General features: G+C 41.7%; 1 long non-coding RNA gene across 1 annotated transcript; it reads right to left on the bottom strand.

The window, feature by feature from the left end:
• Positions 1-48,328: 48,328 nt before the first annotated feature.
• Positions 48,329-71,258, bottom strand: LOC134483646 (uncharacterized). The gene is made up of 3 exons (XR_010060481.1): positions 70,337-71,258; positions 52,290-58,922; positions 48,329-49,843 (listed from the first exon to the last, which is right to left on the bottom strand). It is a non-coding gene; the product is annotated as an uncharacterized LOC134483646 (long non-coding RNA).
• Positions 71,259-72,089: the final 831 nt, after the last annotated feature.

Below are 72,089 nucleotides of genomic sequence, written 5' to 3'. Positions count from 1 at the left end.
AGTGAGAGACAGAGAGACAGAGAGAGACAGAGAGGAGAGAGACAGAGAGAGACAGAGAGACAGAGAGACAGAGAGACAGAGAGGGAGAGACAGAGACAGAGACAAGGAGGGAGATGGGAAGGGGGAGAGAGAAAGGAGGAGGAAGATAGAAGAGGGAGGGGAAGAGGGAGGGGGAGGGGGAGGAAAGAGATAAAGAGAATTATAATGAAGCATGTCCCTGGTTTCAGTCCTTTGGTCTCTGGTAAGTCATTGAAAGCAAAGGAGAGAGATTCTCCCACAGATAAGACTGGCAGTGCTCAAATACAATCTGATTTTGTTCTGTTTGAAAACGCTTTGTAGTATCATAATGTTCCTACATGTCAGGAGATGCAGGAATTCAAATGAGCTCAGGGAAAAGGAAGGAAAGCAGGAGAAGACAAGCTGACGTCCCCCAGTGCCTAACAGATGGCATCAAACCAAAATTGAGGGTGATAATCAATGTCAAAACATCTTAGGCTTCTATTGACAGGAGGTGTAGGGATGAAAACTAATCTGAGATGCTTAATGAAAAATGTAAAACGGAGAGAGAGAGAGTGGATGGAGAAAACAGAGAGACCCGAAAGACATCTTAGAGCAGAAGATGAACCACAACTGAAACCAAATACAAGTTATTTCTAGCCTTTTAAAAATGTATTTCCTAGTAAATACAAAGCAGAGAAGTCAACACCGGGCAAAATCTGAACATACTACTGTTCCTTTGACTTTATGTAGAAGTTTCCATGAATGCTATTGGTGGATGGATTAATATGCCTGTGCTACTATCGTTTGAGTTTGCCTGCCACCTCCCCAAAGCTTCCTATGAAGGAAGCTTTGTCCCTAGGATGACTGTACTTAAAACTGTGGGATCCTAAAGATGCATGGCTTGGGCAATTAATAAGGCTACTAGGGTCTGTGCATTTACCAAGGGCTAATATTAATTCTGAGACTTGACTTAGTTTTTGGGCTTTCTCAAAAAGCTGAATAGGTAAAGTCCGAAGTCTTGGAGTTTGAGCCTCAAAAAACTGTGAAGTAAGTTAACCTTCCCTGTTTATAAATGCCCCACATTAGGTATTTTGTTATAATGCTCAGACCGTGAGCACCACATATGTCTATAATAATTTCTGAGATGTTGCGTGATGAAGCCCCATAAGAAGGAATAGAACATATGGTTTATGCATTTTCTGTTCACCTGTCAAGTGTGATCTCGGACATTCCTGAGGGACTCTCCACACCTTACATCACACACTAGCCAATAGGCAGCCATGCTGTATCCTCAGACTAATGGTTCTGCAACACCCCTGACTGAAGGCATGATCAGTCAGCAGTAAGATTGTGGCAGAGGTATTTTATAAGGAGTATTAATTTATTGTTTTTATAAAGAAGCCCTCTTTCATTTCCCTGAAATTTGGCAGGATGTAGTCAGGCAACTGCGGGGCGAAATGAATACCAGTATCTGCAACATTTTTAAGTTTTGAGCAAAACAGAAAACCAAGAGGGGGAAAATCAAGCTCTAACTGGCTTAAATAATTTAGGGAATTTATTGACATACATCTGAAATACATGAAAGCCACAGAATTCAGGCATGATTTCATCTGGGCTTTGAAGTATTCTCCTATAACCTCACTGTATTTGATCCCCTCTGCTATATTAGAGATGGGAACAGCTCTCCTCTCTGTTTCTCCAATGCCAACTAAGGCAACACACAGGAGCAGGCAGAATTAATGGCCAAATTCCTCTGCGAGCAAGCAGGTCAGAGAAGCCAAGTGCACCTTCTAGAGTGAAGACCAGACAGTGCAGAGCAACCAGGCTGACCTCTAGTGTGTGGACTTTCAAGCCTTAGGTGCTTGGTGTACCACGTCTCTTCCTTGTGCCCACCCCTGAGCGGTCTGGGTGGTCTACTTTCTGGGCAGGTGAGGTTTGTTTTAGAGCTTGTCCTTACTCAGTATGCAGTCTGTTACAGTTAGAAACATTAGATGCAATGGGTAAGGTGAGAAGTCGACCTGAGTAAAGGGCAGTGAAAGTGTTTGAAGGTGCCTTGCAGGGCAGGGCTCCATAGAGTTGCCTAGAGCCTGCACGACCAGCTGTGTCTGTTTTCCCTGCTCTTACTGCTTACCCTGGCTGTCCCTTATGCCATTTGTAAACCCTTGTATGTCATCTTCAGTGTTGTCTTAGCCACAACATCTTACATAACATTCCTTTTAAGGATATGACAGTTTCTATGCTGAGTGTTTCCATGGTCACGAAAAAGCTCCCAGGAGTAACTGAGTGTCATAAACTGCTCATTCACTCCCAAGAAATAGTTAGCTTCATCTTCACAAGTTCTGCAGTCAAGGCAAGGCCATGAATCCAGTAGCTCATTTGTGGGGAGATGCCTATACTTGTACCAGTGTTGTTAGATGGATGAGGTTTCCTTGAATGGTTTAGCCATGCCATGAGCCTATCTTCTTGTAGGGCAGGAATCTAAGAATATAAATCATCAAAAGTAGGCAAAATGTTTGGGGAAGGTAACCAAATTTCACCAGCTTATTTTGCTGATATCATTTATAACTACGAATACATAATTATTATGGAAAAAATCAGTAATTATGACAATAATTATTGTATTAACTCTACACCTATGTGGCTAAAAACACGAAATATCATTTTTTCTCATTGCTCTACTACTTTTGAATTATATATTTTAGGTATATTTGTATTTGTATATCACAGCACAACTTGGGACGTGCATATAATTTTTAGCTAGAACACACTTCTGTCCTAGATACAATCACTGTTGGCCACTCTACTTACTCCTGATACACTAAGAAAACCCACACAAGCACAGTGATGGTGAACTTGGTTATTTATGGAAGCCTCTCATGCTCTCCTGTGATCTGCTGAGTTTGCTACTGTTTGACACCAGCGAACGGCTCCACTTGGGCTCCACTTCCAGTGGGCTGCCCGTGACAAATGACAATGGAAACCACCACCTGCTTGTAGGTCCCTCTTGTCTTCTACTTTCTGGGAGTAGGGATGTTACTCCTTTTGCTTTTAGCTCCACACTGGCCTGTTGGTCCTTCCTGTCCATCTCTTTACCCCTGTTTTGTGTAGCATGAGCTTATCTCCAACATTGCCTCTGATCCCTGTCTGCCCGTTTATCTTGTTCACCACCATGGTGACTGGTGGCCCATATTAACTATCTATTGGGTTACTGGTGTTCATATTCCTGCCTCTCACTGATGAACATCATTAAACTTCAACATCCTGAAATTCTTAGTTTACTAATGATCCCCCCATACCCAGGAATAAAACCTATTCTTTATAGTCCTAGTGTGATTTTTTTTCTAAAAATATAGATTTCCTGATTTAAAACATTACTGGGGCTTTCTTTGAAATCTATAATTCCTACAGTGATTTAATTCCTTTACTGGAAAAAGGTGTGTATTGAAACATATTAAAACCAATTATAAACATATTATTGAAAAAACACTATTTCTACTAGTTTTGATCAAATTCTGTTATTGGGTAATCTTTGAAATAAAATTGCAGGCATCTGTTTTATGAAAAATGGCATATGGAGGGGGGAAGACCATACCATTCTAATTAAAGCTTAGATAGTGTATTGAAACACACTCATATTGAACATACAGCACTTTGGTAAACCACACAAAATACATTACGTGATGGCTGGAGCCCCAAGAGCATCGATCCCCTCGATGGCTGGGTTGCCTTTCAGATGATGGAGGCTTTGCACATTTGTCTTTGTGATAAATTGATCGGTCACCAGGAAGAGAAATTTACTGCATCTGCGATAGGCCAACATGAATAAAATGCCAACATGACTTGGGGACTTCAGGGAGCTCCAAGGCTGACCTGGTTCCTCAGTTTTCTGCAGGTAGCATATGGGCACCTAAGGACAGTCACAAATCGGGTTTGTGTCACACAGTTGGACTCATCTTGGGTGGCTTTTAGTTTTCATCTCTGGTCTACAAACTGACTCCAGGAAGGGTCAAGCTGAGCTTTGAGCCCAGGTTGCCCTTCCCATGGTGCAAACACACATGTGCATGGAGGGTGGTATCAGGGTCCATTACACACTCAGAAGACAGGACAGACCACTTCCCCATTTGCTTTTGCTTGCACCGCACTTTAGGTCAGCTTGTCCTTTTTAATGACAGCCCTTTGCTGCTGCTGCTGCTGCTGCTGTTGTTCTTTAATAGAACATTTTTTGTAGGACCTGCATAAACACAGAAAAAGAATATTTTGAACAGAGCTTACTCGTTTCTCAATGCCATTCACTCTTGCAGCAATGTGTGTACCCAGCATAAACGCCCTTCTGCGTTTGCACTCATGTGTGTGGTAGGTGTCGTATTTTCATGTTATCACTCCCTAACTTCGTCTTTACCGCAGATGTCATTTGTCACCATTGATTGGTATTTGTCACTTCTAATTTGTTACTGCTGAGGTAGTTGGGGCTTTGAAACCAGGGAACCTTTGTTATAATTGAATATAAAATAAAGCTAATTAAATTTTAGTGAGGTCTTTCTGCTGAGAAAGGCTCACAGACTTAAGGGCGTGCACTTTGTCATTGTGTGCTTCCAACCATGAGTGAGAGGGGAGTCACTTATTTAAGTAGATGTGTTTAATGGCTGTGGTGTTGCCTCCTGGAGTCCCTAGAATCATCAAATTTTAATGTCAATTTCTTTAATTTTGTCGCCATGTTTTTCCTATAATCAAATACACTATACCTCTAGTAGGCAGAATTTACCTCCTAGAGATGTGAAAGCTACTGTCTCTTGAAGTTACATTGGTGTCTCTTACATAGTGTCCTGGCTAGCTTTAATTGTCAACTTGATGAAACCTAGAATTATCTGGGAAGAGAATCTCAATGGAGGAACGACCTGGACCAGACTGCCCTACGGATATGTTTTGGGGGGGGATTGTGGTAGCTATAAATTGATTGTACTTGTAAGGTTGTTTGTACATTTTATGGTTTTGTTTTTGTGTTTAATACAAGTTAAAGTCATCTGGAAAGAGGGATCAACAATTGAGAAAATATATTCCTTCAGATTGGCCTATGGGGCATTTTATTGATTACTGATTGATAGGCAAGGGTCCAACCCACTGTGGGGGCTATCATTACTGTCTAGTTCTTCCTGGTTATATAAAAAGTCAGGCTAATAGATCCATGGGTTTTGCTTTAGTTTCTGCCTCTACATTCTGCCTTATGTCTTAGAGCATGTAAATCAAACAAACCATGCCCCCCAACCCCCAGTTGCTTTTGGTCCCAATGTTCACCACAATAATAGAAAACCATCTAAAACATGAATATAGGAGGACGAGACCCATTGTGGGTGGCACTATCCCTTCAAGGGTGGTCCTGAATTATGTAAGGAAGCTAGTGGAACATTATCCTGCCTGCCACATAGCCAGCATCCTTCTCAACGGTTCCTGGGGCACTATTTTATTCTATTTTATTATTTTATTTTATTATTATTATTTTTGGCTGTAAAGTGAGTTCCATAGTTAGAGGTAATACTATGTAGAATACCAAGCAGGCTTGCTTTCCAGTTCCCTCCTTGAGCTCCTCTCTTGACTTTCCTTAATGCTGGGCAGTGACATGGAATTTAGTAAGCCAAGTAGACCCTTTCTTCCCTAATCTTGCTACTGGGCAGTGCTTTATCAGAGTGACAAGAATAAAACCACAGAAGTGCCTAAAGGAGAACATGGTTGTGACGTGGTCTACAGAGCTAGGGAAATGATTCGGGACTTTCAAGGTCGATTCCATGTCATAACATGAACCCTTAAAGACAGTGAACTTCTTCTGCTAATGGTCAGAGACCTAAGATGGGAAAATCTAGGGGACCTGAGTCGTGAAAGAGAGAGCAAGTCAAGAGGAAAACAAATGTAGTGCTCATATATAAGATTCTTTAAAAAATAAATTTAAGTTTAAAAGAAAATCAGCTATCATCTAGATCTTTGGGATGGTCCTTCATGGTTAGTGAACAACCAAAGGGGAACTTACTCCTAAAACTATGAGGGAGTGAATTCTGAAAGCAGCTTGGAATAGCAAGGGTCTATACATTCCATCTACTGAGTCACAACCATGTTGCTTTTACACCCGTGTCTGTCTTCCGAATGCAGAACTACAAGGTCATATACATTTCTGTTATTTAAAACCACTGCATTTGAGACAGTTCATTGCAACACTAAAAGGAATTTTGCATAGTGTTGAATTCCTCCATTTCTTTCCTCATAAACTGGAGATGACTTCCAACCATCACTTGAATGTTGTCTTTTTAGCCAGCTTTGGGGAGAACATGGTTTCTGAAAATGATCCCAATTGTATTTCCTGTACCACATCTTTTCATGAACATTGCCATAACCTTGTCAAGAACAGAGACTGCATTCCCCCTAAACTTTGATAAACTTTTGGGGCTACCATGAAAGGAACTAGATAGAAGTGATGTTCTGTGACTTCCAACAATAGGCTAAGAAGGGCCAAGATCCTTCTGCTGGTTGCTTTAATGATCTATGCTTTGGCAGGGATCCTTTGGCTGCCATCTGGAAAGTCTGTTGCTCTGAGAGATGGGTGACCACACAAGAATGGAAAGGGTTGCCCACCGGATCCCACACACCCCAGTCCCCAAATACTCAAGTTGTATACGTATGAGTGAAGAAGCCTTCAAGCTTTCAATCCTTGCCAACAGGTGCCTGGGGTCACTGGGAAGAAACTTAACAACAACTTCTCAGGTAATTCTAAGGAGGAGACTCCTCAGTACCATACAATATTGTTTTTTTTTTAAAGCTGCTTCTTTTGACTGATTTGTAATGTAGCAACAAGTCATAGGCACTGAAGGCAGTAGGGGTTTGTTTTACTGTATGATGTTTGGCTTTGCATTAGATATAAGAGAATCCATACATCCAGCATTCGGTCAGTAATTACACTGTATTTAACCCTAAGAGTCCATTGACCAGTACCAATGTGTTTTGTTCTCAGTTATTATTTACTTGTTATTTATTTATTTAACTTATAATTGTGGAGAACCTTCTAGATCTTCCCATACTCCTTGTGTCTAGTGATGCAAAGTCTTTGACAGCCACGAGCTTCTCAGCTGACCTGATTTTTTTTCCTTATAAAGTGGATCACAGTTTTATAAGGTGCCTCCACTTCATTGACCGGGACTGTTCATGCTTTATTTTTCTTTCAGGGCCTGGGGGACCTGGAATTGGCTTATTGAAATCCATCACTATGCTCTGGAAGTGACGTAGATGAATCTGTTTTCAATTTCTATCGATTAAGGGGAAACAATGGAGCAATATTTAAAACATAACCCAAACTAAAACTTGCTTTTGTAATTCTTGATGTCGATTCCAATGTGCAGCCTACATACAAGTTTTGAAAACTTCCTGCCAGTGTTTAGGTCTTAATCCTTAGCAACAATTGAAAACCTCTACTACTCCTGTCTTGTCTGAGCACATATTGTATCACTCAGTGAAAACTTGAATAATCCCTTATTCCAATCGTAGTTGATTTTGAGAACTATTTTGCATCTATCCTTCTTAGCCTGCACCCTTAAGAATTCTATCCATAGGACTATGGGATGGCCAATATTTTAATATCACCCTGAAGCAGAATAATAAGCTGTAGAGACTTCCAAGAGATGAGAGCAAATATCCAGTTTAAATTCCAGCATTTTAAGACATGGCATCATTAATCCAAAGAAACAAATTAGCTGCTGGCACTGCCAGAATTGGAAAATCAATTTAGTGCTCCATGCCGGAGACATTCTCCCTGGAGGTGTGTTGGGACTCTGGGTGCGCTCATGGCCTTGCTGTCTTATTAGGCTGCAGAACCCAGCAAGCAAAATCCTCTCCAAGATCATTTGTTTATTGAGAGCCATGACATCAGTTGCTGCCTAGGAAAATAGTGAATCTATTTAAGAGAATGAATCTCCTCATGTGTTCTTAGTGTAGCTGGTGACTAATTTCAGAATACTCCATGGTCACCTTTGGGAATCTCTGCCATTTTCTATATTTTTATTTCTTGGTTTACCACCCCATGCCCACCCCCATACTCCTCCAGCAGGTCAGTAGTTAGCATGTTAGCAGCTCACCATCTCAGGGAGAGGCTGACAGGAGAAGGCAAGGAAATGAGACCTCTTCCTGTCATTCAGCTTCCAGCATCCCAGGCTCTCCTCTGCCGGAGGTGACAGCTAAGGAGAAACAAACTTTGGATCCGTCCAATCAACAGCTCCCAAATGGAAGGCCTACTCGTGGGTAACAATAGGCTACTCTGTTGAAGAGATGATTTCTAACAGAGATAATGAAGGATGACTGTGCCTTCCCTTCTTCAGATGGGAGTCCTCCACACTGTCATGGCACCTCCCCAATGTAAAACACCTGGCAAATTGTTGAGGAGTGTCAAAGTGTACTGAATTAGTTGCTGCCATTACAAAGCCACATACCCCAAACTGCTCAGAGTGACACAAAGATGTTATTTCACAGTTTAGGAAGCTAGAAATCCCAAGTCAGAGTATCACCGGGTACAGAGGCTACTCTTGAAAGTTCTGAGGAGGCATCTTTCCTTGTCCCTTCTGACTTCTTTTGACTCCTAGTGTTCCTTGGTTGGAAGTATCATGACCTTAATCTCTGTAGCAACCCTCCCAAGTCCTTCTTCCCTCCCATCTCTATTGATGTCTGCCTTTTTTTTTTTTTTGGTATCTTAAAGGAATCTTATTTATTGTGTATTTGTGTTGGGGCACAGGTGTGCCAGGGTTCAAGTTCAGAGGTCAGAGGACAACTTTCAGGAATTAGTTCTCTCCTCTCACTATGTGTGACCCAGAAGTAAACTCAGGTGATCTGGCTTCCATGGGACTTGCCTTTATCCACTGAGCTATGTAGATGTTACCCCAGCCACCCAAACCATCACATTCACATCCCAGTATCTTATGTAGTCCAGGCTATGAATCTGAGAATGGCTCTGATCTTCTGATCCTTCCTGTACTGGTTTTGTGTGTCAACTTGACATAAACTAGAGTTATTAGAAAGAAAGGAGTCCCAATTGAGGAAATGCCAATATGAGATCCAGCTATCAGACATTTTCTCAATGAATGATCAGTGGGGGAGGGTTCAGACTACTGTGGGTGGTGCTATCCTTGGGCTTGGTGGTCCCGGGTTCTGTAAGAAAGCAGGCTGAGTGAGCTATGTGAAGCAAGCCAATAAGCAGCACTCCTCCATGGCCTTTCTGTCAGCTCCTGCCTCCAAGGTCCTGTTCTGCTTGACTTCCTGTCCTGACTTCCTCCAATATCTGGAAATATAAGCTGAATAAACTCTTTTCTCCCCAACTTGTATTTTGGTTGTGGTGCTTTGTCACAGCAATAGAGACTCTGACGAAGATACTTATTCCTTTGTCTTCTGAATGTTTTTTTTGTTTGCTGTTGTTTTTATTATAAAGACATGACCCATTGGCTAGAGGACCTGCCTTGATGTCAAAGACTTCTCTAAAGATTATCTCTAAACAAGACTATATTCCCTGGTACCAAGGATGAGAGTCTGTGGATATCTAATTATTGGGAAATGCAATTCAACATGTGCATTTAAAAATATTTCATGCGTCTACTTCTAAGCACACATCCCTCACTGAGCTTCGACTCTGGCTATTTTGCTTCAGTTTCCTATGTTTGCTTCCACAGGCCAGGCACTGGGTCAGTTACATGTTCCCCAGACTCCCTGCCTCTGTCTCAGTGTTTTCCAGACAGCTGCTGTTCCATAAATATCTGCTGATTGACAGCATGGCTGTTTATTTGCCATGACACGTCGACCTTTTCGAGACCTGCTCAAGCAACAAGAAGATGTGGTCTGAGCAATAGCCCACCGAGCAGATGTATTTCTGGACTCCAACTACATCGGAGTACTGTCTCAAAGGGAGCTTTTGGAGAATGCACCATGAAATAAAGCACAGGCCTAGAAGCCATTAGTAGTATCAGTGGCACATTGAAGGAGTGGGAGAAAATGTCCTAAGCAAGTTATTGAAGGCAAGAACCAGAAGGAAATGTCTCAATAGAGCCGACTGTCTTTTTAGCTTTCATTGTGTCAAAGACGATCATTACCAAGTTAGAGGAAAGTGTGGGCCCGGAAAGAACAGCAGGAGATCTGAGTCCACTCTGCTCTGACTGATTCAGTAATAAAGTGGATTCCAGAGTTTTCTCATAGAGACTTATTGATATTGCTCGAGGATGAAGGATATTCTCTTTTGGTTTGATAAAGACAGAATGGGTGCTTTGGGAAAAATAAACTAATCAATGACTTTATATGAGGGCTAAATTGACCTTACCATTTTCAAGATCATGAACATTTAAAGTGAAAACAGTGTTTAAAAAAAACTGTGTGAGTGTGTGTGTGTGTGTGTGTGTGTGTGTGTGTGTGTGTTCGTGCATGAGAGTGTGCGTTTGTATGCATAGAAGAATATATTGCATAGAATTGATATTAAGGTCAGATAAAACAATTATTGTTTTAGGAGTTGAGAATTTGAAAGATGATAGTTGCAGACAGACATAAATTTTACCATGTTTTAGGGTACCTTTAAAAGCAGTAAAACTGCAAAGTAATTTTCTTTTTTTCCTTTTAATTCAATTTATAAGGTGTTTTATTTCAGCCGTGAGTATACCTTTGGAGACAGAAAATCTCCAGTCTCCATTGCAGTTTTTCTTCATTGTCCTGTGTTATGTGACTTCCTGGAGTGGGGTGAGGACAGGGTCTACTGTTGCCTGTGCGGCAGAAATTCAAAGATGCTTTCTTGATGACATCGGTAGCTGAGAGGGCCATTAGAATCCTCTGCTTAGTGTGCTATCACCAGAAAGACTTGTTTGCCAAGAAACCTGAGTATCCCTTATGCTGTCTGAAGTACGTGTCTTCTCTGGTACTTCCAATTCCAGGAAGCTCTCTATTTCTCTGGTAGCCTCAATTCCTTGGAATGTGACTCAATAGAGCATGTTCCCCAAATTGAGCTCAGGATCATATTGACTGGGTAAGCCCTTTTCGTTCCACACACCAGTGAGTACCACTAGGTAAGGCCAGCCTGGATCGTCCCATAGGAACTGTTTCTAGGACATGAGGCAGGGCAGGGAGGGTTCCTGAAGCAACGTGTCCCAGCACTAGACTGTACACAAAGCACTAGACCATACACAAAGCACTAGACTGTACACAAAGGCATTTCCAAGAGGCTTTGATGACTTTAATGTGCTTAAATTAATAACTTCTACTGTTTTGTTTCTCTATCGCGTTTTCTCTCTCAAGGTGAAAAAAAAAGTTCAGAATCTTGGGTTTCAAGCATATATCGGTACAGACTGTGGGAGAAAACTAATCAGGAAATAGGATACATTTGTCATTTGAACCCAAGTTGGGACATGTTCAGAGGTATCCTGGTTTCCTACACTACATTGTAGGATCTATTGGTCATAAGACAATTTGGCTATGTGTTTCATACATTTTTATGCTTAAAAATTAACCACTGGGCATAATGAACTCTGGAGATGTCTATTTTCAACACCCAGTCCTTCTGCTCTGGGCTGGCTAGTTTTCATTGTCAGCTTGACACAACTTAAGAGTCACCTGGGAAGCAATTTGTCAATTAAAGAATGGTCTTCACCAGGCAGGCTTGTGGCTGCTTCTATGAGGAATTGTCTTGACCAGTGATTGACATGGGAGAGCCCTGCCCTAACGTAGATGGCGCCATCTTTGGACAGGTATGAATGTTAACTGCATGTGAATGAGTAAACCAGGAAATGGGTGCCTCCATAGGTTCTGCTTGAGCTCCTGCCCTGACTTCACTTAATGGCAGTCTGTAACCCGTGTGTAAGTGAAATTAACCCTTTCCTCTCCAAGTTGCTTTTCTTCATAGTGTTTATCACAGCAACAGGAAGCATATGGAAATGGCTCCAGGTCCATAGGCCTGTTATTTGCTTAATTTAGTGCAGGTCTCAGTGGGAATGCCTTTAATCCCAGTATAAGAGAGGCAGTGGTAACTAGATTTCTATAAATTCGGGTCTAGCCTTATCTACAGTGCAAGTTTCAGGGCAGCCAAGGCTACATACGTATCCTGTTGCAAAAAAACCAAACATCCACCCCCTGAAAAAAAAAGTCAGAGTCTGCCTATTTAAAATGAATATGCTTCTTCTTGGTTGCTTTTGAAGGAAAGTCTGACTCTAGGTCAGACTGGCACAAACAGGCTGCGGGAATCCTCCTGCCTCTGCTGAGATCACAGGCATAAATCACCTTACCGGCTCTCATGCATTTGCTTGTCCTTCTGAATACCTCTTCCTCCTCCTCCTTTGGGGCAGTGTTTCATATACCCAGACCGACCTCTAACTCTCTACATAGAGAAGAATTAAATTTTGATCTCTTTTTTGCCTTGCCTTCACTCCTGAATTCCAGGATTATAGGACTATGCTGCCATCTCTCTCTCTCTCTCTCTCTCTCTCTCTCTCTCTCTCTCTCTCTCTCTCTCTCTCTGTGTGTGTGTGTGTGTGTGTGTGTGGTGTGTGTGATGTCCTTGGAGTCCAGAAGAGGGCACCGATCCCTTGGAACTGGAGCTATGGATGGTTGTAAACCGTGTCGGTGCTGAGAACTGTGCCCAGGTTCTTGGCAAGAGCAGCAAATGCTCTTAAATGCAGAGCTTCCTCTGCGCCCCCTGACATATTTTGCAGGTGGATAGTGATAATCATGTTAATAACATGGAAATGTTAATCATGGAGACAATAGCAGGAACTGGCCTGTTGATTACTTTTGACCCTGCTATTTGGCTGACTTGTTTTCACATGGAAATTCCATTAACTTCAGGAGTCCTGTCATGAGAGAGTCATGCTCATCTCCTCTTTCAGAAAGGGAATCTGAGGCTTAGCACAGCCTACTGTTTTTCCCATTTTTCCCACTACTTCTGAAGCCCCAGATCATACTACAGAGGAATGAAGGAAATGTATGCATGTGGTTTATCTGTGGATAATTAGAGAGCAAAGGTGACATATTTGAGAAAGAACCAATTTTTGCAGAGCCCTGACCTTGTATAGCTAGACTTTAACCCCACATAATCTTGAACTGGAGGGTCTGAGAGACTGAGGTGTGTGGTCAGGCACCAGAAAGAGGACACAATTGTTACCTTGTGGGAAACTGAGCATGATCAGCAGGAAAAAAAAAATTTGATAGAGAAATGTCCATTGTTTGGAGTCTGTTAGGATTTAGTCTAATAGACTTGATAAAAGTTACAGTCCATTTGCACTGCTGTAAGAAACTACTTTGGACTGGATAATTATAAACAGCTGAATGTTACTGCTTATAGTCCTGGAACTACAAGAGTTTGATGTCAGCATATTCTATAGTAAGGGTTTACACTTTTGTTGTATGAGACATTTCCTGGGAAAACTTCACACACACACACACACACACACACACACACACACACACACACACATACACACACACACACACACACACACACCTACTCATCCCAGAAAGGGAGCCCTCACAGATCAAAGTAATGACTGTCCAAGGCCAACTTGGTGAACCAATGAGTTTTATTGGGGTTATTAGAGGAATATTGGTGAGGGGTTCCTAATACAAGCAGATATGACTCAAAGACAGCTGCATCACCAAAGCCCACTCCCGTGTGGATAGCAGCTCACGAAAGCTAGAAGCCTGAACCATACTGCATAGCCTAGGAAGCTCAACAGGTTCGGGAGTGTCCTTTCCAACTGGCTTAGTTGGTCTAAGCTTCTTCTAGGCAGCCTGGCTGCTCTCAGCTTTTATTTTGCAGCTTGGTTGTTCTGATAGTCTTCTCTCAGCAGTCTTTACTGATCAGGTGCTCTTGGGAAAGGAGGTGGTCTAGTGAATCTGGTCAGTTTCAGACACTTCCTCCGGCAGTTTTAAATTGTTTACTTCCTGTGTTAGCAGAACTCCCTTGCAGCACGAAACCTTTCACCTCTCCAGAAAGGCCGGTTGCTTCACCTTGTTGTAAACATCTTGCCCTGAAATAGTCTTTTGTTTTACTTTTCTTTGATATCCTACATCTTAAGAAGGAAAGCTTTAGCCTTAGAGCGAAGGGCCACACAACAACTCTATATCATGAATAGTTCATTTGTCTGGAGCCCTCACATGATAGAAGGTACAGATGAGCTCCCTAGGGCCTTTTCCCAGGTCATTGATCCCACTTACAAAAGATCTGTTGTGAACTAATTGCCTCCTAAAACATCCACCTCCAGGATCTTAGAGAATAGCTCACTGTGAAGGGTTGTGTGGGTTTACAGGAATAATGGAATATCCAATGCTCTCCCTATAGCTCTGGGTGCTAGCTTCTAACATTCAAGTGTTAGACATCTCACACATCTAACCCTTAGCATTATGTCAACAATTTATTTTTTCCCCATTTTTATTGGTTATTTTGTTTATTTACATTTAAATGTTATTCCCCTTCCCAGTTACCCCTTCACAAGCCCCTTATGCCCCTCCCCTGCCTCTATGAGGGTGCTTCTTCACCCACCCACCTTCTCCTGCCTCAGCACCCAATTATTCCCCTACCCTGGGTCATCAAGCCTCCCCAAGACCAATGGGCTCTCCTCTTAGTGATGTCTGTTAGGGTAATCCTCTGCTACAAATCCAGCTAGAGCCATGGTTCCCCCAATGGGTGGTTTAGTGCCTGGAGCTTTTGTGGGGGGGTGTGTCTGGCTGGTTGATAGTGTCATTCTTCCTATAGGGCTGCAAACTCCTTCAGCTCCTACAGTCCTGGCCCTAGCTTCTCCATTGGGGTCCCTATGCTTAGTCCGATGTTCGGCTGCCTACATCCTCAACTATATTGGTCAGGCTCTGGCAGAGACTCTGAGGGGACCGCTATACCAAGCTCCTGTCAGTAAGCACTTCTTGGCATCAGCAATAGTGTTTGGGTTTGGTGTCTGCAGATAGGATGGATGCCCAGGTGGGGCAGTCTCTGGATGGCCTCTCTTCAGTCTCTGCTCCACTCTTTGTCCCGGCGTTTCCTTTGGACAGGAGGGATTCTGGATTCATATTTTCGAGGTGGGTGAGTGGCCCCATCCCTCACCTGGAGGCTCTGCCTATCCACTGGATATGGTCTTTATAGGTTTTCCCTCCTCTTTGTTGGATATTTCGTCTATGTCTTCCCTCTTGGGTCCTGGGAAACTCTTAGGTCCCTGGCATCTGGGGCATTTTAGTGGCTACCCACAGCTCCCCCTCCCCCTCCACTACACACCTACTTTCAAATTCCTTTGTACTTTTCCTGCTTCTCCTCCCATAGCTGAACTTCCCCCGCCTTTCCTTCTCCCTCCTGTCTCCCTCTCAGATCCCTCTTTCCCTCTGTCTCTTGAGATTATTTCCTTCTCCTTTCTGAGCAGGACTGTAGCATCGACACTTCGGTGTCATCTTCTTTCTTCTTGGGTTTTATATGGTCTGTAAGTTGTATTGTTGGTATTCTGAGCTTCTTTTTGGCCAATATCCACTAATCAGCTACTCCGTGACTACACACCATGAATGTTCTTTTGTGACTGGGTTATCTCACTCAAGATGTTATTTTCAAGTTCCATTCACTTGCCTGTGAATTTCATGAAGTCATTGCTTTTAATAGCTGAGTAGTACTCCATTGTGTAAATGAACCACATTTTCTGTATCCATCTGGGTTGTTTCTAGCTTCTGGCTATTATAAATAAGGTTGCTATAAACATAGTGGAGCATGTGTCCTTGTAATATGTTGGAGCATCTTTTGGTTATATGCCCAGGAGTGGTACAGCTGGGTCTATTTCTGCCAGACTGATTTCCAGAGTGGTTGTACCAGTTTGCAATACCAACAGCAATGGAGGAGTGTTCCTCTTTCTCTACATCCTTGTCAGCATCTGCTGTCACCTGAGCTTTTGATCTTAGCCATTCTGACTGGTGTGAGGTAGAATCTCAGGGTTGTTTTGATTTGAATTTCCCTGATGGCTAAAGATGTTGAACATTTCTTTAAGTGCTTCTCAGCCATTCAAGATTCCTCAGTTGAGAATTCTCTGTTTAGCTCTGTACACCATTTTCTCTGGAGTCTAACTTTTGAGTTCCTTGTATATTTTGGATGTTAGTCCTCTATTGGATGTAGTATTGATAAAAATCTTTTCCAAATCTGTGGATTGCTATTTTGTCCTGATGGCAGTGTCCTTTACCTTTCAGAAGCTTTTCAATTTTATGAGGTCCCATTTGTCAACTCTTGGTCTTGGAGCACAAGCTATTGGTGTTCCTGTGACATTGTGTTTAAGGCTCTTTCCCACTTTCTCTCCTATTAGATTCATCATATCTGGTTTTATGTGGCAGTCCTTGATCTACTTGGACTTGAGCAATGTACAAGGAGATAAGAATGGGTCAATTTGCATTCTTCTACATGCTGACTGCCAGTTGACCCAGTACTATTTGTTGAAAATGTTGTCTTTTTTCCATTGGATGGTTTTGGCTCTGCCAAAAATTAAGTGACCGAAGGTGTGTGAGTTCATTTTTGGGTCTCAATTCTATTCCATTGACCTATCTGTCTGTCTCTGTACCAATACTGTGCAGTTTTTATCACTATTTCTCTATAATATAGCTTGAGGTTGGGGATTATGATTTCCCCAGAAGTTCTTTTATTGTTGAAGATAGTTTGTTGATATCCTGTGTTCTTTGTTATTCCAGATAAATTTGAGAATTACTCTTTTTATCCCTGTGAAGAATTGAGTTTGAATTTTGATGGGGATTGCCTTGAATCTGTTGAATGCTTTTGATAAGATGTCTATTTTTACTATATTAATCCTGCTGATCCATGAGCATGGGAGATCTTTCCATCTTCTGAGGTCTTCTTCAACTTCTTTCTTCAGAGACTTGAGGTCCCTTTCATACAGATCTTTCACTTGCTTGGTTAGCACCACACTAAGATATTTCATATTATTTGTGTTTATTTAAAGGGTGTCATTTCCTGAATTTCTTTCTCAAACCATTTATCCTTTGAGTAGAGGAAAAATACTGATTTGTTTGGGTTTATTTTGTATCCAGCCACTTTGCCGAACTTGTTTATCAGCTGTAAGAGTTCTCTTGTGGATTTTTCTGGGTCACTTATGTATACTGTCATATCATCCACAAATAGCAATATCTTGACTCTCTGCTTTCCAATTTGTATCCCTTTGATCTTTTGTTGCCTAATTGCTCTGGCTAGAACTTCAAGTACTATATTGAATAGATAAGGGGAGAATGGGCAGCCTTGTCTAGTGCCTGATTTTAGTGACATTGCTTCAAGTTTCTCTCCACTTAGTTTGATATTTGGTATTGGCTTGCTGTATACTGCTTTTATTATATTTAGGTATGGACCTCTAATTCCTATTCTTTAATACTTTTAGCATGAAGGGGTATTATATTTTGTCAAAGTCTTTTTCAGCATCGAATGAGATGATCAATCATGCGATTTTTTCTTTGAGTTTGTTTATATAGTGGATTATGTTGATGAATTCCCACATATTAAACCAACCCTGCATCCCTGGGATAAAGCCTACTTGATCACGGTGAATGATCATTTCGATATGTTCTTGGATTTGGTTTGCACGAGTTTTATTCGGTATTATTACATGAATATTCATGAGGGAAATTGGTCTGAAGTTCTCTTTCTTTGCTTGGTTTAGGTATAGGTGTGACTGTGGCTTCAGGGAATGCATTAGGTAGTATTACTTCCGTTTCTATTTTATGAACCTTCACTCTCTTCTGCACCTATTATTATTAGGTTTGGTCTTTTCTTTTTTTCCTGGATTTCCTGATTGGTTCGAGCTAGGGGCTTTTTGCTTTTTGTATTTTCTCTGACTGTTGTGCCAGTGTTTTCTAGGATATGCCTGAGATTCTCTCTTCTATCTCTTGTAGTCTGTTGGTGATGCCTTCATTTCCGAGCTCTTTCCTTGGTTCTCCGCCTCCATGGTTGTCTCCCTTTGTGTTTTCTTTCATGTTTCTATTTCTGTTTTTTTAGACCCTGGATGGTTTTGTTCAGCTTCTTTACCTATTTGATTGCGTTCTTCTGTACTTCTTTAAGAGACTTGTTTCCTCTTTAAGGGCTTCTGTTCGTTTGCCTGTGTTCACCTGTATTTCTTTAAATGAGTTACTTACACCCATCTTAAATTCTTCTAACATACGCCTGAGATGGGACTTTAGATCTGAAACTTTCTTTCAGGGGTGTTAGGCTATCCAGGGGCTCGGTATGGTGGGAGAACCGGGTTCTGATGTTGTCAAGTACCACTGTTTTCTGCTGTTTATGTTCTTGTGCTTGCCTCTCGTCATCAGGTTATCTCTAGTGCTAACCGCCCTTGCTGTCTGTGACTGGAGCCTGTCCCTCCTGAGATCCTGGGTGTGTCAGAGTTCCTGGGAGTCAAGCTGCCTCTGGGATCCTGAAATCCTGATGTGTCTGAGCTCCTGAGATCCTGTTGTGTCAGAGCTCCTGGGAGTCAAGGTTCCTCTGGGCGTTGCTGGAGTGGGTGGAGCCCTGGGTCTGCTCTAGGGACAGGTGCAAGCCTGAAGGAACCCATGCGTCTGGCTGGGCAGGGGTTCATGCTTCTCTGGTTTCTGTGGGGTTTTTAGTTGCACTGGGTGTTGGGCCAGATGTTGTGGCCTCAACTGTGTTTTTGGGTGTGTCTGAGCTCCAGTGATCCTGGGTATGCCAGATCTGGGAGTTGAGCTTCCTCTGTGATCCTGGGCATCTTGGAGTACCTGAGGGTCGAGCTTCCTCTGGGTGTTGTAGAAATGAGTACGGAGTCAGTGCCCCTGGTCTGCTCCAGGCACAGATTCAAACTGGGAGGAACCTTAGTCAATAATTTCTTAAAACTGGAAACAGACTTGGGGTATAGTGATTGGCTCACATGCTCCACCATAACCTGTCTATCCTGAGCTGCCCAGTTTTGGACTTTAGAATTCTGTTGCATGAATTGTAGGCTTTCTTTTTCCTTTCCTTTCCCTTTTAAAAAAATCTTCTCTTATATATTACATCCTCATCACAATTTCCCCTCTCCAAACTCCCCTAGTGTCCAGATCCACAGTCCCTGCCTCTCCTGAGGAAAAACAAACCAAAACTAAACAGAACAGGTCTCCCAGGGACATCGACCAAGCACAGCATAACAAATTGCAGTAAGACCAGGCACATACCATTACGTCAAGACTGAATGAAACAACCCAGAATTGTAGGTTTTGGGTGTTGAGTCTTACCCTTGCCTTGCTGGATGAAAGGTGACAGACAGTCTATACAGGGTGAATGATCATTTTGATATGTTCTTGGATTCAGTTTGCAAGAGTTTTATTGAGTATTATTGTATCAATATTCATGAGGGAAATTGGTCTGAAGTTCTCTTTCTTTGTTGGGTCTTTGTGTGGCTTAGGTATTAGTGTAACTGTGTCTTGTTACACCTATAGAAGGTTTTAAAGTTCTTGTTATTCAATTATGCTTTAAAACACAATTTGCATGGTAGGTCATGGAACCCAGTGAAGGCAGAGTGAAGCCTTAGGGCTTCTGGCTTTAAAGCATCTTGTACCTTTGGTTCTCTTGTCATAAGGACCAGGGCCTGGCTAACATGAGACCCATCTAGCTTCGCAATAACTAGAAATGCTTTTAAGTTCATAAAATTTTTAGTGAATCCATTTTAATGTTTGAAGTTTTAATGTGTCACATTTATTTAAGACAGTATTTATAATAGGTATTAGACACTGCCCTGGCTGAGTAACTCAAATATGTATAGAATGTTATTTAATTTCCTGCTGGCAGCAAAGTGTGGCAAGGACATGGGATCTCCTAGGACACAGGAACATGGCTGAAGGTGGATTATTTGTGCTAAGGAAAGGCAAAGGCTGGGGATATGGGAAATTTCTTGGAAGGCTGTGAACAGTACAAGCTTTGGGGATATACAGAAATGGAACTCGTGGGTCCTGCTCTTCTGTGGCAAGCAGGATGAATGGCTTATGCAGTGGAGTAAACCACAAGCCTGCCAGGAGCAGGTACCTATGGGACAAAGCAGTTTTGTTCTATTGATAAATGACCTTAGCTCCATCAGTGAGGATGCAATGTCCTCGTGGTATGAAAGCCATGGAAGCAATTGTTCTAAATATGCAACAATGAGAAAAAATCTCATACAAACACAGTAATTAATTCTCCTCTAGTAACTCCATGCACAGGTCTATGGGGACAAACAAGCAGACCCATTCCATCTGGCTCTGTAAAGGCATCCCAGAGTAACCAGAGGCTGTCCTGGCTGGCCACAGGCTGTCTCCCCACCTGTGTTCTATTTACACGGATATCTAAGTTTCTTTTCAAGGCAATATCTGGATCCCATGTGATCAAGCAGAGAACACAGAGTGAACCTGAGCATTTAGTTAGAGTTTTAAATCGAACTGTACTTGGAGCTAAAGTTAACCAGAAGGAAAAAGGCAATTCATTTAAAAAAAAATAAAGCCTGAAAATCAGTAACATCACCCTGCAGCTTCCTCATATGGGGTAGTCCTAGAAGAAAAACCTACTTTAATTACATTATGAAGTGGTTAAGGGAAACATTGGGTTTGGCACCTGGAAGCAGTTGAGTTGATGTGCTTGTAGGAATGGCACTCATAGCAATGCCATGTTTTTATGTGTTTAATTAACAACCAGATATTGTTCACAGACGTGACTCATAATTGTTGATCTCCCTGTAAGAGTAGAGGGGATATTTCTGCACTCAGTGACAGCAGGACACATTGCTGAGGAAGAACACAACTTACCTTTACCAAGGTAGTTTGTAATGTAATAGGATCTGGAGAAATATAATCAAATGATAAACGAGTGTCATAAAGTGACAAGTCTGAGAAGTGCATTGATCAATAGATACCCAGGTTGTACAGGTATGACATTTAAAGCAACCTAAGGTCACTGTAGCTCAGTGACAAGGTAAGGGAGAGATGAGCTTGATGTCACAGGTCTGAAAATCCCAGGTACATAGGAAGCTGAGGGGAGGGATTCAGAAGTTCAAGATCTTTGTAGGCTTAGAGCAAGTTCAAGGCCAGCCCTGGCAACGTAGCAAGACCCTTTCTCCAAACAAAAAATAAAAATAGGGTTCGGGATGTTGTTCTGTGATAGAGTACTTGCCTGACATGTACAACACTCTAGGTTAAATTCCCAGGACAGAATAAAACAAAGGAAAAGAAAAAGCAAGAAAAGCAAGATTTAAAAAAAGAAAGAAAGAAAGAAAAGAAAAAGCAAAAAAAGAAAGATAAAAAAACAAAAAGATATGGGTCCCTCCGTGACCCCGTGGCTCCAGCACCATATGTAGCAGAAGATGGCCTTATTTCACAGCAGTGGGAGGGTAGGCCCTTGGTCCAGTGATGGTTCAATGCTTCGGTGCTGGGAAACGCTAAGGCAGTGAGGCAGGAGTAGGTGGTTGTGTGTGGGAATGTCCTCATAGAAGCAGGGGGAGGTATGGGATAGGGAGCTTGCAGAGGGGAAACCCAGAATGGGATAACATTTGAAATGTAAATAAATAAGATAACCAATAAAAATAAATGAATAAAAGATAGGGACAGAGTAGAAGCATATAGGATTATCTGGAGAATCTGTCTGGAGAGGCCATGCTCGTCATCATGGTCTTTGTCTGAAGAAAAGCAGGGACATGGTCTGGTAGAATGCTGCAAAGGTGACCCAGAAGGGGATGGAACATGGGACAGGAAAGGGAAGTGTAAGTGAGGAAGCCATTCCAGGAGATTGTTAAGGTTAGCAATAGTTTAAATCAGGAAATTTTTATTCAGCATTAAGCCAACCCAGCGGACCCAGGAAGTACTTTGGAGGAAAAATGGCAAGGTGTGTGTGTGTGTGTGTGTGTGTGTGTGTGTGTGTGTGCGCGCGCGCGCGCGCGTATGTGTGTGTTGGATTTTGAGAATGCATAGTTGGATGTGTCAGAAACTACTACCACGGTTTGGACAATGTGACTGGAGACATGGTAGTCACATTTCCTGACCAGAGAATTCTTTCCTTGGAGGAAGGAGTCTGGTTCAAAGATGTCTTTAGGTTGAACTCTTTTGAAACGTTGGAGTGTACAGTATGATACATTGGTTCAGTTCCCAGAAAGAGATTTCATCATTGTGATAAATACCTGAGTAGAACAGTTTAAGGACTAGGGGTTTGTTTCGGCCTGTAGGTTTGGTGAGCCTAGTCTGTATTTAGCTGGTTGCATTGTTTTCAGACCTTTGGCAAGGAGAAACATGGTAGACATCCATGATGATAAAGCTGCACATGCCAAGTGCCCAAGACATGTCCTTCAAAGGTTTGCCATGGTGGACCACTTTCTTCAACTCCATCTTAAACAGCTGTGTTAGTTGGATGTCTCCATAAAAATAAAGTACATATGGTGGCATACCCATAACATATGTGATGTAATATATGTATCTCAAATAGTTTACATATCTTATTCAACATGTGTCTATACTACTAGAATTATAAAATATTTTAATATGTATTTCATTTCACTATTATATTTAATCATATATTTTACATAATCTCTCTCTCCCTCTCTCTCCCCTCTCTCTATATATATACATATATACGTATATATATATACATAAATATATATGTATATCACACACATATATATATAGTGATAAAATATTGTGACCAATGCCACTTTTAGAAGGAAGCACTTAATTGGGGGCTTCCTCACAGTCTCAGAGTGTTAGTCCATGATCACCATAGTGAGGAACATGTATCAGGCAGGTAGGCATAGTGCCAGAGAAGTAACTGAGAGCTCATATCTTGACCCACAGGTAAAAGGCAGGAATCAAAACTGAGCCTCGTATGGGATTTCAAAACCTCAAACCCCATTTCCAGTCCTTCTTCAAAACGACCACAGCATCAAATTCTTCCCAAACATTTCCATTAACTCGGGACCAGTCATGCAAACATAGGAGCCTATGAGGCCACTGTCATTCAAAGCCCAATAGCAATGCATAGTTCACTAGGGAGATGACACTTACAGAGAATTTGTCATTGCCCAGAAGATCAGCTTGCTATGAGAGACATGTTATGTGCCCTTTCTTTCTGAGAGGTAAACACCCCAAATATCTACTAATTTGCAGCAGTAACTTAAAGGAGAGAAAAACCTAGAAGCAAAAGCAAGCTACCTGTGTGATAGATTAGTAATACCAGACCAAAGTAGAGAATCCACTGAAGTCTAGTTCAGCGTTCAGTGAGGTTACTGAAGCTACTTACAGGAGTGCAGAGGAAGGGTTACAGTACTGGTCATGCTACTCATGAAAGTGGTATTCCCACATTTTCCTCCCCAAACCTGCAATCAGCATGACAGGTCAGTCTCTTCTCCACAGTTCTTACTATTTATTTAACTTTGGGGAGGGTCTTTATGAATCTTGTAAGTTTGGGGAGCTTCCTGAGATTTGTGAGTTGTTAACTTTCTTAGCCTCTTGAGTTTCATTTAAAGATTCTCTCTCCAAGATGGAATGCTTCAATTCTAAGGGAATCGCCTGCACAGCAAGCACAAAACAACTGAATAAATATATAAGCTAATGGCATTATAATATCTGAACAAATTTTAGATCCATCCTTTCAGCACAGTATGAAAATCAAATTTCATGTTTGAAATTCTGAAAAATCAGGAAATCATAGGCCATTCTGACTTCAGATTCGAAGATTCAGAATTGTTTCTTTAGCATTCTCTATAGAGAACATATTTAACATACTTGTGAGAATAACAGTTTTATAGCCATATAGGCAGTTTGTATTTGCTTCTGGGATTTTTCTCTCCTTAAGTTACCGCTGCAAATTAGTAGGTATGTGGCATTTTTTTTTAAAAAGACTTTCTGAGTTCTGAATTCAGAAACCCTGCCTTGGGCACAGAGAACAATCGTCAGTGCGTGTCCCACTGTTACCTGCTGTGTGAACTTTACGGTACAAAGGCACCACAGTGTACTAAACTGGCAGGCGGGGATTGTCCCATGCTCCTGATATTTCCGGACTGCCCGTTTGATGACCATTATCACGCATGACCCACAGAGCTAGCCAGGCTCCCATGTGGTTGGTTCTGAACACTTCTGAGATAACACCTCCAGGCAGGAGTCAGGTCAAAGATAGCTCCTGCAGTTGAGGTCTTTTTGCCAACCGAGTTAAATGTTTGACAGAGAACGTTGAAAGCCTGCAGCCCAGAGGACCGCAACATGAAGGCCTGTTTATGTTTTGATGATTTACTTAGCTGGTTTTTCCTCTCCGGTTAATGCTGAAGTTTTTAGTGATCTTGTGTCAGATAGTTTATTGGGAACATTTTCACCTTTATTGTATAACTAATCGCTTTCTTTATATTCAGGGGACAATTTCCCTTTCATCATCATCACCAAGATACTAAACCAGCTTTGATTTAGCATCTTTATTAGGATAGAGTGACAACAGCTATTTCCCCTGCACACTCATGATTAGCCTACATTATGTAGACAGACACTGCAGTGCACGTCAGGGTCCCGCTACGTGCATTTCCCTCATTTCTTGTTTACCAGGCGGGACGTGGCCATCAATCAAAAACTGACTAAACGTATTCATGCCATTGCTGGCAAATAATTCCCCCTCCACGCTTTATAATAGTCTCGCTCCATTTCTTGCAAGCACAAATGGATGATGAGTTTGGCCGCATTACCAAGTTTTTTTTTTTTTTTTTTTTTTTCTCGGAGCATTGAAATAAACATTTTTTTTTTTGAAATGTGACTGCAAGAAAGAAAACTCGAAGGAAAAGTCTTATCTGAAAGGAACCAACTGCAAAATCATGGCAAGTCACATTTGTAAGGAAAGAAAAAAACAGAGAGGAAAATGGCTGCATCTTTGAAACAAGTTCTGAAGGGATGCTAAGATGTTCCAGGACCTCTTTTCAAAGTTGTTCTCACTCTTGTTTTTAGGAAATTCATGTAACTTGGATAGCTTTCTAGTTACCCAAGGCACTCCGAAGATCAAATATTTTTTTTTCCTGTCTTTGTTTAAAATATGGAGGGTGCAAAACAGAAACAAAAACAAACAAACAAAAAAAAAAACAGACAAATAAGTGCACAGGAGCTCTGGGGACAAAGTGCTTAGTTTTCAATGTCTGTACAGTTTTTCTTTAGTAAGAAAAGAGATGATTCAGCAATTCTAGGTATCTCATTGCATGATGGTAGAGGACTGTGTTTCAGGAAAGACCTCAATCCATCAGCCATCCTTGGTCTTCACCATTGGCAGCCACTGGATCAGAAGGTTCTTGTGCACATACCTCAGCCTTCTGAGGCACCTGAGAATCAGTGCTTAGAGATCTACAGAAGGCTTTTATGGGGAAAACACATTCTTAAAGATGTTGGAACTTATGCTGAGACAGAGGAGCGGAGGCCCACCTCTCCCTAGAGTCCTGGTCAGGCGTTAAAATATTGCGGACTTTACTTTGCATATAAATGATGAATTCCGTAAGCTCTTATTGTAAGCATTCATTCTGGTGTTCATTTTCCTGTAAATGTGCAAAAGCACTGGGGGCTGGGCAAAGGGATTCTCTAATTAGCAGTGATTAGATTCTTCCTAGCTGCCTTGGTGGCCTTGAGAAAAAACAACCATCAATGCAGCTAGTAGGTCTACCCTTGTGTCAGTGCTGGGTGTACTAAGTGTTTCACAAGTATCTTGAGATAACAGCATGAAGACCATCATAGGTGGTCACCCTAGTTCTACAAAGAACAACGCTAACCAGACTTTTTTTATCTAATAACGAGCCACAGTAAACTGAATGTAACCTTGCAGCCATGTCTGCCTTGGTGAGAAAGGTGTCACTTTCCATGGTACTCCAGCCGGAGTGTCGCGATTGGTACTGAAAGGGAAGGCTGTGATTGGTCCAACAAGTGGTGGGAATTCACATATTTCTCTTGTTTTAAAATCAGGTTTACGGAGTGAATCTCTCAGTCAGTATTTTGTGCTGACTCCCCCCCAGTGTTGAAAGCATCAGGGCAGCAAAAAGGCTTTTGTTCACTGGTTTTGTCTCACTGACTTTTGGTAGGATGGGCTGAGCTGACGGCAGGGTCCACAGAGAAGAGAGGCGGTGAGAGACAATGGAGCAGCCAGCAAGCTAAGACATGAGGCAGGAAAGCAGCCTGCTGCCTGGCAGCTGAAGTGATGTCAGACTCTGAGGGTGTCCCACTGAGCAGTCGTGGCCCCGATGGGTCATCCTAGTCAGAGCATCTGGTGCCACACGCCCAAGCAGCCCAGCGAGTGACCCAGCCCCTAAAGGGTCCGCCGTGCAATGTGGCTCCCCTTGGTTCCTCGGCCTAGTTCTGGCAGAGGTAGACACCTTGCACAGTGTCAGTGGCAGCAGTTGTGGTCCTGGTCAGGCAGACAGCTGTCTGACAGCTGTGGAAGCAGCTGGTCAGTCTGAGAGTGGCCAGGGCAGGACGAGAAAGTCAAAGAGAGATGGCAAAGAGGTAAGACAACAGAAACATAAAAGGCTACCTAGAGCCAGAAAATAATAGTATAACAATATACTATAGTATTATATATTATTATATAATGATCATATAATTATAATAATAGAAATAACAACAATATATTCTAATTACATATATTTTATATATTATAATTTTACTTATTTTATATTTACTTCATTTTATATATTTACTTCATTTTACTTATTATGTAAATTAATATATTTATATAAATAATATATTTTATTTTGTTGTATGAATTATATAAATATTATATATTTGTGTTATTATATAATATATAGTTATGTAGTATAAATTATCATTATATAAAATTATATAATTACATTATAATTATATAATGATATACTGTTATCATTATTATTAATTATTATGCAATAAATCTTATAGATGAAAGAGCAAGGGATATAGCAATGACCTTGGAGTAGTCAACATTTTTTAATAATAGGACACAAGAAGGTATTAACGCTAAAGGAAGAAAGTGTTTTGAGTTGAACTACATTATAAACTTAATAGTGCCACGATGACTAAGTGAGTTTAGGCAACTTTTGCCAAGAGTCATGAATGGAGTTTATCCCTTGGGCCTCACATGGAGCAAAGACAGAAAAGACTTCTCTAGGTTATTCCTGAACACCATCTATGCTCATGGCACACCCTCCTCATGTGCATGTGTGCACACAGAAGAAATAAAAATGCAAACTGTGAAAAACAGCTTAAAGTCTGTCGATGACTTCTAAGTTATGCTCAGGGGAAATAAACTGGTGCTTTCTTCAGTGATAATGAACTAAAAGAAAAGAATTTCAAATATTTTTTACAGCAGAGAAATGATAAATGTCTGAGGATACAGACAGACATGCTTATATTGATTTGAACACTATACGATATGTTTATCAAATATGATATCACACGCACATAGCCCTTTAAAGGTAAAAGAAAGGGCTGGGAATATGGTTCAGTAGATAAGAACACTTGCTGCTCTTATACAAGGCTCGAGTTTATTTTCCAGTCATCCCTAACTCCAGATTCTGATATCTTCTTGCCTCTGCAGGTACATGGCATACAGACACACAGACATAGGCAGACATACTCATAAATGCCTGAAGTATAAAGGAACCAGTCATTTTTGTATTGTCATCTTCATTAGACAGAATGAGTTGTGTATATATATATATATATACACACACATATATGTATATATATGTATATATAATAAATTATTGTCCTTTGATGATAAATATAAGCATAGGAAGGCAGTCTCCATGTGCATCAATTTCAAATTGTATGAGTAAGAGGCTGGACTGTACCTTAGGTATGTATTCAAATGAACTAATAAGGACAAAAATGAGAACATTAAAATTACAATTTATAAGCTCAGATAAGCAAATGTGTACAGGATTTCTTCATGCAGACAGAAGCATTTCATGATAACCTCTGACTCAGCCTCGTTCTTCACAGACCGAGTCTGTGTCTGCTGTTAAAGCGGGGAAGCGAAGTCAGTTGCCCTTCCTCCTGTTTTTGCTAACCCTGCCATGCCCATCATATACCCTTCATCCCACTGGACTCTCGTCTGTGGCTAAGTAATAGGCAGGTCACCTTTAAGCTAAGACCAGGATGATAAACCATGATAAACACCCTGAATTCAAGACACTGAAAGGGTTTCAAAAGCCACCTCTTCATAGGTTACCAGACCCAAGCAAATTGGTAATATTTTATTCATTTCCATTATCGTTATCTCTCATTCACATCGCACAAGGTGCGGGGTGTTTTGATGACACTATTGCACAGATAGGAAGTGTCTCAGTCATGTTTCCACATTGTCAAAGGTTCTCATTCAACTTTTGCTCTATTCAGTAGAACCATTTTCTCAGATGTTCCCTTCTCAGCAATTTGTAGGAAACTCGATCCCAAACTCTTGTTTTATAATTCTTCATACCCAGAATACGTTTGTATTCATGGTAAAATAATAGTAATTATAATAAGAAGGGACAATCTTGATCTGCAATCAGAAAGATTGTTAATTTCCTTCCCCAGTGACCAATGGGTTTGAACCGGCAATTCAAAACTCAGAGCTTGAGGGGGGTTGGGGGGTGTAAATGTGCGAAATGGCTTTGGGTCTTTAAAAAGGAAACTATTTTAAAAAGAATAAGCTCTGATTGATTGCACATTGATAGAAACATGCACATGGGGCTAGTTCTGCAGTCCAGAGATGGAAAAAAATTCCTGTTGGAATAGTTGAAAAATAGATGCATTTCAAGGGAGCCTAAGGCAGTGGAAGCAAGAGAATTAAGGCTTGGGGAAATAGCAAGAACTGCAATATTTGAATGTTCTCCTAAGTGTGTGTGTGTGTCAGCAATGCCATTTTGAGGAGTTTATTAAAGCAAAGGTAAGCTGTCTGCTGGGAGTTCAATCAGGAGATGTCAAGGGCATGGTTATGGGCCTCGAGGCACATGCATCGGGAAATGATGCAGTCATACTGCTTTCCTCCCCAACAGAGTTAGATGTTAGTACCCGGGAAGAACACAGACCTGAATCGAGAGACTGGGGTGCTAGGTCAATCCTATCGGAAAGCGTGCTGGAGCTTTATCTCTCCGAACCTAATTCCTCTCAGTTGAAGGGGGAAAGAAAAAGAAAAGAGAAAGGAGACATTGCCAAAATGTTCTCTAAGAGAGGGTCCAATTCTGCCGTCTTCAGAAAACTGAGGACCATTTATCAGTGAAGAAAGCTTTGTGGGTCAAGGTGTCTAGTAAAACCCATGGAAAGATGTTAAGTTAAAAACCCAAAGGTTATTAAGTGGTGTTTATTATTATTATTTTTATACTTATTTTGTGTGTGTGTACAGAGTGGGGTGCCACAGAGAGTGAGGAGACAACTTTCAGGAGTCAGTTGTCTCTTTCTTGGGGGCTGAACTCATATCACTGGGTTGGGCGAAACCTTTACCCATTGAGCTATCTTGCCTCTCTCCACCCCATTAAGTGTTCTTAACATACACTTGCAGGGCCACCCACAAGTACAGTGTTCATTCTTCCATGGGCGTTCACTGGATGCTGGGCTTGGACCAAGCCTGTTTTTTGATATCTGTACAAGTGGAAGGAAGGAGAGTGGTCTGTTTGCATTCACCGAGCCTTGGTAAGGATAGGTATTCTAACAATCTGTGAGGAGCTACATAGTGGGGTTGCTATGGAAAGGTAATGTCAGGGAGCTGCCAGAGTTGGGAATGAGCATCAAACAGGGAATACCAGTTACCTAGTAACTAGGAGCATCTGTGAAAGACCCTCAGATAGAGGAGACTCTCGCTCCAATCCTGAGGACACCCACCACCCCACGAACACATGGGACTCAGTCTTGATGTAAAAACAAGAGGTTTACTCAGGATACCAGTGCACTGGGGCTCCAGACAGTCCTCACAGACGAGGGCTGTGAAGAGCCCAGAAGAGCAGGAACACACAGTCTATATAGGCCCCACAAGGTCACACAGCTTCATTAGCTCAGCTATCGGTGGCAAGGAGATCTGACTAGGCAGATGTTTCTCATCCTGGAGTTCCCGGGACAAGGCCGCAACCACATCAGCGCGGCTATTCCAGTACCAAGGACGTCTGACTTGACAAATGTTTTTTCGTCCTGGGGTTCTCAGGACAAGGCCACAGTTACATCATCTGTTCTTGTGCCTGGGTAGCTTCCTGGAGAGTGCGTGGGAATGTGCTTGCTGTACTTCTAGGGGCTAAGCAGAGGCCAACTTAAATTTTTTCATTTTTAAGAAATGGCTGCACTGGTGTCAAGCAGGGGGGGGGGGGATCTTTCATCTGCAGTGGTGATAGCCAAAGCACAGACAAAAGAGGTAGTGGGTGAAGGAGGCGAGCCACACCAAGGTCAGGTACGCAAAGGGTTTCAGTTAAATTTGATGCAGAGGCTTGGTGAGAGAGAAGGAGAGAAGGCCAATAGGAGAAATTGACCTAAGGCCCTTTTGTACCTTTCTTCCCCTGAGAATGAACAGGAACCAGAAGAGGGCAAGAACTGCAGGGTTGTTGCCTCTGGCTGCCCGCCTCCTGGATACTCAGCGCTTGTCCCTGCAACCTATTTGGGATCACCATGTGGCCTTTGGGCATCAGCAGCAACATGTTACAGTGCTTTATGTTAAAGGAACACGTGGATCATTCAAATGATTCAGAAGCTTACTGTTTATGCTAGTAACTAAATGTAACTATGTATCTCTCAGAATACTCCGAGCTTCATGGATGCCCAGCTATTAATAAGAATATAGCAAACCAATATTCTATTGGATCAGTTTCACACAAATGTCAAATGTAAGAGTTAATGGCAGGATAATTTTGCTTTTTAAAAGCAGAGCTATCAGGACTGTTTCTTTTGTACATTTTAGAGTTATTAAATAGATATAGACATACTTGTTTATCCCCGAAGGGAACTGCTTAGAAGTGTGGAATAAATGGTATTACCTACAAGTGCGTTTGTTGGTGTTTTTAGTCTCAAGTCTTTGGGAATTACACACAGCGCACTGTGAGAATCAGCAGAAATGGAAATTAAGTCGCTGACTTTATTTCTGACTCACTCACGACCTGCAGGCATGCGCTAAATTAATGTTATATTCAGTTTGTCCAGTTGCAAGTTAAAGAGGAAAGATTGCCTGTTATTTGATCCTCGCGACTCTGTTGAGATTAGGGATAGCGCGTCTGCTCCTTAAATACTAGCCATTCTTATTGTGTGCATGCCAGGCTGTTGGAAGACGATATAGATAAGGCAGGTAGATGCTGAAAGGAGCTCAAGTTCCCTGTGTAGCCGTGTGATCGGTGGTATGACTGCTCCAGTGGAGATGACTGGGTATAATTATGCACGGGGGTTTGCTATATGCAAAATAAGCCCCACAGGCATTGGTAAATGCTTAAACACCTACATGTGGCTAGGCTATGTTTCAAGTATGTTTGAAAATACTCTGTGAAGGCTTTGATTATATACCAGGTCCATGACAGACAGATGACAGACATATAAGGTGGGTAATATATATATATATGATTGATAGATAGATAGATAGATAGATAGATAGATAGATAGATGTCTGGTAGATAGATAGATGTCTGGTAGATAATAGATAGTAGTTACATGACAGATGATAGATAGTTGTGGATAGATAGATGATGGAAACATTTATAGATGATTGACAGCTTGCAAGCTAGTAGCTCTATTACAGACTGATGTCTAATGCAAGATGATGGGTAGACTGATAGATGATGGTTAGGTAAATAGCTAGGTGAACGGTAGGTAGAGTTAGAGTTTGAAGGACACATATAGGCAGAAAGCAATTTATTATGAGCAACCAGCTCACTGTAGAAAGGGACAAGTCTCACAATATCTTTGGAGCTGGCTGCCAGGAAGGCTGGGGTCTTCTTGTAGAAAGGCAGAGGCTCAAGGACAGAGGCAGTAGTTTACCAGGCGTGTAACCTTAAGCGACTTTCTCTTGGCACTGTCTGTCAGCTCATGGCTTTGTCCATTGCAGGGTTAGTGGTTGGTGTCTCAGAATATGACATATGAACTTGTACAACTTGGGCAGAATATGAAGAAAAATGTTAAATGTAATTTTAACTGTAGTAAAAAAACATGGACACTTGTACAGAGTCCGATGTATTCAACTGTTGGTCAGTTCTGAGTTTTCTTTCCTTGCAGATGGGGCAGCAGCTTATGGCTCCAGGGTTCTTCTTTATATTTTGTATTTTTTTGATTGCTAATGACACCACTATGGTTGTTGTCATTCATGTTGTCTCCAATGGTTGTTGGTCAATCTTACTTCTTGGTAAAGAGCCATCTTGATTTCCTAACACTTTAGGATTTTTGTCTTTGTATTCAATGGTAAAAGTCTCCAATGTGGTCTCTGTGTAAGCCTTCCATCAGACTGAATTTTGTAGAAAAGAAAGAAGAGAGAAGGAGGGAGGGAGGGAGGGAAAGAGAGAGGGAGGGAGGGAGGGAGGAAAGAGGGAGGGAGGGAGGGAGGGAGGGAGAGAGAGAACATAATATTGATTTGGCTTGGCTCTTGGTTTTGAGACCGAGTCTAAATAGCATAACCCTGGTTTTGGTGAGGGCCCCAGGCAAATTGAACAGTAAACAAGTTAGTAAACAATAGAGAAAAAGAATTCACATCTCTAAACAGGATTTGAACTGAGGTCAGGATTCAAACTTTCCTAAATTACAGGTGTGTGTGTGTGTGTGTGTGTGTGTGTGTGTGTGTGTGTGTGTGTGTGTGTGAAGACCTGCCATTCATCCTCTAAGCTTAGAGCCTCCAATCACCTCAGGATTTTTCCACCAGGCCCTGCCTCTTAAAGGTCCACATTACCTCCCAACCTGGCCATACTGGGAGTCAGTAGTCCATATTTTGCCATAGTTCCAAAGCACATGCAAACCGCAGCAATAGGCTTGTCTCAATGTCTCATCTCCGGCATCCTCTAGAACAGTGGTCCTTCAGCTTCATCGACCGCCCAGTTGACATGGCGTCTCCTTGCTTGAGTGAGTGCATTCCAAATTTGTGAGCATTCTCAGTGACCTGAAGATAAGACCTTGTCAAATTCTGTTTTCCCCTTTTAATTTATTACACTTATTTCCTTGATCACACATGTACCTAAGTGTGGTAGGCAAGTCAGAGGGCACTTGAGGAAGACAGTTCTCTTCTTCCACCACGTGGGTTCTAGAAACTAAACGGAGACCCTCAGGTATGGCAACAGATACCTTTATCCACTCAGACGTCTTTTTAGCCCCCTTTCTTTTTTTTTTTTTATTAACTTGAGTATTTCTTATATACATTTCGAGTGTTATTCCGTTTCCCGGTTTCCGGGCAAACATCCCCCTAATCCCTCCCCCTCCCCTTCTTTATGGGTGTTCCCCTCCCCATCCTCCCCCCTTGCTGCTCTCCCCCCAACAATCTAGTTCACTGGGGGTTCAGTCTTAGCAGGACCCAGGGCTTCTCCTTCCACTGGTGCTCTTACTAGGATATTCATTGCTACCTATGAGGTCAGAGTCCAGGGTCAGTCCATGTATAGTCTTTGGGTAGTGGCTTAGTCCCTGGAAGCTCTGGTTGCTTGACATTGTTGTACATATGGGGTCTTGAGCCCCTTCAAGCTCTTCCAGTTCTTTCTCTGATTCCTTCAATGGGGGTCCTATTCTCAGTTCAGTGGTTTGCTGCTGGCATTCGCCTCTGTATTTTCTGTATTCTGGCTGTGTCTCTCAGGAGAGATCTACATCCTTAGCCCCCTTTCTTTAGGGAGCTTCAGTGAAGTATTTGGTCATGGGAAGGAAAACAAAGTTGTTCGTTTGTGAAGAAAATAAGGCCCATTTATAATTTTTCAGTAGATGATTAAAAAAAAACCTACATTCTTTCACAGACAGGTCTTTAGATCAGATTATCTGTCATCTGACCCTGATGGTCACTGACTGGTCAAATACCAGAATGTGGGCTGAGTCCTTCTGTCAGACAGAACAAGCCAGAGAGTGGCCTCTTGTCTTTCCCCTTTTCTTTTTTAACAAAGTCATCCCCACTTTCTTCTTCATTCTGTTAGGTCTTTTTTTCCCAATTGCTCAAATTTGGATGGCTTTTTTACTAAGTCTGATGAACCTGATAGGTGTTGAGAAATAACATGCGACAGCACACAACTCCCTCTAGACACTGTCTCGCAGCTCATGGCTCTGTCCATGGTAGGCTTAGTTGGTGTCTCAGAATATGACAGGTGAAATTGTCTAACTTGGTTAAAATATGCAGCAGGTGTTAAATGTAATTTTAGATGCAGTGCAAAAATATTGATGCTTTTTCAGAGCTAAATGTATTTAGGAAGTCAGTGCTGGCTCACTCGAGAAACTTCCATAGAACCATCTGTACCTGAGTTCAATTCCCAGCACCCAGGTAAAAAAGCCAGACATGGTGCACACGCCGGCTTGTAATCCATACTCCAGTCTGAAGGGCTGGAGACAGGTTGATCCCAGGGGTTCTCTTGGAAGCAAGCCTTGCTTAATCAGTGAGTTCCAGGACCCAGCAAGAGACGTTGTTACAAAAAGACAAAGTGGAGAGAAACTGAGAAAGATTTCTGAGGTTGGTTCCTCCTTTGGCCTCCATAAGTGCATGTTAACCAAACATCATATCACAAACACACACACACACACACACACACACACACACACCCTTAATTAAGAATGATTTAATTTGATGAAAACATATATGTTTGTATATATGTGAGAGAAAGCATATATGTTGTGCATATACATGCATTAGATTATGTGTTTGCTTTTATTAGTTTTTTCTATCATTTTATCTCATGAGTATTGTGTCAGCAGAGTCAAAGCACCTATTGTCTATCTAGCTCCTATCTATCTGCAAACCATCCCAATCTATCTGACTACCTGCCTAACTATCATCTCTCTATCTAGCATCTGTCTTCCTTCTATTCATCTACCTATAATCTATCCATCATCTATCTATAATCTGTGTGTATGTAGGTACCTCTGTGTATGCATGTGTCAATAAGAGATTAACTCTTTCACTTCTTATGCAGGGCCAGCAGGAAGCATGTTAAAGGGAATGGGATGCCTGCCATTTTGTTTTTCACTTAAATGTGACTGGCTATTTAAATAAAACAGATGAGACATGGCATGTTTCTAATACACATCTAGTTTATAGAGTGTCAACATCATTTTTAAAAGGTGAATGTAAATCTCAGAAGGTTCAATGTAACAAAAGGAGGGCTGTTTACTTCACATCCAAGGTTGCCCTTCTAGAGAAGAGCAGGACCTAAGATGCTGACCCAGAGGCAGGATGCACAGAGAAGTGGTTTGTTTACAGATGAGCATAGTGATGATGATTTGTCCACGGATGGCTCTATGCTCTAGACTTATTTCTTAGTAAGGAAAAGTTATATATGAATAAACCGAAGTTCCAAAGAGAGGGACTACATCCCAGCATCCTCAAATGGAGCCCAAGGGTCCTTGATCCTGTCTTGGCTGAGGTCAGAATGACACAAGGACAAGGAAGAGAGACACAGGCATAGGTAACATTTCTTCATTTGGAAATGAAGATGGCTCCCAGGGACTAGAAAAAAAAAAAAACAAGGAATCAGATTCACCCTACTGAAGTCAGAAAAAGAAATGCAGACCGGCCTTGCCAATTGTGCTGGTTTTGTGACCTCTGGAGCCTTAAAATGCTATATTTACAGAGCTTCTGAGCCCTGGGTCTGTGGTCATTTTTCCAGGAGCAAGAGTAAGCTGATTTAAATTGAACATCTCAGCTACTGCATGCTGAGCTGCAGGATGACAGATGACATTCACCATCAGAGCCCAGAGATGAGGTCTCCGAAGACGAAGATGACACGATGAAGGTCTGTCTATATATATGCATGCATGTATTTGCATATTATACATAATTTTAGACCGTCAAAAATGAGCGTTCTGCTGAGTGTCTGCCTCAGTGGAGGGAGAGTATACAAGAAACAAATTACAGAAGGAAATAAAAATTGGGGTCATCACCCTTTCCATGAGTAGTGACTCTTGGAAAACATGATCTTTTTGAAGATTTATCATTTTTTAGTTATTATATAACCATCTATGTAGTTTTAAGTGCTTTCTGGTTTTTAAAAGTTACATGATTTACTATGTCTTTGTATGCTTGTGTGACTGTTCACACGTCATGGCAGGAATGTGGAGCTCATAGGACAGCTTGCCAGAATCTGGTCAGACTACCAGTAGACCCAAGGGATCCAACTCAAGTTATCAGGCTTGGTGCAAGTGCTCAGTAGTACCCCTAACTCAGAGTCTGTGATCCATTTGTGGGGAAACCAATTTCCCTATTCCAGTCGATGTTCCAAGCTTAAATGAAGCTGCAGACTGGCCATATCCAATTTTTCAAGAGACATCTGAAATTTGGCTTTTTATATCACATTTTCCTTCCTAATTTAAAGATGTGCAATCTGATCAAACATTGAATTTCAGATGCTTGCCAAGAAAACAAAACCCTCTTCTCATGCTGGATTTGACCCCTGGGAACGTCACAGCAAATTTCTGTACAGCTCACACACTGAATAAATTCTTAACTTAAAGGGATCAAGGGGAAGTCTGAAATTCCAAATGCAGCTTGTGATAGTACCGGCTGGGACTAGAGCCTCTGCTTCTTTGGCTCTCACAGCCAGAAGAGAAGGCGTCTGCAGACACCAGGGCCTAGACAGGCATGCTCTTTTCATCATCTGCTCAAACATTGTCTTTGAACAGTGTGCAATCATGCCAGGCATCACCATAGAGCATTTCCTTAACCATGAACCCTTTTAGAATAAGCATCCCACAAGGCTGTGTTCTCTCCACTCAAGACCAGGGTGAAATTTCCCTGGAGTATTTAAAAAAATCTAATGGTGTTACTTGTCCAGAGGTAAAAAAAATGTGGGTATTTTGCAGGCTTTGCCTAGCTCCATCAGTCTGGGTACTGAGGACAAGGTCTGCTTCGTGTTCCTCTCCAAAGTGATGGGGGGCTCATTCTTATAGAGATCTCAGTGTCACTCATTCACTATTCTTTTCTCCAATAATAGGAAGCATTTTTGATCACATGGTGTGATAGCTTGACTCTGAAATATACCATATAGTTTCATGTTGGACATTTGGTCCTCAGCCAATGGCATAATTCTGGGAGGTTCTAGAAACTTTAAGAGGGTACAGTAGGTAGGAAGTGGGTAACTGAGGGAGAGACTCTAGTTCCCAGGTCCCTCTTGGTCTGTTTCCCGACCACTATGAAAGCCTCTTCCTGCACATGCACAGAATGACATTTTCTCAAGCACCTGTGGAGTGAATGCCCTGAAAACCTGAGCAGACTAAACGTCCTCCTTTTCTGTTTCTTAGGTTTAATAGCCACAGCCACATAGTACACATGGGCAACACTTCATCCATCTCTATATGCAGACTTCAATTATCAGATGAAAACATGTTGTAGCTTCTTTTAAGGACATACCTTTTTCCAGATGGGCTCTTCCTGAAGTTGTCACTTAAAGCAATTGACAAAAAAAAAAAAAAATTAGGTGGAAATCTAGTCAACCAAGGAGATTGGTGTGTTCATTTTAAGTGCTTTCTACATAGGTGAACACGCTTGTGTCTGTGTAGCAACCCGAAGCACCCTTTCAGAAGGCTTGGCTCCTGTAAACTCCGTCCCCACTGGCAAACAGTTCGTGCTTTTGATGAAGTATAAGGACTAGAGAGGTTTTCTTCCCATATCCCCTTTCCTCCAAACTCAAATCAGGTAGAGATTTGCAAGGAAGAGTCCTATTTCTGTATCACCGTAGCGTATATTTTCCTGTATCATACAGTATATTTTAATTAGAGTCAGAATGCTCTGAAAGATGGAGGAAACTGCGTTCCATTTGAAGAATTAAAGAATCATTCAGGCTTGCCAGCGTGATCTGAAATTCTAATTCAAGCTCTGCTCTGAATGCCAGCTGCTCAGAACTCTCATTGTCCATCAAATACCACCTGGGAGTATTTATCACAACAGAAGGAGGAAGCCTCTCATATCTTTTTGGACAGATACTTTTATTAAAATTGGCTTCTTTTGATATCACTCACACTTATAATGAACGGAATCGTGGGTCGGGCTTCAGCTCTAATCAGAAATCAGAGCTGATTGCAGAGTTTTAGGGATTACATATAAGACAAAAGCCTTCAAAAGATTTTGCTGGAGTGGTAAATCAATTTTTGAAGCACCAGTGAGAAATCCAGAAGCAGTAGACATTTGGCAAAACAGCCCTATTTGTCACCCATCTCAAAAAAAAAAAAATAGTTCTAAACTATTTCCCTCCTTCTGGAAGAATAACTAGTTGATTTGGGCCAAGAAGTCCTGAGCAAATTGGCCAAAACAAGTCGAAGAAGCAATCAGCATATTAAAGCTTGGCAGGTGAAACCTTTGATTCTTGTGGTTTTTATCTTCCATGTTCCAACAGTTAAGCACCAGTATGTTTAGACTGGGGGATGGCTCGGTTGGTATCAGGTTTGCCTTCCAAGCATGAGAACCCAAGCTGTTCCCAGAACCCACGTAAAAAACGAAACAAGACAGAAAGCACAAACAAAACAGACAAGCAAACAAAGCCAGCCAGGTGCGGTGACTCACGCTTTCACTCCCAGTGCTGGGGAGATGGAAACAGGCAGATTCCTGGGGCTCCCTAGCCAAGCAGTCTCTCCAACTTAGTCTCTCCCTCAGGCCACCAAGAGATTCTGTTCAATAAGCAAGGTGGATAACATGCAAGGAAGTCAGCTAACGTTGTGTTCAGGCCTGTTACATGTGTGTACACCTGAACCAACATATGCGCTCGTGCATGCGTCCATGTGAAGTTGGCATGTTTCAAATGATGGCTAAAAATGAAATCTTAAGCCTGGAAGTCTTATCATTTAGAAATTTCCAGAAATTTCTTATTTTCTTAAGAATATATATTCTTCTATTTAACATAGATGAGGTTATGGAAATCAAGGAAATAGTAAAATCTTAGTAACCTAGTACAAGATCAAAATGATTGAAGTTATTCTTTTCCCTAATATTCCAAATTACCTGTAACCCATGCTTCTCTTTTTCCTTTTCTTCCTTTCTTCCTTCCTATCTTCCTTCCTGCAGAAGTATTTGCTGGCTTTCTATTAAATCAGACATTCTTCCAGGCATTTGGGAAATGCTAGTGAACAGCATAGGCAGGTAGCATTTTTCTCAGAGAGCTATGTGGACTAAGAGAAAGCAGGAAACAACTACACCAATTACAAAGCACAGATACTTCGTGGCTGCTTACCTTGAGAAGATAGGGAAGTGGTGACTTTTCTTCTCTCCAGGTGAACACTTTCACACCTGGCCCAGGTGAACACTATCACACCTGGTCCAGGTGAACACTATCACACCTGGCCCAGGTGAGCACTTTCACACCTGGCTCAGGTGAGCACTTTCACACCTGGACCAGGTGAATATTTTCACACCTGCCTTGCCTTTTTTCCAAGAACAAGTCACTTATTTCCTGTCTCATGGCAATAGAGAACTCTCCTTCCACTCTCAGTAAAGGCAGTTAGCAGAGAACCACTCAGTTTTGTTTTATTTGTTTGTTTGTTTCCTCTTGGGCTCACACTTTATAAAGACAGACAGCTGTAGCTGGGTACTGATTACCTCAGTATCCCTATCCTGTAAGCTGTCATAAAGTTATATGAAGTGGTAGAAAAGGTATGTTAGATAATTTGTATTTTCTATGGTGGGATCTCTAAGGAAAGATACTGTTCTCAGAATAGGAAAAGGATGGATTCAAAATAGTGAGTTCCCCTTCTAGGAAGTAACCAAACATAATGTACATCCAATGATGAATTCAAAAGCACCCTCTTCTTCATTCTTCAGTTACGTCTTGAGATCTTTATGTGCCTACCATTGAGCTCTCCCCTGGATTCACAATGAGCAAACAAATTAGGCAAAAATCATTGTCAGTGATTTTAAAATTTTACAAACATTGAGAAAAAAATCGGAATTCAGTAAAAGCATAATACAAAAAAGTACATGTAATGAATGGAAGAAAAAAAGCAAGAGGTGTGGGCTGGAGAGATGGCTCAGCGGTTAAGAGAACCCGACTGCTCTTCCAGAGGTCATGAGTTCAATTCCCAGCAACCACATGGTGGCTCACAACCATCTGTAAAGAGATCAGATGCCCTCTTCTGGTGTATCTGAAGACAGCTACAGTGTACTTATATATAATAAATAAATAAATCTAAAAAAAAAAAAAAGCAAGAGGTGTGGTGGAAGCTAGTGAGGGTCATGTGACTGATGAGAGCGGGTGCTGTCAAGCAAGCCTCTGGGTTCAGCAGACTCACTCATGAATTTAGGCCTAAGAAAAAGCAAGGAAGTCATCTATGTGGACTGTGGGGCAAGGTCTTCACAGAAGACTAAGCAAGTATACAATGAAGGCATGGACCTTGGTTTGTTTCAGAAACTGAAGTGAGTCAGATAGTGAGAGGCTGGTAGAGAGAGGAGTGGCTAAGAAGACACTGGTAAGGAAGCCATTGACATTCAAACGCTGGATTAAAGGGAAACAAGATGTTATGTCAATATAGTTAAAATATTAAAAGTACATCTGTTAGGCCAGGGCAAGAGGAGCCTTAGTTAAAGGCAAGAATCTCACAAGTCCGCTCTTGTATTCAGGACCCTTCTCCTCAGAGAGAAATAAAACATGTCTCTGCTTTACTGCGTTTTGTTCTAGTGGCTGCCTTCAGGTAATTAAAGAATATGCTTTCCAGGCTATTTCTTGATTTATCAAGTTCATATCAAATCTATTGATTTTTCTCCAACAGTGGCACAGCAGGTGAAATAATGGCTCTCCAAAGATATCCACGTCTGTGACTGGGGGAGATTGGTAGAGAGCTTGCTGAGCAAACCCAAAGACCTGAGTTTGGATCTCTGCACTTACGTAAAGTTTCAGGCAAGATGTTGTATGTGTGTGTGATTCCAGCCCCTGAGGGAGGAGGAGGCAGGCAGGCTTCTAGAGTCCCAGGTTTAGTGTGAGGTCATGTCTCAAAACTAAGGTGGAGAATGACTGAGAAAGACAGGCAGTGTTGATGTATGGCGCCTTCTCTCTCTCTCTCTCTCTCTCTCTCTCCTCTCTCTCTCTCTCTCATACACAGAGAGAGAGAGAGAGAGAGAGACAGAGAGACAGAGAGAGAGACAGAGACAGAGAGAGGCATACACACAGAGAGAGAGAGAGAGAGAGAGAGAGAGAGAGACAGAGAGAGAGACAGAGACAGAGAGAGGCATACACACACACACAGAGAGAGAGAGAGAGAGAGAGAGAGAGAGAGAGAGAGAGAGAGAGAGAGAGAGAGAGAGAGATCTTCCTCTTTAGACCCAGAACATCAGTGGCTTCCTCGTGAGACCAAAGCATGCAAATGACAGTCATGGAGGTGCAATTTCCCTGGCTTTGAGGATGGAGGACCACGGAGCTCCAAGTGACAAGGAACATGGTCAGCTCTCTGAAAAGGCAGAAAGGCAAAGACGGATTCTCCACTAGAGCCTCCAGAAGGAAGGGCGGGGTACAGCTTGGTTTCAGCCAGTGAAGCTCATTGTGAAGCAGTGAACCTATAAAACCGCAGAGCAGTGGATCTGCGTCTTAATTTGCTGGGATTTTGATGGTTAGAGCACAAAAGAAAATTAACTCAAGTAGGTAATAACGAGTTAGCTCAATTACGGGCATTATTTCCTCCTCATCCAGCACTGTAATAGAAGCCCTAACTAGTTTTAGATTCTTCTCAATTTAGGGCCTTGATTTCTCTTTGCCTTTCTCGAATTGTTTTCAATATAATTCCCTCCACGTTCTCTCTCTGAACACGTTTTATTCAACCATGTCCTTTGGTTTGCTTCCGAAATTATTTTATTTTCTTCAGGAAGGATGCCCATACACGTGATTGGATTGAATCGCTGACAGTTCCTTCTCTTAGGTGAGATACTGGTCTAAAGCTTTGACTTAAAAACAATGTATTTTAAAAGATATGTTTTGTTTGTGCGCATGCGCATGCCTATGGGTGACTGGATACAGGCACAAACAGTGTCTGTGGAGGCCACAAGGGGGCATCTGCTGCTTTGGAGTTAGTTGCAGTTACAGGAGGCTGTAAGTGACCTGATTTGGGTGCTTGGAGCTGAACTCAGGCCTTCTGCAAGGGCAGCAAATATTCCAGACTGCTGAGCCAGTCTCCAGTTGCTACCGTTTTTTTTTTTTTTTTTTTTTATTGCCAGTGTCTCCTCTCCCTGCACTTACGCCTTAATGCAGTTGTAGCCTTTCTGACACATGTAGATTATGCTGTGTGGCTGTAAAATTTGATATTCGGTCTGACTGCAAATCTCACTTGTTTGAGAACATGTATCTGAGATACGTGTATACCAAGATAGAGTCACTTTATTGTGTTTTCTTGAAATGTATTATTTTGTTTCCTAAATTTGTTAAATATTAGCTCCCTATTTTCTCTTGATGGACATTCAGTTTGTTTCCAATAGCAGTAAGGGATAAAATGTTCAATATCATATACATATATGCATTTTGATCTTTGTCAGACATAGCTACCACACTGTCTGGAATGTTTATATCAGATGGCCTCAGAGAACAGTGTCAAGCCTCAGAGACATGTTGCAAACACCCTGTGGCGTTTCCTTATTTTTATGTTACTGATCACTGGTCTTCAGCACCTCTTTCTAGCCTGCCTACTTTGACTTTCGTGTTTTGTTTTTCTGTGAAATGCATATTCTCTGCTTATTTGTAAATGTTAGTGTTGAATCACCATGACTGTGACCCAAGTACTTAAGAACAACCAAAAGTAAAGGTGGGAAATATTTCTTCTCCCATTATTTCAGAATAGAGGAGTCAGTTTTCTTTGGTGAGGAGGGTGTAGTGCAGACACAAAGAGCGACAGAGAGAGAGACAGAGCAAGAATATGATCAGGAAGTGGGGCCAGAATATAACTTCTCAAAGTCCACCCTGCACCAGATTCCCCTCGCCAAGGATGCACCTCCTGAAGGTTTCAAGACCTCTTTCAAGCAGCACTATTAGCTTGGGAGGCCAAGTGTTCGAATCCATGAGCCTATGTCATGCCTCAGGTGACTTCCTTCAGTCTGGCCCCAGTCTTTTTTTTTTTTTTTTTTTTTTAATTCTTGACTGTGCTGCTTTTATTTTTTTTTTTTATTAACTTGAGTATTTCTTATATACATTTCGAGTGTTATTCCCTTTCCCGGTATCCGGGCAAACATCCCCCTCCCCCCTCCCCTTCCTTATGGGTGTTCCCCTCCCAACCCTCCCCCCATTGCTGCCCTTCCCCCAACAGTCTAGCTCACTGGGGGTTCAGTCTTAGCAGGACCCAGGGCTTCTCCTTCCACTGGTGCTCTTACTAGGCTATTCATTGCTACCTATGAGGTCAGAGTCCAGGGTCAGTCCATGTATAGTCTTTAGTTAGTGGCTTAGTCCCTGGAAGCTCTGGTTGCTTGACATTGTTGTACATATGGGGTCTCGAGCCCCTTCAAGCTCTTCCAGTTCTTTCTCTGATTCCTTCAATAGGGGACCTATTCTCAGTTCAGTGGTTTGCTGCTGGCATTCGCCTCTGTATTTGCTGTATTCTGGCTGTGTCTCTCAGGAGCGATCTATATCTGGCTCCTGTCGGTCTGCACTTCTTTGCTTCATCCATCTTGTCTAATTGGGTGGCTGTATATGTATGGGCCACATGTGGGGCAGGCTCTAAATGGGTGTTCCTTCAGTCTCTGTTTTAATCTTTGCCTCTCCCTTCCCTGCCAAGGGTATTCTTTTTCCTCATTTAAAGAAGGAGTGAAGCATTCACATTTTGATCATCCGTCTTGAGTTTCGTTTGTTCTAGGGATCTAGGGTAATTCAAGCATTTGGGCTAATAGCCACTTATCAATGAGTGCATACCATGTATGTCTTTCTGTGATTGGGTTAGCTCACTCAGGATGATATTTTCTAGTTCCAACCATTTGCCTACGAATTTCATAAACTCGTTGTTTTTGATAGCTGAGTAATATTCCATTGTGTAGATGTACCACATTTTCTGTATCCATTCCTCTGTTGAAGGGCATCTGGGTTCTTTCCAGCTTCTGGCTATTATAAATAAGGCTGCGATGAACATAGTGGAGCACGTGTCTCTTTTATATGTTGAGGCATCTTTTGGGTATATGCCCAAGAGAGGTATAGCTGGATCCTCAGGCAGTTCAATGTCCAATTTTCTGAGGAACCTCCAGACTGATTTCCAGAATGGTTGTACCAGTTTGCAATCCCACCAACAATGGAGGAGTGTTGCTCTTTTTCCACATCCTTGCCAGCATCTGTTGTCCCCTGAGTTTTTGATCATAGCCATTCTCACTGGTGTGAGGTGAAATCTCAGGGTTGTTTTGATTTGCATTTCCCTTATGACTAAAGATGTTGAACATTTCTTTAGGTGTTTCTCAGCCATTCGGCATTCCTCAGCTGTGAATTCTTTGTTTAGCTCTGAACCCCATTTTTTAATAGGGTTATTTGTTTCTCTGCGGTCTAACTTCTTGAGTTCTTTGTATATTTTGGATATAAGGCCTCTATCTGTTGTAGGATTGGTAAAGATCTTTTCCCAATCTGTTGGTTGCCGTTTTGTCCTAACCACAGTGTCCTTTGCCTTACAGAAGCTTTGCAGTTTTATGAGATCCCATTTGTCGATTCTTGATCTTAGAGCGTAAGCCATTGGTGCTTTGTTTAGGAAATTTTTTCCAGTGCCCATGTGTTCCAGATGCTTCCCTAGTTTTTCTTCTATTAGTTTGAGTGTGTCTGGTTTGATGTGGAGGTCCTTGATCCACTTGGACTTAAGCTTTGTACAGGGTGATAAGCATGGATCGATCTGCATTCTTCTACATGTTGCCCTCCAGTTGAACCAGCACCATTTGCTGAAAATGCTATCTTTTTTCCATTTGATGGTTTTGGCTCCTTTGTCAAAAATCAAGTGACCATAGGTGTGTGGGTTCATTTCTGGGTCTTCAATTCTATTCCATTGGTCTATCTGTCTGTCTCTGTACCAATACCATGCAGTTTTTATCACTATTGCTCTGTAATACTGCTTGAGTTCAGGGATAGTGATTCCCCCTGAAGTCCTTTTATTGTTGAGGATAGCTTTAGCTATCCTGGGTTTTTTGTTATTCCAGATGAATTTGCAAATTGTTCTGTCTAACTCTTTGAAGAATTGGATTGGTATTTTGATGGGGATTGCATTGAATCTGTAGATTGCTTTTGGTAAAATGGCCATTTTTACTATATTAATCCTGCCAATCCATGAGCATGGGAGATCTTTCCATCTTCTGAGGTCTTCTTCAATTTCCTTCTTCAGTGTCTTGAAGTTCTTATTGTACAGATCTTTTACTTGCTTTGTTAAAGTCACACCGAGGTACTTTATATTATTTGGGTCTATTATGAAGGGTGTCGTTTCCCTAATTTCTTTCTCGGCTTGTTTCTCTTTTGTATAGAGGAAGGCAACTGATTTATTTGAGTTAATTTTATACCCAGACACTTTGCTGAAGTTGTCTATCAGCTTTAGTAGTTCTCTGGTGGAACGTTTGGGGTCACTTAAATATACTATCATATCATCTGCAAATAGTGATATTTTGACTTCTTCTTTTCCGATCTGTATCCCCTTGACCTCCTTTTGTTGTCTGATTGCTCTGGCTAGAACTTCAAGAACTATATTGAATAAGTAGGGAGAGAGTGGGCAGCCTTGTCTAGTCCCTGATTTTAGTGGGATTGCTTCAAGTTTCTCTCCATTTAGTTTAATGTTAGCAACTGGTTTGCTGTATATGGCTTTTACTATGTTCAGGTATGGGCCTTGAATTCCTATTCTTTCCAGGACTTTTATCATGAAGGGGTGTTGAATTTTGTCAAATGCTTTCTCAGCGTCTAATGAAATGATCATGTGGTTTTGTTCTTTCAGTTTGTTTATATAATGGATCACGTTGATGCTTTTCCGTATATTAAACCATCCCTGCATGCCTGGGCTGAAGCCTACTTGGTCATGGTGGATGATTGTTTTGATGTGCTCTTGGATTCGGTTTGCCAGAATTTTGTTGAGTATTTTTGCGTCGATATTCATAAGGGAAATTGGTCTGAAGTTCTCTTTCTTTGTTGTGTCTTTGTGTGGTTTAGGTATAAGAGTAATTGTGGCTTCATAGAAGGTATTCGGTAGTGATCCATCTGTTTCAATTTTGTGGAATAGTTTGGATAATATTGGTATTAGGTCTTCTATGAAGGTTTGATAGAATTCTGCACTAAACCCATCTGGACCTGGGCTCTTTTTGGTTGGGAGACCTTTAATGACTGCTTCTATTTCCTTAGGAGTTATGGGGTTGTTTAACTGGTTTATCTGTTCCTGATTTAACTTCGGTACCTGGTATCTATCTAGGAAATTGTCCATTTCCTGAAGATTTTCAAGTTTTGTTGAATATAGGTTTTTATAGTAAGATATGATGATTTTTTGAATTTCCTCTTAATCTGTTGTTATGTCTCCCTTTTCCTTTCTGATTTTGTTAATTTGGATGCACTCTCTGTGTCCTCTCGTTAGTCTGGCTAAGGGTTCATCTATCTTGTTGATTTTCTCAAAGAACCAACTTTTGGTTCTGTTGATTCTTTCTATGGTCCTTCTTGTTTCTACTTGGTTGATTTCCGCTCTGAATTTGATTATTTCCTGTCTTCTACTCCTCCTGGGTGTATTTGCTTCTTTTTGTTCTAGCGCTTTTAGGTGTGCTGTCAAGCTGCTGACATATGCTCTTTCCTGTTTCTTTCTGCAGGCACTCAGCGCTATGAGTTTTCCTCTTAGCACAGCTTTCATTGTGTCCCATAAGTTTGGGTATGTTGTACCTTCATTTTCATTAAATTCTAAAAAGTTTTTAATTTCTTTCTTTATTTCTTCCTTGACCAGGTTATCATTGAGTAGAGCATTGTTCAATTTCCAAGTATATGTGGGCATTCTTCCTTGATTGTTATTGAAGACCAGTTTTAGGCCGTGGTGGTCCGATAGCACGCATGGGATTATTTCTATCTTTCTGTACCTGTTGAGGCCCATTTTTTGACCAATTATATGGTCAATTTTGGAGAAAGTACCATGAGGAGCTGAGAAGAAGTTATATCCTTTTGCTTTAGGATAGAATGTTCTATAAATATCCGTTAAGTCCATTTGGCTCATGACTTCTCTTAGTCTGTCTACATCTCTGTTTAATTTCTGTTTCCATGATCTGTCCATTGATGAGAGTGGGGTGTTGAAATCTCCCACTATTATTGTGTGAGGTGCAATGTGTGTTTTGAGCTTTAGTAAGGTTTCTTTTACATATGTAGGTGCCCTTGTATTTGGGGCATAGATATTTAGGATTGAGAGTTCATCTTGGTGGATTTTTCCTTTGATGAATATGATGTGTCCTTCCTTATTTTTTTGATGACTTTTAGTTGAAAATTGATTTTATTTGATATTAGAATGGCTTCTCCAGCTTGCTTCTTCTGACCATTTGCTTGGAAAATTGTTTTCCAGCCTTTCACTCTGAGGTAATGTCTGTCTTTGTCTCTGAGGTGTGTTTCCTGTAGGCAGCAGAATGCAGGGTCCTCTTTGCGTATCCAGTTTGTTAATCTATGTCTTTTTATTGGGGAGTTAAGGCCATTGATGTTGAGAGATATTAAGGAATAGTGATTATTGCTTCCCGTTATATTCATATTTGGATGTGAGGTTATGTTTGTGTGCTTTCATTCTCTTTGTTTTGTTGCCAAGACGATTAGTTTCTTGCTTCTTCTAGGGTATAGCTTGCCTCCTTATGTTGGGCTTTACCATTTATTATCCTTTGTAGTGCTGGATTTGTAGAAAGATATTGTGTAAATTTGGTTTTGTCATGGAATATCTTGGTTTCTCCATCTATGTTAATTGAGAGTTTTGCAGGATACAGTAACCTGGGCTGGCATTTGTGTTCTCTTAGGGTCTGTATGACATCAGTCCAGGATCTTCTGGCCTTCATAGTTTCTGGTGAGAAGTCTGGTGTGATTCTGATAGGTCTGCCTTTATATGTTACTTGACCTTTTTCCCTTACTGCTTTTAATATTCTTTCTTTATTTTGTGTGTTTGGTGTTTTGACAATTATGTGACGGGAGGTGTTTCTTTTCTGGTCCAATCTATTTGGAGTTCTGTAGGCTTCTTGTATGTCTATGGGTATCTCTTTTTTTAGGTTAGGGAAGTTTTCTTCTATGATTTTGTTGAAGATATTTACTGGTCCTTTGAGCTGGGAGTCTTCACTCTCTTCTATACCTATTATCCTTAGGTTTGATCTTCTCATTGAGTCCTGGATTTCCTGTATGTTTTGGACCAGTAGCTTTTTCTGCTTTACATTATCTTTGACAGTTGAGTCAATGATTTCTATGGAATCTTCTGCTCCTGAGATTCTCTCTTCCATCTCTTGTATTCTGTTGGTGATGCTTGTATCTACGGCTCCTTGTCTCTTCCTTTGGTTTTCTATATCCAGGGTTGTTTCCATGTGTTCTTTCTTGATTGCTTCTATTTCCATTTTTAATTCCTTCAACTGTTTGATTGTGTTTTCCTGGAATTCTTTCAGGGATTTTTGCGATTCCTCTCTGTAGGCTTCTACTTGTTCTCTAAGGGAGTTCTTCACGTCTTTCTTGAAGTCCTCCAGCATCATGATCAAATAAGAGTTTGAAACTAGATCTAGCTTTTCTGGTGTGTTTTGACATTCCATGTTTGTTTTGGTGGGAGAATTGGGCTCTGATGATGCCATGTAGTCTTGGTTTCTGTTGCTTGGGTTCCTGCGCTTGCCTCTCGCCATCAGATTATCTCTAGTGTTACTTTGTTCTGCTATTTCTGACAGTGGCTAGACTGTCCTATAAGCCTGTGTGTCAGGAGTGCTGTAGACCTGTTTTCCTCTCTTTCAGTCAGTTATGGGGACAGAGTGTTCTGCTTTCGGGTGTGTAGTTTTTCCTCTCTACGGGTCTTCAGCTGTTCCTGTGGGCCTGTGTCTTGAGTTCACCAGGCGGGGTGCTGCCCAAGGGCTCTCTGCAGCGGCAGCAACCAGGAAGACCTGTGCTGCCCCTTGCAGGAGTTTCAGTGCACCAGGGTTCCAGATGGCCTTTGGTGTTTTCCTCTGGCGTCCGAGATGTATGTACAGAGAGCAGTCTCTTCTGGTTTCCCAGGCTTGTCTGCCTCTCTGAAGGTTCAGCTCTCCCTCCCACGGGATTTGGGTGCAGAGAACTGTTTATCTGGTCTGTTTCCCTCAGGTTCCGGCGGTGTCTCAGGCAGGGGTCCTGCCGCTCCTGGGCCCTCCCACACGGGAGCCCAGAGGCCTTATACAGTTTCCTCTTGGGCCAGGGATGTGGGCAGGGGTGGGCAGTGTTGGTGGTCTCTTCCGCTCTGCAGCCTCAGGAGTGCCCACCTGACCAGGTGGTGAGGTCTCTTTCCCACAGGGTCTGGGAGCAGAGAGCTGCTGCGGGCCGGGATCCGCGGGCGTGGGACTTCTGGTAAACACAGGAAGTGCCTGGTCCCTGGCCCCAGTCTTACCTTAGCATCTCCTGATACTGTCATCATATTCTGAACTCATCCAAGGATTACTCCATCCATTCCGATCAGAGTCCTCAAGCGCTAAGTATTGGAAATCCCCTCACCAACACAACCAGCAGTGTCAGCCTGATCTCCTAGTCACTGTTCTATTGCTGGGAAGAGACTCCATGACCACGGAAACTCTTATAAAAGAAAGCATTTGACCGGGACTCATTGACAGTATCAGAGGTTAGTCCATTATCCTCGTCGTGGGATGATGGTTCTGGAGAAGTAGCTGCACATTCTGCATCCTGATCTGCCAGAGGGAGAAAGAGAGAGACTGACTGAGCTTGGTGTGGGCTTTCAAATCCTCAAAAAGCCCATTCGTAGTGACATACTTCCTGCAATGAGGCCACACCTTCTAATCCTTCTAATCCTTCTGAAGAGTTCCACTCCCTGGTGACTAACCATTCAAATTTATGAGTCTGCTGGGGACCATTCTTGGTTAAAGCCTCACAGTGTTCCTTAATTCAGTCAAGTTGACAAATGAAAGCTGATCAACTGTGGGTCCACATCCAGTCTGCTGCTGGGCATGGCCTCTTAGGGAGGTGGAATGACAGCACTTATCCCACTGCCTCCAGGTGGTGGTGAGCTTCAGGGAAGCACCCACAATCTGCTGGAGGCTGGGGTGTGAAAGGACAGTCTGAGGTGTGGGAAGTTGGAACTACTTCAGGGGTCCCCAGGCCAGTGACGAGGCTGGGGCGATGGGGTTCTCTGACTCTTGGACATCCAGGCACTGCTGAAAAGAGCAGAGAAAGGAGTTGGGGGCCCAAGGACTGGGGACAGCATCTAGCTCAGGGGCAGGGGAAAGGGGAGCTCGTGTCTTGTCCCAGTAGTGACTGTCCTTAGCTTGGCAGAGGTAGGCTTGGTGGTGGTTGTGGCTGGGAGCACAGAGAGGCTTTCTACTGGAAAATTAAGCTGCAGCTCTGTTGTGAAGTCCTCCTCCATGGCTCCCAGTGGCAGGTCTTGATGAAGGAGACAGTCTATGGTTCTAAGCAATTTATTGGTTGTTGATGGCAGAAAAGGGATGCATAACGTACCACACCCACTTTGCAGGGTGGACATGAGATGAAATACTTTTTGCAGTGAGGAATGTCTGGGAAGGGAAGCTTATTGGCTAAACCCTCCAGGCCTCTAGGTACCTCATTAGCGTGGAGATCTCTGTCTCGGGGCTACATGACCACAGGGCATGTTTCTTTTATGTGAGGAGCATGACACGTGTTTCAGGACAGTTGCCCAAGTCTCAGGTGTGTGCCCACCGAGTCTCCAGGTCTCAACCTGCTCTATCTTACCAAACTGCCTGGTATGGTTTTACCCTCCAACAACTGCAGCCAAGGCATTCTTTATTATAAAACATTGTTAATTCTACCACATCCAAGGTTCCTAGTCTTTCCTTCAGATTTACTTAGGAAATCTGTTCTTACCACAGAATCATATACTTCAATCTTGTAGTTTCTTCTAAGTCTATGAAGTACCACTTTCCCCACTGGCAGGGTTTATATCACTGAACTATGTTTTAACATATTGTGTGTGGAATGATTCAATTTTTCTCAAGCTGATGAATTTATTTCCCTACACGCTTTGTCATGAATTTAGCCTTCCCTTCAGTTCTATTGATCTTTTCTCCCCCCTATCCTGGCACCAAATGTACAGTATTTTAATGACTAAAATATTATAACTTTCTCCGGTTTGTTTGATTTCAATATTTTAAAGTTAATTTCAGACCTTCAGTGATATAATCATTTATCAACTTACATATAATTTGCTCAAGACACGCAATGGAATTTTGCTTGGAACTGCACTCAGTTCTAGATTAATTGAAGCATGCAAATGAACTTACATGTTATCTTGATAGTGTTGGGTCTTCTTTCGACAAACGTGGAATATTTTTGCATTTATTAAGGTATCTTTATGCCCTTTAATAAAGTTTCAGAATGTACTTCATAAATATTTTATGCAATGTTGCTTGTTTTCTAGATATTTTAAAATTAATTTTGCTAGTGTGATTTTTTTCTCATTATATTTTCTTATTTATTTCTCTGGCAAGAATTCAAGATGAAGCCTTTCCTCAGTTGTAATGTCCTGATTCTCTAGTGGCAAAAGGCACCTGAGCTTCAATTCCACAATGTGCAACATGATTTTCTTTATGTCTGATATGATGACATGATAGACATGATTTTCTATATGTCTGATACAAGTTAATCTAGATTGGAGACTACTATACCCAACAGTCTGAATATGGCCCGTTAGTATTTTCAGAGCAGCAGAGCATCAAAATGTGCCTCCGTGTCGGCTACCTTTTGGCTCAAATAAAAATCAAACTCTAATTCTGGAGGAGTCTTAAACTTTGTGGCTTTTGAAACTGTGTTAAAAATCACATGTAAAGGGCCCTAGGCTAGCCCTGAAATGACCTCGTAGCTGAGGTTGGCCTTGCTCTCCTGAATTTTCTGGGTCTACTTTCCAAATGCTGGAATGACAGATGTTGATATCACCTGTGGCCAAAATGCAAACACAAACCCTTATGAAAAGTTAGCTCTAGACATAGGAAGGAGAAAGGAAACCATTATTTAAGTTTGACAGCCTAGAGTTTGGGAGAAGCATAAGTAATCGCCTAGGATCTTGGACATATGGCAAAGTTAAAGTAAAAAGATAGTGAACTCAGAGCCAGAAATCAGTGTGGTGTCTGTAATCTGTGCAGATACCTTTCAGTAGCTGAGTAGAATCCATGTTTAAGACATGTGATCCAGATATCAGTGACATCATCATTAGAAACGGATTTGATGTCTCTGGTTTGTTGTTGCTGTTGCTGCTGCTGCTGCTGTTTAAGTACAAGCCAGAGGGGAAAAGACACTTGTTGAACAAGCCTGGTGATCTGAGTCTGATCCTTAGCATCTAAAGATATAAGGAGAGAATGAACTTGAAAGAGTTGTCTGGTGCAGGTGGCACATGTATGCCCCACCCTATCCCCATTCCCAGCGCACATGCTCATACACAGAAGTAATAAACAAAATTGATGAGGATAAAATATAAAATTTAGCTATTTTTCAGCAATATGCTGCTTAGGAGGAACGAAGGTATGCCGGACTGTCAGAGTCATAGGAGGAGGGTCTGCAACAGGCTCTCACATGCGTGGCTCAGGATCTTCTACATGGTGTGTAGAAGCAGTCCAAGAGCTCTTTCATGGTCCTCACATGTTGCTCAGTGAATTTAAATCCCCACTGTCTAAGAACACGTGTTCCACCCTCAACGCTGCAAAGAAAAGCCTTCTGCCCTGTTTGTTCGTTGAAGAATACTGTTAAGATGTTATTACAACTAGGTATTAAGTGGGGTAATGGAGTATAAAAGACATGATAACAGTAGGGGGGACTAGGTTGGGGGAAAGGAATGGAGCCAGGCAAAGGGGAAGAGGGGCTTCAGAGGAGGACAGTGTAAGAGGGGGTTGGGGTATACGAAGTCCAATGATACATGGATGAAATGCCATGACAAAGCCCATTACTCTGTATGCCAATTAAAACAATTTGATGATGATGATGGTGGTGGTGGTAGTGCTAGTGGTGGTGGAGGAGGAGGAGGAGGAGGGGAGGATGAGGAGGAGGGGAGGAGAAGGAGGAGGAAGAGGAAGAAGAAGAGGAGGAGGAGGAGGAAGAGGAGGAGGAAGAAGAGGAAGAAGAGGGAGAAGAGGAAGAAGAAGAAGAAGAAGAAGAAGAAGAAGAAGAAGAAGAAGAAGAAGAAGAAGAAGAAGAAGAAGAAGAAGAAGAAGAAGGTTGTCTGAAAAGAGGGCTCAGCTGCTGGCAAAGTGCTTACATACAAACATGAAGATCAGAGTTCAATCCCCAGAACCTACATAGTAAGCAAGATGTGGTGGTGTATGCTTTTAGTCACAGGCAGTGGATCCCTGAACTTGCCAGGGGCTAGACTAGCCTGATCAGTGAGCCCCAGACTCTAGCCACAGAGATCACACCCCCAGAAAACAAAATGGGGGAATGACTCCTAAAGATGGTCATCAGCTTCCACACATGTGCACATACATGGATGCAGCTGCACTCACATACATGCTCTCCCCACCCGAACACATATACACTCACACATATGCAGAAAATCAAGCCCGTAATCCAGTAATCTAATGCTTGAGGTAATTACAACAGACACAGACATGGCAGAGAAACAGGTAAGTCCAATTGGTATTTTTTTTATCCACTACTTAATTTTAACCTTATGGATATCGAGACATTCTCAAGGATCTTTACTGGTCATACAGAAAAAGGAAAAAATTATGCCCCAAGTTACTTAAGGTCCAAACACAGATGGACAACTACTAAACCCTTTTTTAGAAGAATGCATGTGTCAAGGCAGAAGATGGCTTAGCAGGTACCACTAAGTCTACAGACCAGGGTTGCATCTTCAGGACACCAACATTGGAGAGAGAACATGGAGTCCCATAAGTGGATCTCATCTACAGCCCTCTGTCCCCTCTCAACTAGATCAAAGGAAGATGAGTATGTATATCTCCCATCGCTCACATCCCTTCCCTTTTGAGTTGGTTCTTCTCAACTTGCAGACATTTTTCTTCTTCTGCCAGGACTGAGAAGTCTTGAAATAATAATAATAATAATAATAATAATAATAATAATAACAACAACAACAAAAACAACCACCACTGCCACCACCACCACCACCACAACAACAATGACAACAATAATAAAACCCAAGAGGATACAATGTTACCTCAAGCAGTCTGGTCAGGATACCAGCATTTGAAGCTGCCATGGTTTCAAACTCCTGGCCATATAAATGTGCCTCCGACATCTAAGATTCTGCTTCCTAGATCCTGGCCCCACCGTAATTCATTTCTGTGAGTTTTTTTTTTAAACAGAGAGTTCCCTTATAGAAACCTCTTATGTTTTACTGCCTCTATGATGAACAGATTAGCTTTGCATTTGCGAAATTAAATTACTTTCCCTAAGTATTTCTTAATTTTTGTGCATATGCCACTGAAAATTCAAAGAGCGAGTGAAGTTGTTAGCTGCACTTTAAATACCAGGAAATGTCTGTGTGGGGAGGAAAAGGGGAGAGGCGGAAATTAACTCTGCTTTTGAGATTGAACACCAGGGTGTTTGTTCCGTGGTGTACACATCTGGAGCGCCAGCATAGAAGGGGAAGACAATTTCCGAGCTCAAATTTTGGATGTTTCTTGTGTCAGTCTTCTGGATCAATATTATCTGCTCGGGAAAGAAAAACGTTGAATTAGAGATGAACCATCAAATGCCGCACAGCACGGGAAGTGCGGACCCTGAGATCGAGGTGGCCTCTGACAGCTGCGCTGAGATTTGTCCCAATATTACATCTCTGACATCCTTCCGGCATCACAAATCCTCTTCCCCCCAAATAGTCCCCCAGAAACCCCTAATCAGTGCTCTTGTCTAAAAGAACAACAGTCAAATTTTCTCCTGTCCTCTTAAATCAGTCTCTGGGTGTTGCAGATTAAATCGACAAAAGGTATGTTAATAAGAGAAAACGTACCCATTTCAACAGTGGGGCTAATGAGCGAAGGAGATGGCTTATTCCGCAGATAAAATTAAAGGTTTATATATTCAAGTTGTAGACGGGACAGTTTCAGTGGGGAAACAAACAGGTTACTTTAGAAATAACGAGAATTTCCTTTCTTTCTTGTTTTTCTTTTTTTGTACAACTATTTATATTTGGGGGACAGGGAGTAGGTGACCAAATGCTGCTTCACACATGTGGAGATTGAAGGACAGCTTGTAGGGGTTGGTTCTGGGGTTCGAACTCAGGCTCTTAGACTTAGCAGCAAGCACCTCTTCTCACTGAGGTATCTTGCCAGCCCCAAATAATTGTTTTTGAGAACTGATAGGATTTAATGTAGTGCGTGTGGTACTATGAAGATGAGTGCCTCACATAGTAAGAACGACTGGTATCCAAAAGGATAAAAAAGCCTTAAGGAACTCCCCCTGTGTGCATGGAGAAACGAGAAATGTATACTGTTGATTGGTGAGGGGGTCAATTAGAAACCTGTTACAGAAAGCCAAACGGAAGTTCCATAAAATTACAGCCACTGTGTGAGCCAGTTAGTCTATGTCTTGGTACGTTTCTAAAATATATCTATCAAAGAGTTCTGCGTTCTTCCATGTTTTATGAGGGGCCATCGGTAATAGCCACGGAACCAAGCAGCTATCAATGGATGAAGGGATAAAGAAAATGTGTTACATGCTACAATAAAGCACTAGTCAGCTATGAGAAGAATGTAGTCTTGTCAGGTGATGTAACATGGATCAAATTTGTGGGCATTATGTCAAGCTGAGGAAGTGAGGCACAGAAAGATGAGCCCCCTGTGACCTTACCCCAGTGTGGAATCTGAAGGAGTTGGTCTCATAAAAGCTGTGGGTAGAATGGTGGTTACCAGAGGCTGGGGAGATTGGGGAAAGGGGGTACGGATCATTGGCTACTGAGTCAGTAGATAGGAATGAGAAACTGTGATGTGCTGTCTAATGGCAGGGTAACTGGATACGTAAACTGTCTTATATGTCTCAGAAAAAAGTAAACCGCACTATGTGTCTCAGAATGCGTAAGCAAAGGGCATTTTTTGCCATAAAAATGACAAATTGTGGAGGGGAGCATATTTTTAAATAGATTGACAGATCGTACAAAGGCCCATCAATGTGGGAAATATTGGTTTATATTAGGTGAATATCAACTTGGTTTTTTAAAGGGAGACCGTGTGATACGTTTTCTGCATGGATCTGAGGGTGTTTCAAACATTCTGGGGGTCACAGAACTACCCCAAAGAGAGATATCTCTACCCAGTTCTCTCCTGGTCTTTCCTCTGTGAGGAAATGAACTCGAGAAGGAGTTGGAAGAGATTTAATTCCCTTTGGGTCAGCTAGATCCCCAGAAAGCCTTTCTTTCTGTGTGTGAGTCACAGATGAACATTTGTTTTGAAATTATCTTGATGTCAATGACAGATTTTTTAAAACTACAAACCATGGCAATTAATCTTGATCAGTAACAGCATGAGGATCCACTAAGATTGTCACGTATCTGGCACATTTAGATCTTATGTTCCCGGCACTGTTGTGGATAGAAAATAGAGGTCTCTCTGATGCCCCTTGGTATTTGGTTAACAGGGGGTGGTGTGTACTTTGAGTATTGAACCCATGTCTCTACAGCTAAGTTGTCAAAGATATCTGGTGTCTGTATCAGGGTTTTAAGCTTAAGTCAGACACCTTGAAGTACAATGTATTTGTTCCTCTGTGGCCACAGAAAGCAAACCACCTCCCCTTTATATATTATACAGGAATTTTAGGAGCCCAAGTTTCTGTTAAGTAATATCCATGATGCCCAGCATGCTGAGTCACAGTCCCGAGGAGGATGCTAGCCCTGCTGGCTCTACCTCCCTGCCTCCCTCTTTTCCTTCCCCACCCCTCCTCCTTCCTTTCTCCTTCCTCTCCTTTGCTTTCTCTCTCTTCCATACCTATACCATGCCTGTTTTTTTCCATACAGATCCATGGATAATGTAAATATCCACCACCTATAGTTTTTTTTGGAAAAAACCTGTCTTAAGGGGTGCTATTGCAGAATCGAGTTGGTAAGCTTAGAACCCATTCTTTTGTACTAAGCAGTGTCGTGAGGTTGGGAGGTGTTCCTCATCCCTGAAGAGTTCATTTTTAATAAGTCCATTTTAATCAGCTTGGCGTACTGACTGAAAGGCGGTTTGCTCTGGAAGCACAGAATAAGTGTTGCTGTGGTGATCAAGAATCTTCAGGCCATTTTCAGAGCTAGGTTTCATTCTGTGACATGCTAATTACAAATTAAGGAAAGGATGAGGATTTTCCCCCCTGAGAAACCACGTGCTTCCCAATATCCCATTCCTTATCTCAGAGAGTGAGCAGAAATACACTGAAACCATATCAGCAATGGGCAGTGATCAACGCCGACCCATCCCCTGCCCCATGAGGTTCTCAAGTCAGGCCTGATTGGTGCACACGATCAAGCTTCATCGTATTTACCATGTATACAGACAGGATGAGAAGTCTTTATGGAGAATTATAACATAATTTACGTCTCGCATACTCTGACAATCTGCATTAACTGGAAGATTTGTTTAAGTTCATGGTTCCCATTGTGTGAATTTTCCCGGGGAGAGATGAACAAGTGCCTATTTGCCAAGCTAGTTTGGCGAATGGATGCGTTGACTGGGATTACTTGCAGAGACACAGATGAGGTAGGATAGGCCACTCAGGCAGCTCTATCACAAGAAAGCCCCAGCTGGGAAGGCAGCATCCCTGGAGTCCTGCCCTACTTCCCCAACACACACACGTTGCAGACAGCTCCATTGAAGAGAATGCTTCCTCTAGCAATTTTATTGCTTATCCTTATCTGGAAGGACCCATGACTCCTGTGGACTCTCTTAGCCTCCCAAGGGTGTGCGTTTCCTTAGTTTAAGTCACTGGGGCTGCTCTCCTGCCCCAGGAGGGAAGGTTTCAACTCCTATAACCATATAACTGTTTTCCATTAGCTCTCACTTAGCGGCCCTGATACAGAACTATCACTTTAGATTTAGAGCTAAGGCAAAGTGGGGAAGCATCTCCATCAGTCTGTTGTACTCTCTTGGAGTAGATGAGCGATTGTCATTTAGCTTTGTTTTGTGGAAGGTGAAGGACAAACCCCCAAGTCACATGGCTGACAAGCAATAGCTCGAACGTTACCTGAGTCCTGACTTAGTCCCAAACTAAGCAAGGCTGTGTGGTCTGAGACCCTCAGTCAGCCCCTCCTGCTTCTTTCAGCAACAATCCTTCAGACACATTAAGCCTGTCATACTTTATTCAGAATTTCACTTCATTTCTTTCAACAAATATAAAATAAAGTTAAATCTTTCCTCCGGGAACTTGACACGAGAGACCTTTAGGAATTAGAGCTTCTTCAAAACTGCTGTCTCATCGATTTATATTTGGGAAGTTTGCCTTCCCTATAGCACATATTTTTTAAATGAGGTGAGAGGAAACTTTTGGTTCCTGTTTGGTGGAAAACTCCCAAGATGCCATTAATCAACTGTACAGTGACTTTTCTGGAGGAATTCTCCAAAGAAATTAAGCAGATGGCAACTTTAATTGGTCAAAGCAGTCTCAGTATTTATTGCTATAATTTATTCTTCTATGAGTCATCTTTGTAGAAACAGAGAGCAAGATGCTAAAATAGCCCAGTTTCAAGAACTCTAGAATATTCCACGCAGCGAGCTTCAGTCCTTCCTGTGTCCACTTGGCTTAGCAGGCAGGACTCAAGAGATCCTCTGACTTTTCATGGCTGTTAGAATTTATTGGCTGTGGAAGCAATGACAGGTTTATCATTGTTATTTGAAATTCTAGTTAATTCTAGTTTGGCTGTTGTTTGCGGGCCGGGTGAAATATAACATTGTAATATATGTTCCTTCAAGGTTTCATGGAAAATGCGAAGGCAACCTCATTTGTCTTGTTCCTTTGTATAGAAGAGTAGTGAGCCCCCTCCCTCTGGCTGCTCCCTGCAGGGTGTGGAGTCAGGTATCAGATTAATCAGCTTCTGGTTGAATCATGCATTCGTCAGCCAAGCAATTACCACTATCTACCCAGCTGCCCTCCTGGCTTTTGATAGATGCTCATGTGTTATGTCTCCATGTCTACGTCACTACAAACACACTGAAGGGTACAAGGGACCATCTTCAGTGGGTTAGGGCATCTCCTAGTTTTCTGCTTTGTTTTGGAAATGAAAATGCCAGTCTCACGATGAAGCCCAGGCTGGTTCTCAAATTGCTGAGTTCAAGTGATTTCCATGACCTTGGCCTCCGAGATTCTGGCACTTCCGGCATGCACGAGCCAGAAACTGACCTGCCCCGATGTCAAAAATCTTTCTAAAATGGAAAGAAATAATGAAACAGCAAATGATGTGAATCTTATATTTAATGTGTCGTGCTACCATATTCTTGAACATCAGAGTTTCGAAAATACAAAATGTCACAGCAGAGTGACATTTTATATAGCATGTCCTTTTGACTTCTTGAAGCAGTGACAGCTAACTAAATATTCCTACTAAAGTCCAGAGGAAGAACAGAAGTATGCGGGTTTTAAAGGAGCCTGGGTATAGATCCAATATCATGAATTATTTACCGATTCTTACTGTTATCCTGTTATTCTTTGACTAACAAACCCATCACTGCCTATTTCTTTTTTTTTTTTTTTTTGTTTTTGTTTTTTTTTTTCGGAGCTGGGGACCGAACCCAGGGCCTTGCGCTTCCTAGGCAAGCGCTCTACCACTGAGCTAAATCCCCAGCCCCCACTGCCTATTTCTATGATGGGAAGTAGTAATAGAATGCTTGAAACCACACCAAGTAGAGCCAGGCCTGTCTGCAATGAAGACAAGGGTTACAAGTTTAAGTCCAGCCTGGTATACAATAAGCCACACACCAGCCTGGGCTACACACTAAGACCTTGTCTCAAAGAGAAGTCTTCAGAGTCACCCATCATCTCTGGTTCTTTAATTTTCTGCCTCCTCTCCCACAGGCTTTCTTGAGCCCGTGGGAAGGATCATCCTTCCAATCACATTTAGTGCTGAGTGTTTCCCAGTCTTTCACTCTCAACACCATGTTCAGTTGTGGGGCCCTGTGTTAGTTCCCATCTACTGCAAGAAGCTTCGCTGATAAGAGTTGACCAAGGCACTGCTCTACAAGTAGAGCGCTATGTCACCAGGAGTCATTTTGTTATTCTGTTCCTTTAGTAGAATAATAGTATAGGCTTCCCCCTAGGCTAATGGTCTCAGGTTCTTGGCCACTGCCTTTCTTAATCAGTTTTCCTCAATGACATTTTATTGGGCATATTAACCACACATGAGGGCAGGCCGATGCTGGGTGTAGTTGGCCAATACAAAATGGACTCTATTGTTATTTTGTTTATGTTGTGTGTGTTTGAGTGTGTGTGTGTGTGTGTGTGTGTGTGTGTGTGTGTGTGTGTGTGTGTGCGCACGTGCATGCGCATGCAAGTGCGTGTACTTTTTTGTTTTCATATTTTTTGTCTTATTGATTTTCTTTTATTTTGTTTTATTGATTTTTATTTTTCATTGTTTTTGTTGTTGGCCATATCTTCTGTTTGTTCTTTCAGATAGAAAGACCATGAAGTGGGTAGGTTGGAAGGTGAGAAGAATCTAGAAGGGTTTTGGTGAGGGGAAAGAATATGATCAAAATATAATGTGTGGGTCATTATTTTAAAATAAAAAAATAAAGGATTATTTAAATAATAACAAACCAATGACAGTGGGTAGCATTTCTTTACCAGTTAGTGGTTTTATTTTCCAGTTTCTCCTTTTTGAGATAAGACATGTGTGGATGACACTGTTCTTAAAATTAAAGATTTTGGGGGAAACATAAATTCCTTGAGTATCTACCATGGTAAGTTGGGAAAGCCATTATGAAAAGTAGGATAGAGGCTTCTCAGAGAAGTAAGAATGATGTCTTACATTTCTACTGCACCACAACCGAAAGCGACTTGGGGAGGAAAGTGTTTATTTCAGCTTACACTTCCACATCACAGTTCCTCATTGAGGAATGTCAGAACGGGAACTCAAGTAGGCCAGAAGGCCATGAAGGGGTGCTGCTTACTGGCATGCTCCTCATGGCTTGCTCAGCCTGTTTTCTTATAGCATCCAGGACCACAATCCAAGGATAGCAATGCCCAGAGTGAACTGGGCACTCCCACATTGATCACCAATCAATAAAATATATGACAGACTTGCCACAGGCCAATCTGGAGGGGACATCCCTCAATTGAGGCTACCTCTTTAAAAATGACTCCAGCTTGTGTCAAACTGACATGGAATGAACACAGTTCAAACTATCATAAGATCTAGCATTGCCACTGTTGGGAATTTCTCTAGACATTATAAAAGCATTATTTCAGTGCTGCGGAGACAGCTTAGCAGTTTAGATCATATACTGATCATGCAAAACATCAGAATTTGGTTCCTGACTTTTACCTTTAGTGGCTCTCAAACACCTATAACCCTAGCTTCAAGAGCATTAACTCCTTCTTCTGTCCTTTGAAGACCACTGAACTCACATGCACAAACACAGTCTCTCTCTCTCTCTCTCTCTCTCTCTCTCTCTCTCTCTCTCTAAAAATCTCTCTCAAAAATAAAAAGACTTTTTTTTTTAAAACAAAAGGTCTTAAACATTACAATGGTCAATGAGACATTTTTTCACAATGACAACAAATGGAAATCAACTAGGAGTCACTTGATGTGTGTGTGGATAAATAAGATGTGGTATATACTTACACTGACATGTACTGAACATGCAGAAGAGGGAATCCTACCTTCTTCCATGGCATAGGTACACATTGATGATATACTGATAAAAAGCACAACCCAGGAAGAAAAATACCACAGGATCTTGCCTATATATAAGACCCAAGGAAAGATCAAATACCTAGAAATAAATTATAGAATGCTGTCTACTAAGATTGGGGGAAGAGACAGTATAGAGACACTGGCCATGTGGGCTGTTATAAGAAGAATGTGTTCACATGGACAGACCCATGGCTCCAGCTACAGATGTAGCAGAGGATGGCCTTGTTGGGCACCAATGAGAAGAGAAGCCCTTGGTCTTGCCAAGGCTGGACCCCCAGTGTAGGGGAATGTCAGGGTGGGGAGGCAAGAAGGGAGGTGGTTGGGGATGGGGAACACCCTCATAGAAGAAGGGGGGATGGGATCGGGGGCTTATGGATAGGAAACTGGGAAAGGGAATAACATAACATTTGTAATGTAAATAAAAAATATCCAATAAAAGAAAGAATGTGTTCAGGAGAGAAAGATTGCAGCATGTACTTCATAGGAGAAATTAGTTCAGAGCCTAGATCTTAATAAGTATTTTAAACACACACACACAGTCACTAACATACACACACACACATACATTCACACACATGCATACATTCATGCATACACATATTCATGGAAACATACATCCACACATCCACCCATCCACCCACTTAGCCTTTGTGCAAGGTGATGGATTTGTTGATGAATTGTCTATGAGGACAGCCGTGAGGGTCCCACAGAAAACTATCCCAATTAAGAACCTCCCATGTAAGCCATTTTAATTTGTCAAGCGAAGTTGAATACATCCACAACAATGAAAGTAACGGAGAAAATACCCTAAACTGCAGCTATAGACAGAGCACATTCCAGACAGGGTCATGAGAGGGAGCGCTGGACACAGAGGTGACATAAACCCCCAGTGAAACTCTGCTGTTTGAACTTTCATATTTCCGATTGTGAACTTGACAAGCCGTGAGCTGGTAAAGAGCACAACCATAATTCACAGAATATCTATTAGATGAGTCGGACCCGAGAAAGTGATAGATGAGGCACCGGGAGGGAGGACATCATGTCCCTTTCAATTTTATTAAAATATGGTTTAAGTGGGTGTAATTAGATTCCCCAGGCACTCGCTGAGCATGTAGCGCAGAGAGGCTGTCAGGGACTCGACCTGGAGTGGGCAGGAATACACTCGCTTTGCTCAGTGGACCAAAGCACCTGGGGTGCACCCGACACAGAGCAATGCTTTCAGGCTGCCATTGACAATTAGCACTGTTGCATTTGAGCCCCAAATGAATACAACACCCTTCCCACAAAACGTTTACGACGGCAGGAGGAGGATATCTTACTGAAATACGAGGCGGAAGAAGAACAGAGACGAGAGCATACTTGTGGCTCAAAAGTGCTTACCCCATCCCCAGTGTGATTAATTCTAAAGCTTTACAGGGAAATGTTATTTTTAACTGGAGAAGTTAGCATGCTTGGCGAGTGGAAAATAATGAAGGGAGATGTAGAGTGGGGAGGATCTTGGGAACAAAATAGAAGAGTGTGTCTTAATTCGGCTCGTACGAGGCACAAAAGAATGAAAAGTTAATCTGCAGCCAGAAGTGGAAGTTGGCAACTGACTTGCTAACTTTGAAAATTAGATTTCTCCCCAAGGCCACGTGTGATGATGCCGTCTCAGCCCGTAGGAGGCAGAGGCAGGAGGATGAGGAGTTCAAGGGTGGTGTTAACTGCAGAGTTCAAGGCCCGTCTACCATCTATGAGACCCTGTTTCTAAAGAAAACCAAGAAAACAAGTGCCCTCGAAGTTCCAAACTCAAATTAGGTCTGAAAGTTTGTGGGCGGGTTTTGTTCTTATGTTTTTATGTTTTCTGAAAATGACAGCGACCTAAGATATGGATAGGTTGTGAGGACTTATTATTGTGTTTTGAGAGAAGCAAATCAGTCATTATAACACTGACTTTGGAGAAGTTTAGGAAGAACAGGGCAAGGAGGGAGGTTGTTAAAATAATAGAGACCAGAGAATCAGGGACCATCAACGAGCAAGGAAGATGAGACAGAAGGTGAAAGAATCAGACTGTGCTGAGGGCCCACGTTCACTTAGCTCTGCCCCCTGGCCTTTTCCTACTTCAGGGCCTCATGTAGTTGCAGTAAAAATGGAATCTGTACCTTTCCACTTCACATGAGGGTTGGAACTAGAAACTATATCATTACTAGCTACTGACGGCAAACTAGCATCCATTAAACTCGTTTCCAGCAGGATAAGTGTAACTTTGAGGCAATAGACGTTACTTTTGAAAGCCCTGGAGATGGCCAAAGGGAACAGAAGAATCTCAGTTATTTATTTATTTATTTATTTATTTATTTATTTATTTATCTAATTTTGTGTGTATGTATGTGTGTGTGTGTGTGTGTCTGTGTGTGTGCCACAACATGTGTGTGGAGATCAGAGAACAACTTGCAGGAGTCACTTCTCTCCTTCCACCACGTAGATCCCAAGAATTAAAGTCAAGTCATCAGGCTTGGCAGCAAACACCCACTGAGCCATCTCACTGGACTTGGGTAAATGTTTATGAAATCCGGAGAGGACACTCCAAGTAAGATCTCTTTCTGCATCATGCTTTGCCAGAGATCACGACGTCAAAGAAGAAGCCATAGTCTTGCAGGTTGCCAAGGTCTGGGAGTATTCCATACTCCATAGAATAAGAGATAAGAGGGAAAAAAGACCCAGGATGGAAAGCTCCAGATCCTGTGTCAACTAAGACCTTGGTTTAGTTTGATCTTGACATGCAGAGAGAGCCTGATGCTGAAGTAGCAGCAGGGATAGCTAGAGACATCAGCTGCTTTTCATCCTTCAGCCTCATGTGACACAGTAGCAATTAGAATCAATAAATATGTCAAAAGGATTTGAGCAATGCGGAATCCAGGCAGAGTTTGAAATTTGCCAAATCAAGAACTCACTAATATCAGAACAAACACTAACAATGAATACTACCTATCATTTCCACATCAAAATGGATATTTAAGAGAAGAGAGCAGATTTCAGAACTCCTTTATTGTCAGTAATAAGGAAAACATTTAATATATATATATATATATATATATATATATATATCAGTCATGTGAACTAAGAGAACAATGCATTCCTGATTGAAAAGAAGAAAACAATGGAGACGCAGCCCAAGGTGAGTCAAACCTTTAACTGCCAAAGAAGAAAATGTTGTATCTGCTATAGTTGCGTTTTCAAGGCCATAGAGGGAACAGTGAACCTAATGAGGGACTGGAAGATTTTAAATGAAGATGTTTAAAGTAAAAAAATGGAATCCCAAGTAATTTCTAGAATGAAGACATAAAATACGAAGTCAGAAAAAGTTAATGGACAGATTTAGCGAATAGAAGAAAGCAGGAGGGGACGGTCAATTCAGAGATGTGGAATAGAGATGGACAATTCTAAAGAGGAGGGGCATCAGAGCTAAAGTCAGGGAAGTTGAATAGAAGCCTGTGGGGAGAGGGAGGGGATCAGCATGAAGGGTAGGGATGACAATGGGTGGTGATGGGTAATACGACCGAAGTACCTTGCTCACCTTCGTGAATATGTCATAATGGGACCCATTTTCAGTCTTTCATTTTAAGTATAATATTTTAAATTTATGATTTGAGAATTCACACATGTAGACCATGTAATTTGGTTACATTTGTCATTCTCTGCTCTCCAGCATTAACTCCCCATGGACACCCACCTCATGACCCCATCTAACTTTGAGTCATTTTTCTTAACTCACTGCCTCTCTTATGGAACATTTTTATACTACTAAAAATAGGAAATGAGTCCCACCTCTGAGACTGGTGAGAGACAAGAAATAATACAACAAATGCTACAGAATCTGAGCCCAGAGGAGGGGGAAATTGGACCAAAATTGCTTACCTATTTGATAGTCGTGAGTGTCCAAAATTTGATGAAAACCACCAAACTCTCAATGTAGTATGGTTAGCAAATGCCAAAGATGGTCAGCTATAAGGGTTTGGTTAAGCACATGGCAGCCAAATTGCTTTAAACAGAGCGAGTGAAGAAAGCAGGAAATGAAGAGATTCAGGAGGGGACTGGAAACATAAATCATGAAGGGTTCCTCATGAGAAAGAATCCCAACAATGAGTTCCTTTTTACCATTTGTTTAAGGAAATAGTAAGAGGTCTCTTATAGAGACTCCGGGGTCTTCTCTGAGAGCCAACATGGACTAAAGATGCTTCCACATAAAAGAAAACTAAGGGCTGGTTTAACACAACAAGGAAAATCAAAGTTCAAGGTAAGGGGGTGTGACCAATGGAAGACATGAAATGTATCAAAGGGGTGTATATGTGTGTGTGTGTGTGTGTGTGTGTGTGTGTGTGTGTGTGTGTGTGTGTGTGGTGTGCATGTGTATGGGTTGGGGGGGCAGGGTATATACATATGTGAGTGAAATGCCTTTGGAAAGTAGACGAGGATGCCGTATCTCTTAGAACTGGAGTTGTAGGCTGTTGGGAGTTTGGAACCCAAACTCTCTGGTCCTTCGTAAGATCAGTGCTCTTAACCTCTGAGCTAACTCTCCAGCCCTTTACTTTTGTGTGTTCAAAAATAAATACTAAGGTTTAAATAAAGTGAGGTCACTTCTTGTGGGGATGATTGTACACGTGGAACAATATATGTAACAAGGGCACAGGTGACTGGAGCCACGTGGAACTTCACTTCTATGTAACTTTTTTTTCATGAAGAACAAACGACAAGGAGTTAAGAAAAAGTACAGTAACTTCTCAAGTAGCTTCTGCTAACCAGAATTTTACAGGGGAACAAAACACACTGCAGAAAATGGATGTGGGAAGGATATTTTTCAATCATCCCCAAGAGGCAGCATAATTGTCATGCTGATGACATGTTAATGATTTAACTCATTCCCTTCAGTGGATGTCATGGACTTTAATGGCCTCATGGAAATCTATCCAAAAATGACTTACACACAAGAGAGTGAACATAGCCATCAACATTGGGGATGAGAGCAGAGATGTTGCTATAGACAATCAAAAGATGATAAGGGCATATTAAGAGGAAATGGTAAATGCAGTCAAATGAAAACGCCATACTATATCAGGGAGACAAAAAGCTACAAATGATGACTGACTTTTCCTCAAAAAGCCAGAAAACAATGTGACCACAAACCCGAAATCCAAGCTCAAAAGGACATACTGGTGAAGACAGAATTGGCCTGATGTAAATTAAAACTGTAGACAAAATTCTCCCTCTCTCTCTCCATCTCTCTCTCTCTCCCTCTCCCCCTCTCTCTTCCCTCTTTCCCTCTCTCCCCCTCTTTCACTCTCTCCCACCTCTCTCTCTTCCTCTCTCCTTCTCTCCTTCTCTCCTTCTCTCTCTCTCTCTCTCTCTCTCTCTCTCTCTCTCTCTCACACACACACACACACACACACACATACTCACACCCAATCAATAATTTTCTTTTATCAAAAAACCTCTAAATAGACTCATGGACACACAGTGCAAAGTCGAAGAAATACCATCCACCAGAGAAATTCTCTATCAGAAATGTGAGTAGAAGGAATTCCCAACTTGACATATGAGACCAACAACACAGAAATATTAATGACATCACAAGAAAATTACATGCTGCCATCTCTTATGATCATAGCTTCGGATATCCTTGATGCGATGTTAACAATTTCAATCATGGAATACATCCACAGAATTTAATTTTATATTAAACAAATCAATCAATGTGATTTGCCACTTTAAGAGAATTATGGAGAAGTTTTGCTCAAATTGTCATACCTGTCCTGGGAGAAATAAAGGCTCACTCTAGACAATTAATAACTTGATTATCGTTCAGGCTCAGATTCCTATTGTGGAAATGGTAGTGAAATGGTAGAATCTAATTAATATCGCATTAAGATCTAAGCAGGAGTGTCTATGCTAATGCCAAGAACTAGCCATTTCACACAGTTGCAGGCTTATATTGGATGTGGCTTAATCTGCAGATTATGTTATGCAGGGGAAGGTACTTTGTCCAGAAGTTAATTTTTTTAAAAAAAGTCTCATTGTAATTTTATTCTACTCCTGTCCAAAATGTTCGGGTATTATTCCAAAGAGCTGGGAATCATAGAGCCTGTTGTGACAGAGTTCTGGTTCTAATGACAACTTCACATGATAGGATCAAAAATATTTTAAGAGAAAGGATTTCTATTTTAGCTCATAAGGCCACTGAGGTACGCTTTGACTTGCCAGTTATACACACAAAAGCTACTCCCTGGAACTTCTTATGCATCATGATACCATGTGAGTTGCTCTTCAGTTTAAGAATTAGCAAGATCAAGGTGGGATGGCTAAGAGGTGGCTGACTCTCGATAGGTCTCCCAGGTTTCTACTTACAGGCCAATGCTCTTGTCTAACCTTTCAGCCTTTAGAGACTTGTCCCACATTATTTCAAGGCAGATTGAGAACCAAACCTCAGCCCAGTGCACCATCTCTTTCTAGACCATCTCTGGTGGCCCGTGGAAGACTTCTTAGAACTAGGAATTTCTACTAAACGTTTCTATTAGAGTTTAAATCGATGAAAGTAATTGTGGAAATCTCCTATTCATGAAATTTATGAAAACTACATGTGAGCCCAAAGGGGAAATGCTTAATTACATTAAGTAGAGCTCACGGGCATTGGAAAAGACCAAACAAAACAAAACACCCAAGCCACAGGATCATCTTCACCAATTAAAAAGCCAACGTTTTGCTTTTATTTTTTAATGCATTTTTTTGTCTCTGTGGCATATTTATTGGAATTAAGCTCTTGTAAAAGTTGGATCTACTCAATATAAGGAAGGTTGTTTTAAAATATATTTAAGCATAGGCGCCCTCTGAAAAAAACCTGAAGAGGTTACTCAGTGTGTATGTGTGTCTGTGTATGTGTGTATGTGTGTATGTGTGTATGTGCACACACGTCTGTGTATGTGTGGAGGCTAGTGGTCTAGCCCCAGCACCATTCCTCATGGATTGGGTTGTCCACTTTTTATTTTGAGTCAGAGTCTCTCATTGGCCTTTGATTTGTTGAGTAGGCTAGGCTACCTCACCATTGAGTCCCAGATACTTTCCTGTCTCTATCTCCTCAGTGTCAGAATTTCGATGGAATGCTACTGTGCCCTGAACCTTTCATGTTGATTCTATAGGTCACACTCAGACCTTCATGTCTACAAGGGCAAGCATTTTATTAAATGAATTATAGCCCCAGCACAGGAAGTAAACATTTAAAGCATGCCTTAAAAGATGCTCTCTTTTTAAAAAAAGGTTCTTAACATCTCCCAGCTTTTATCACCTGACATCAAATCCTGAACCTTCCGTTGAGTTGTCATAGACCACCATCCTGACCCCACCCTGATCCCAGCTCCACAAGCCTAGTCCCTGTTATTCAATATACACCCAAACTATGTATCTGGACAATCACGTACCATTTCCATGCTCAATGTCATGCTTCTAGAATCTTGGTTTATACTGTCACCTCTATCTGAATGTCCTTCTGTCTTGTCAATCTTTGTGTTGCTTATTTTTTAATATATTATTTGATTACTTTCCCCAACCTTTTACAGTCAGGATAAACTACTCTTCCACTTGTACGTCTACATATGTAATACATACATACGTACATACATACATACACACATACATAAATACATACAGGTGTGTGTGTGTGTGTATGTGTATGTGTGTGTATGTGTATTGGGACTTTTGCCTCAGTTATATTAATTATAATGAGGGATTGAGAGATTGATGGACCAGGGGCTGGCAATCTAAGCTAGCCCTTAGCTGAGTTTAGTAAAGAAAGTTTCACGAAAGTACAAACACATTGTTTTGTTCTGTAAAAAATATATATATATATATATTCTCCAGTTGATTTTTCCATCATATAAACACATTGGCATCATTGTGGAGTCTGCAGTGACAAAGTCTGCTGTCCCTACTGTCTGTATCTTTATGAAACTTTTGCAATCATCCCTCTACTTGAGTGTGAGCTTCAGAAGACCAAAGATGTAGTCAGTCACCTCTGACCTCCTGACCTGCTGCCCGGTGCTATTCCTGGCTCTTAGGAACGATGCATTATAGTGCTGGAAAGCACCAACCCAGAGGGCCTGCCACCTGCGTCCCAGTCTTACCACTCTAAATGAGAGACTTAAATAGAGGCCAAGAGTCATCTTTGGCTCTGTTTTTATCCCTATGGAATGAGGGTGATACGGACAGACAGCTCACATAGTAAACATAGGGTTACTGTATGGCATGCATACCTTACCCACCACAGACTATTACTATTATTCCTAATTACAAAACGCTACAGTGTCTCAGCAACTAATTTATGTAATCCAGGTCTCACCTCATTTTCATCCTCATTAAAGTGAAAGAGCTGATGCCTTAAGTTTCCTTCCGCGTCTCTATCACCTCACGATTCCTCATGATTCCGTGTACGGTTCACGGTGCCCTGCTGACATTTAGAATGGCTGCGTATGGGCTGCGAAGGTCAACATTTGACCCTGGCTTGCTTAAGAAGAACAGCTGACTCAGCCAGAGTCTGATCTAGTCTCCCAGACCAAAGAAATCAACATTAGGAAAACAAGCTTTCATCCTTTGTGAGCCTAAAAGTCTCTCCACGCCAAGTGCCATTAAGGATGGACTGAGCTCCCTATGACCCTTCTTGCCAAATCAGTTTTCCTCTGAGAAGGCTGCTAACAGAGCATTCTAGCAAGAGGAAAACTAAAGTCAGTTCGCTTTCATTTTTACTCTATATGTTCCCACTTCAAAAATATACTTTCTTGGAGCGTTATACAGAGAATGTTTCCGTTTTAAAGTTAAAAAAAATGTAAGTGTAAATTTAACCATCAAAAAGTAGTGTGATCCCAGAATACAGCAAATACAGAGGCGAATGCCAGCAGCAAACCACTGAACTGAGAATGGGACCCCTGTTGAAGGAATCAGAGAAAGAACTGGAAGAGCTTGAAGGGACTCGAGACCCCATATGAATAACAATGTCAACCAACCAGAGCTTCCAGGGACTAAGCCGCTACCCAAAGACTATACATGGACTGACCCTGGACTCTGACCTCATAGGTAGCAATGAATAACTTAGTAAGAGCACCAGTGGAAGGGGAAGCCTTTGGTCCTGCCAAGACTGAACACCTAGTGAACCTGATTGTTGGGGGGAGGGTGGTAATGGGGGAGGATGGGGAGGGGAAGAGTTAGGAGGATGTTGGCCCAGAAACCAGGAAGGGAAATAACAATCGAAATGTAAATAAGAAATACTCAAGTTAATAAAGATTTTTTAAAAAGTAGTGTGATAATTATATTTTACTAAGCATTTTCAAACTTTTTTTAAAGCTTCCTATTGCCAAAAAGATAGATAATCTCAGACCTAGGGCCTTTCAAAGAGTGACTGGAACTTGCCTGAAGTCAAGCACTTATAAGTAAAACAATAATAATAAAAGAAGCAAACATACTTCAAAACCTCTAAGAAATTGTGCTGCCAATCAAACACAGTGGCCTGATATTTAGCTCAAAACAGAAATGTACTCCTTCCCTTGTTAATGAAAGGACCTTACAGGCTGAGCATGACAGACTATCTTGCAGACATATTTCTAAATTGTTATTTCATACCTAAAGATAAGCATTGTCTATAGTAAGAATTAACAATGTTGATTAACTTAAACACAGGACCTTAAAACCCGGAGAGAGTCGAGGGCTGGGGAGAACTTGAGAACATCAGGGTAAATTTTCTTTTCCCTGCGTCTGACAGTGATTGTTTCTGGACCAGTGACCACAGTGGAACCTCTTGGCTTTTAATAGCAGTTGTGAGCCTGTTAGTGATAACATAGTCTGGTAACGGGAGATTCAGAGGCTACTCTCCGCACCCATAGTAGCACATATTGGTATTCATTTAAAATTTGTTTTGATATGTGACATTTAAATAACAAATCAGTGCTTATGGATCTCAGTGATGTTTGTTGTCTTGTGATTCCTGTGTGTGTGTGTGTGTGTGTGTGTGTGTGTGTGTTTATGTGTGTCTGTGTGTGTATCAGTGCCTACTTAAATAAGAATATAGCCAATATTTCTAAGATGTACAAGAATTTTCTGAG

The sequence above is a fragment of the Rattus norvegicus genome, chromosome 19 (assembly GCF_036323735.1).
Source record: "Rattus norvegicus strain BN/NHsdMcwi chromosome 19, GRCr8, whole genome shotgun sequence".
NCBI classification, from domain to species: Eukaryota; Metazoa; Chordata; class Mammalia; order Rodentia; family Muridae; genus Rattus; species Rattus norvegicus.
Note: the sequence above shows the minus strand (reverse complement) of the source record. Positions and strands in the feature narration are given on the sequence as shown.